Genomic DNA, 60948 nt, shown 5'->3' on the forward strand with positions numbered 1-60948 from the left:
GGCCAAATTCCTAGACCATTTGCAAGGTTCCTACAGGAAAATGGCATAGTTGCTCAGTACTCCACACCGGGGGAGCCTTAGCAGAATGGAGTGGCTGAAAGACGTAACCGTACCTTAATGGATATGGTAAGAAGCATGATGAGTTACTCCACATTACCGATTAATTTATGGATAGAGGCACTGAAAACCGCCATTCACATACTTAATCGAGTACCAAGTAAATCATTGCCTAAAACACCATATGAATTATGGACAGGAAGGGAACCCTCACTTAACCATTTGCGTGTGTGGGGCTGTCCAACTGAGGCAAAAGTGTTTAACCCAAACATAGGAAAGTTAGACCCTACGACAGTCAACTGTCATTTTATTGGCTATCCAGAAAGATCGAAAGGATATCGCTTCTATTGTCCTGACAGACATACGAAGATTGTAGAAACAAGACACGCTGTGTTCTTGGAGGACAACATGATCAGGGGGAGCATGGTAGCACGAGAAATCAGCCTACAGGAGAAGTGGGTACATGTACCCACTCCGATGGTTGAAGAACCATTCTTCACGCTACCTGCTACTGTTGCATCGACAGTGCAGGACACTGTAGTGCCAACACCTGTTGCAAGTTCTCCCGTGGCGACAATGAATGAACATGAGGAACCTGTCCTTGAGGAACCTATAGAACCAAATATTGCACATGAGGAAGAACAACAACATCCTAATGTTGAACAAGTGTCGGAGGCACCTAGAAGGTCTCAAAAAATAAGAAGATCAGCTATTACTGATGACTATGAAGTTTATGAAACAGAAGAATGCCAGATGGGGGATGATCCCACCTCATTTGAAGAAGCCATGAGAAACGACCACTCATCAAAGTGGTTTAAGGCCATGGAAGATGAATTAAAATCAATGAGTACCAATAAAGTTTGGGACTTAGAAAATATTCCTAAAGAAGCCAAAACAGTAGGCTGTAAATGGGTCTACAAAACGAAATATGACTCCCAAGGGAATATAGAAAGATTTAAAGCGCGACTTGTGGCGAAAGGCTTCACGCAAAGAGAAGGGATTGATTACAATGAGACATTTTCTCCAGTCTCATGTAAAGATTCTTTCATAATTATAATGGCACTTGTAGCCCACTATGATTTGGAGTTACATCAAATGGATGTAAAGACGGCTTTCCTAAACGGGGATTTGGAAGAAAATATTTATATGGCACAACCAAAAGGTTTTGTCGTAAAAGGAAAGAAAAATATGGGATGCCACCTGAAGAAATCAATCTACGGATTGAAACAAACTTCAAGACAGTGGTATTTGAAGTTTGATAGAACGATAAAAGGTTTTGGGTTTGAAGAAAATGTTGAGGACAATTGCGTTTATGCAAAGTTCAGGAATGGAAAGTGCATATTTCTAATTTTGTATGTGGATGATATCTTGCTTGCTAGTAGTGATATCAATCTACTAATAGAAACGAAGAAATTCTTGTTCTCAAACTTTGATATGAAAGATCTCGGTGAGGCCTCGTTCGTTTTGGAAAAAGAGATTCACCGAGACAGGAGAAAAGGGGTTCTAGGATTATCGCAAAAGGCATACATAGAAAAGGTCCTGAAGAAATTTAGTATGCATGCGTGCAGTCCTTCACCTGCTCCTATAGTCAAGGGCGATAGATTTGGGGAACATCAGTGTCCCAAGAACCAATATGAAATTGACCGAATGAAAGCGGTACCGTATGCTTCAGCTGTTGGAAGTTTACAATATGCTCAAGTGTGTACATGCCCTGACTTAGCTTTTGTTACCGGGTTACTTGGCAGATATCAAAAGAATCTAGGAATTGAACATTGGAAATTAGTGAAGAAAGTCCTGCGTTATTTGCAGGGTACGAAAGGCCTCATGCTTACGTATAGAAGATCTGATTCCCTGTAGATAGAGGGGTATTCAGATTCCGATTATGCGGGAGATGAAAGAAAATCCACGTCAGGATATGTATTTACTCTCGCAGGAGGGGCTATATCGTGGAAAAGCTCCAAACAAACCGTAACTACATCCTCGACAATGTATGCCGAGTTTGTAGCATGCTATGAGGCAACGGGGCAGGTGAATTGGCTGAAGAAATTCATACCCGGATTGAAAGTGATTTATGATATAAATGAACCACTGAGATTGTATTGTGATAATAATCCAGCGGTACAGTATGCTCACAACAATAGGTCAAGTGGTGCTGCCAAACACATTGACATAAAGTACTATGTTGTGAAAGATAAAGTTCGGGATCATATAATAAATCTTGAGCATATAAGTACAGAGAAAATGCTCGCGGATCCGCTCACAAAGGGCTTACCACCCAACGTGTTCAGAGAACACGTAGCCGGCATGGGTTTAAGGGAAAGCCTATGATTCCCGAACATACGAAGGGCCCAAAGAAAGTTTACATTTCAAAACGGAGAAGTGTATTGTAGCTGTTAGTCTAATGGCACTAATTGCTGTGACGATGGGACAGTTCTATGCACTAATCTGTGATGAAATAGGATGGAAGCAAGAAAAATATGAATTGAAAGTTTTGAGTATGAAATTAAAGAACGAAGAATAGATGAGAGATCAAGGGGGAGAATGTTAGGATTGATCTCCCACCAGTTAGGCCCAACGGCCTAACTGGGCCTTGTCCTCGTGCCCTGATCGGGGGCGCCCAACCCTACATGGTTGGTGGGCCCCCGTCGCACAGCGCTATAATGGAAAGGTGGGGGCCGGGGCTCACAGTACGAGGTTCACCGCGCCGCCAGTCACCCCACCGACATCCTATCCCTAGACCCGATCTTGAGAAGGGGCGCTGCCAGCGACGGGAAGCACCACCGACGCCGGCAACGCCACCGAGACGCACACGCCGCCGCCGAGGACGCCACAGCGCCGACTCCCTCTCCACCGAACGTCGCTGCCAGCGCGCAGATGGCGTCCATCAACGAAACCCCGGCCGGAGCTTCAACAACTACGGCATTCGATGGTTTGCAACCTATCACCCCTCTCTCTCTCTCTCTCTCTCTGTGAAACCCGAACACCTATTCTACTACCAAGACCTCCCGATCTGATGAATATACCTAAATCGAAACCTAACACCCCGTTCTTGTAATCTGGTAGCCCACCACTTAGCCGCCCTTGGGGCAAGTTTGAGTCAGGGTACTAATCCAATTTTGGATAGTATTCCGTTTTGTATTCGGTCGCTTGTAGCCAAAGATTTGGCATTGGTTTATGAGTAATGGAGATTATTTCCATGTCAAAAAATAATAATTTAGTGAAACATAAGTGGCAAGGTAGCAAAACATGTTGTTTTGTCACAAAGAAGAGACAGTTAGACACTTGTTCTCTGATTGCCGATTTGCTTGGGCAAATTGGTCAATAATTCAGGTGGCCTTAGGTCTAGCTAAACCTTGTAGCATGTCAAATATGTTTGGCAATTGGATTGAAGGGATTAGTAAAGATTTCCTTTAGTTCTACTAGGAGCCGGCGCCACCTGTTTTGGTCGAGTAGGAATGATGTAGTTTTTGAAAAGAAGATCCATCTCCTTTGCAGGTTATACCTTCTTGGTCCTCCACAAGCCGGATGCATAGGACCTGGTTGCGGTGGTTTCACAGTACTTGGCACAGATGGCCATGCTTATCTTCTACTAGGCACATAGGTGCCGTTCTAGTCTACGGATTGATAGCCACTGGAAGGTGTATGGGTTTGTCTTTTAATTGGCTGTATATGCTTTTTGACAGACAGCGGCTGGAAGAATTATTTTTAAGACTTTGTAGTTATCTGCTCAGGTTACCGTTCTGCTCAAGTTACCATAAACAAAGCCAGTAGTTATCTGGAGTCTCCTCCAATCACGGTGGCAGCTTGTCAGATAACACTAGATTGTTCCTGTTTTCATTTATTATCAAAGTTTAATCCTGTCGGCTCAAGATGTGAACTCTGTCTCAAAGATGACGTCAGAATCTCGGGAGCACAAACTGTTGCTTGTGAATCTTATCTATTCTTGGGAGTTGGTCTAGCCAATGCCGCCTAAAAACATGTTTTGATGTTTAGCTAGTAGGACATCATTTGATGATTTGATCCTTTGGACTAGCTAGGAGAAGAACGACGACGAAGAGAACGGGCTACGTTAATCCAAGGGTGTACTGATGTACAGTGGAGTAGTTGACACATGCATGCATCCTCCCTTATCCATGAGCCGAGGTATGCTGACGGTAACTTTGTTTGTACGCTAATAGCATCCCTGATCACTATTCTCTAGCTAGAAACAAACATTTCGTGATGCCTATACAAACATATGCACGCCTGCGGAGCCCTGCCACTGCCACTGCCACTGCCACTGTGCCAGACAAGGAACGCACCTGAATCCAGAATGAGAATGGATCGAGATGATGGGTGGAGACGCTTTCTGAAATGCACCAATTTGGTAGAATCTCCTATAAAGGCAAAACAGTTAAATCCATCAACTTACGCTCTAGTTTTACTTAGGTCCATCAACTCTGAAAGTGGGTTTTTGGGTGGGTTTTTGGATCCATAATCTTTGTTAGTGGCGCATTCCTAGCACATACCCCTCTGTTTCAATTTTTTAACCGACATGGTTGTCCATCGTGGCGTCCAGGTTGGATTTGGCGGGAGAGCGTCGGCCGCCCAGTCCATGCTGCTGGCCTCGGGGAGTCTCAGCTTCTTGAGCACCTCCTGCAGCTCGGCGGTGGAGATGAAGCCGTCGCCGTCGACATCGAAGACCTTGAACGCCTCCCGCATCTCCTGCTCGTCCTCCTCGCCACCATCTGCCCCAGCGGCGGCGGCGGCGGCCTGCTAGTCCGCGAGCGCGCCGAAGAAGGCGTCCCCGAGCTCGCGGTGGAGCTTGTCGAAGTCCTCGAAGCGGAGGCCCGCGGTGCCGTCGGGCACGTAGGCGCCGACGGTGGCGGCTAGGCCGGCGCGGTCGGCGTCCAGGCCCAGCGCGTCCAGCGCCTACGCCAGCTCGTCCACCGTGATCTCGCCGTCCCCATTGCAGTCGAACAGGTCGAACACGCGGCGGAGGCGCACCGCGTTCAGGCTCCCGTTGCGGAGCCGGAACGACGCCGACGGCATGAACCTCACCTGGTTTGACAAGCAGGCTGTCACCATGGCCTTCCTGGGCCGCCTCGGCGACCTCCAGCTGGCCGCCGTCACGCTCGGCTACAGCTTCGCCAACGTCACCGGCTTCGCCGACCTCAGTGGCCTCTGCGGCGCCATGGCGCCCATCTGCGGCCAGGCGCACGGCACCGGCAACGTCGCTCTACTGCGCGGGACACTGCTCAGGGCCACGCTCATGATCCTCGCCGCCTCCGTACCCATCGCGCTCCTCTGGACACGCATCGACGCCGTCCTGCTGCGGTTCGGCCAGCAGCCCGACATCGCGGACACGGCCAGGACCTACGTGCTCTGCCTCCTCCCGGAGCTCGCCATCACCTCCGTGCTCAACCCGCTCAAGGCCTACCTCAGCGCACAGGAGGTGACGCTGCCCACGCTGTTTGCCGCTGCGCTGGCGCTCCACATCCCGCTCACCGTGTCGTTCTCCGGCAGGATGGGCATCCGGGGCGTGGCCGCGGCCGTCTGGCTCAGCGACCTCGTCCTGGCGCTCATGCTCGCCGCCTACGTGCTCGCCCACGAGCTCCGCCGGCCAACCAAGCCGCCGCAGCAGCAGCAGACAGTGGCGGATTCAACGGTGGGGTGGGGGGGGGCGGGGTTACCAATATCGGAGTCCTGGAGCCCCCATGAATTTTTAGGCAAAGTTCTATCGTGTTGGTGGAGCTTAGACTTAAGATCGAGCAGCAGTCGGAGGTATGTTGCTGTCGCACTTTTGTTCAGCCCCTTAAAATTTTTCCTAGATCCGCCACTGGCAGTAGACGAAGCCAGCAACAGCGGGCGACTGGCTGCTGCTCCTCCATCTGGCGTCCCCTGCTGCCTCCCCTTGCTGGTCCCTGTCCCTGCTATAAACAGCCAGCGCCGTCCTCGCGCTCCTCCCGAAATAAAAGAAGCGATTTTGACACCACACAAATTAAAGGAGAGAAGAGGGTAGCCAGAGCGTGGCTCCGCTGAAGCACACCAGCAGGGGCGAGCGAGAGAATATGTACGCCGAGGTCGACCTCGAGCTTGAAGGATGGACACGAACCAGGGCGTGGTGGCGGTGGTGAAACCGGCGCTGGCGAAGGGGACGTCGTCGGCGTCGTTCTGGCTCCGCAACGGGAGCCTGAACATGGTGCGCCTCCGCCGCGTGTTCGACCTGTTCGACCGCAACGGGGATGGCGAGATCATGGTGGACGAGCTGGCGCAGGCGCTGGACTCGCTGGGCCTGGACGCCGACCGCGTCGGCCTGGCCACCACCGTCGGCGCCTACGTGCCCGACGGCGCCGCGGGCCTACGCTTCGAGGACTTCGACAAGCTCCACCGCACGCTCGGGGACGCCTTCTTCGGCGCGCTCGCGGACCAGCAGGACGCCACCGCCGCCGCCGGGGCGGACGACGGCAAGGGCGGCGAGGAGGACGAGCAGGAGATGCGGGAGGCGTTCAAGGTCTTCGACGTTGACGACAACGGCTTCATCTCCGCCGCCGAGCTACAGGAGGTGCTCAAGAAGCTGGGACTGCCCGAGGCCAGCAGCATGGACTGGGCGGCCGACGCTCTCCCGCCAAATCCAATCCGGACGCCACGATGGACAACCACATCAGTTAAAAAATTGAAATAAAAGGGTATGGGCTAGGAATATGCCACTAACAAAGATTATGGACCAAAAAACCTGCTTTCAGAGTTGATGGATCTAAGTGAAACTAGAGCGTAATTTGATGGACCACCCATGTATTTAACTCAAGGCAAAATATCTAGAAATTAAGACAGCGACAAGCACCTGAAGAAATTAAACGACTTTAAATCCTCACAATGGCAGTACACCGTCAGTTGAGGACACTCTTGAGGGCGAGGAACCTTTCGTTAACGTAGAATATCCCGTGCGCATAGAAGTTTCTTCGCCGCAGAAGTCATTTGGAGTTTGCTTGAGAATAAAGAGATCACGAGCAAGGTGTTTGATGATTACCAGAAGTCACACTCTTCCGGATTTGTTAGATCGAGCATTGATGCGGTTGGCGCGCGGACAATACGGTCACGTGCACGCACTTTCGCATACGCAGCCCAACAATGGCCATGTTCGCTTGACATTATCGGACAGAATCAGTCCTATTTTTCAGCTACGAGAAAAATATTTTTCCTCTTCTAACAAATTAGCCCTATAGCCACAGCAGCAATAAGTTGTGCCGAACATGACCCATGTCAGCGTGTGCAGCGTCCCAACCCGTCTGCTGCATGGTTGCATGTAGGAGTAGTATAGTGGGCCACGCAAGCAACGTACGGGTGTCGGAGCAAATCACGAAAACCTCTTGCTCTCGTCCTAGGACGACGGCGACGACGCGGGGGGCGTCGGACGTCCGCATGCGCTCCACTTGGATTGCATTGCATTGGATCTGCACATGCACTGCAGCGACCGGAGTTAACTGCGAGCCGGGACCGGGACCGGGACGCGCGCGACCCGCTCGTGCCTCTGGCCTCTGCCCTGCCCCTGCTACGCGCCAGGCAGACGTGGCCGGACGGACGGCGTTGTCGCCTCGGACACGCACCTGCTGCCACCTTGCAGCCCAACAACGGCCTGTGTACTACCCACTAGCCAGGCATCTAGATTCTAGGCGCAGCACAAGACGCGAGGTGAGTACGTGCAGTGCGGGTACATGCATGCTCCGAGCGTTTGAGACACGAGCCACCTACTCCTGTCGTCGCACGATCATTGGTCCTGTTCGTTTACGCCAAATTTGATTTATGCTGATGTTTATACTGAAATATTGTGAGAGAAATATTATTCTATGGCTGAAAAGTAGCTCAAGCTAACAGAGCCAATATTGTCGATTACTTATCGTCTATGAGTAGCTTTCGGTAAAATGTGATGGGCTGAATTTCTTGATCAGAACACTTAGGGCACTTAGGACACGTTCCGTTCCCAGATAACGACGTCCTGAAACCGTTCCTGACCGGAACACTTAGGGCTCGTTCGGTTCAACCGAATTCGGGCCAGGAATCATTCATGTTGACTGAAGTTTATTCAAATTACATAATGAATCCGGCCTGGATTATTTCTCGGCAGTCATTCCCCTTCAAACGAACACGGCCTTATATAATTTGTATAGGACGGCCATCCTCAGGAATCATCCCTGACAGGAATGACCTTAAACGATCGAGGCCTTAAGCATGTCGGAAGAAATAAAAACAACTCTTGTTCCTACTTCGTACCGTGTCCGGCCGGAATGGCAGACGAAAATTTTGTAACGGTAATGCGCACGACCACAAGCCACGGGCCACGGCCACGCGCGGCTGGGGTACGGCGGCGGAGGGCGGAATCGGAAGAGCGAAGGCTCGCACGAGCACACTCGTTGGTCGTCAGCGCGTCGCGAGACGGCACGGAAACAAACGGCTAGGCGAGGCCGCACGGTTGCGAGGATGCACGTGGCAGCATTTACTCGCGGTGCATGAGCTTGCTATGGGCCATGGGTAAAGTTGAAAACAGACCGGATAAATTTTGAGTCTATTTGGTTGGGGCTGAAACGATCGTATACTATTGCTGGCTGGTTTGGTGTGAGAGAAAAATACTTTTTTTTGCTATAAAGTTACGATCGTTTACGACTAAGCGAACAGGCTTATGAACGAAAACGGGACCAAAAATAGGACGGTGTAAAACAGGAGCGGGACCAAAAACGGTGGTGCGTTTGTTCGTCCGTATTTGCGGAATCCCGTTTTTGACCGGGATATCCCGTTTTGCATCCTGTTTTTCATCGATCCGTGATAGGCAGCCCAACACAGCCTAGAAGCCCAATGTTGCCCAAAATACGCAAACCCTATCCTATCGGCTATCGCTATCCAGCTCCAGCCAGCCGCACTCCGCGTCTCCGCCGCCCTCCCCCGTTCCACGCACCGCACCCGCAGAGCGCAGACTCGCGAGAGTCACGACTCGCCTCCCCTCGGCGTTGGCGCGGCGATGCCGCCGCTGCCTCCCCAGTCCGGCTATCACCACTTCCCCGTTCGCACTCCGCCGTGCCCTTTGACCCTCTGCTGTCTCTGACTCTCTGTCTTGCTGATGTGGTGGCTCCATGCTACCTGAAAAGCACCTGAGCCTGTCGAGCTACCTTCGTCTTCCAGAACCGCCGGTGCCACCTCCCTCTGTCAAAGGCAGCATGAGCAAATCTATTTCAGTTTCAGGTAAACCTCCTCTCGGACTCTAGGTTCTTGGATTTGTAGTCTTTACTCTAGGTTCTCGGTTGCAAACTTGAAGTAGAAATTAATACAAGTTGCATTTTAACTAATTGATAGGGTCCAAGAGGAAAGCAAGTGACGTTGCTAGTAAGGGGGCACTTGTGTCTGGGTCTTCATCTTCAGCAGCAAAGAGTACTCATGAAATTTCACTTAGTGGTAGTGGCACTGGCACTGATAGTGGCACTGGCACACCAGCAGAAACACGGGGACAACAACCAGGTATTGATGGTAGTGACGCGTAGAGACAGGGGCAAGGTGCTGAATGTGCCGTAGATATTGTTGTTGTTGTTGTTGTTGATGATGATGATGATGATGATAGAGTGGCAGATGAAGTTACTCCCGGTAAAGGGAAGAGGCAGAAAAAGTGCACATCAGAGGTGTGGAACTATTTTACCAAGAAAAAGGTGGTAGTCGAGGTGAATGGAAAGAAATATGAGCAGCTAATATGGGTTTTTTGCAACTTCCCAAATTGCAATATAAAGTATAGAGCTGAGTGTAGCAATGACACTACTGGATTCAGGAACCATCTAAAGTCATCACATAGCATTGTAAAGGGGCAGCTACAACTCAAGACGGAAAAGGATAATGGGAAAGATGTCACAACAATACAACCCTACAGGTATGATCAAGAGGCCAGTGTGAAAAAAAATATTTGGCAATAATCTTGCATGAGTATCCTTTCAATATTGTTGAGTATGACTTATTTTGTTGAATTTGTCAAGTCTTTGCGGCCTAGCTTTCCATTGAAGTCTAGAATCACTGCTAGAAAAGGAAATAATGGATATATATCTAGCTGAGAAGGAGAAGTTATATGCATATTTGAAAACAGTCACATGTCATTTTAGTACTACCATGGACATATGGACATCATGTCAAAACAAGTCTTATATGAGTGTCACCATACATTGGATAGATAATAATTGGCATATTCAGAAGAGAATAACAACTTTCTTTCAAGTAGAGGGATGACATATTGGTCATAAGTTGGCTGAGGTTTTTACTGAAGTCATGGTTAAGTGGTTTGTTGAGAAGAAATTATTTGCCTTGACTTTGGACAATGCATCAAATAACTTGGTAGTTGTTACTGATTTAATTGATAACCTTATAGAGAATGGTAATGCGTCTTTGGTTTGTGATGGCGCGTTTTTTCATGTTAGATGTGCATATCACATTCTCAACTTAGTTGCTAGGGATGGGCTAGCTGTTATTAACAAAGCTCTTGGGAAGATGAAATCATTAGCACTGACTGTAAATGGTTCTCCCTTGCAACGGGAGGAACTCATAAAATGTGCAAGAGAGTGTGGGTTGGATACTTCAAATAGCATTCAGCTTGATGTTACAACCAGGTGGAACTCAACATATTTGATGCTAAGGGATGTCTTGCATTACAAGCCTGCTTTCTTAAGGCTAAAGACAGCAAATCACAGTAAGTATAAGTAAATTTCTCCTACTGATGATAAATAGAAGATGGTTGTAACAGTTTCTCAGTGCTTAAAAAAGTTTTATGATCTTATTGTACTATTATCGGTACTTCATATCCAACTACAAATCTGTTCTATAAAGGTTTTTGTGAGATAAAAGAGCTGCTAGATAAATTGTCATATAGTCCAAATTTGATTATTAGAGAAATGGCCAAATCTATGAGTGAAAAATTTGAGAAATATTGGACTTCTTCCAATACTGCTCTTATTGTAGCATGCTTCCTTGATCCCAGATATAAGCACAAACTTGTAGAGTATTACATGAGAAAGTTCTATGGTGACTACTTTTAAATTTAACTTGATGAATTTATTAGTGTTCTCAAGGACTTATATAAGTCTTATGCTACCTCTACACCTGAATCGTCAAAGACAAAGGGTGTTGTGAGTGCAAATGAATTGGTCAGCCCAACAGATCATGAGAGTCAAGATGCTGAACTTGAGAGTTTCTTATATGATGATTATGGGCCTGATAAAAATGAAGTAAATGAATTAGACAAATACATGACAGAGCCATTGTTGAAGCAAAATCCATTTGATATTTTAGCTTACTGGAAGAACAATACAAATAAATATCTAATTTTTGCACAAATTGCTCGAGATATGATGGCAATACAAGTGTCAACAGTAGCTTCTGAGTCTGCATTTAGTGGGGCTGGGCGAGTTGTTGATCCCCATTGTAATCGTCTAGATCCTGAGATGGTACAAGCACTGATTTGCACCAAGGACTGAATACATGCAGCAAGCAAAGGCAATATTTTACTTAGTTCTTCAATCTAATTGTCACATATTATTTTTCAAGCTGATCATTCTGAAGTACAATATTGTGTGGTCTTTATTTTGATTTTTTAGATCCCAAATACATTCCTACAATTGTAGATGAACTGTCACATTCGGAGACGGTATCTGTTAGTACTAGTCCCCCACTACTGATGATGACGAGGTATTTAGCTTGGCTTCTGAAACAGTTCTGTAATAGCTAAAGACAATAACATAAACTTATATTTCCAATTAATCATGAATATATGTGCTGAAAATTGTAGGAAGAAGGGCAAAGTGCTCTAGATGCAATGAATGAAGATGGTGACCTATGAAAAACTGATGTGCCGTGGTGCTATGTGTGCGCTCTACTGTTGGTGAACCATTAAATAAACATGTTGTATGGGTGTTGGTGGACTACTGCAATTTCTGTTTGTTAACACATATGTATTGCTGTTTGCTTATTTGTGTTGAACACATGTTGTTTGTGACTTGTGACTTATGAGCACGTGATGTGTCATGTCTCTTGTCTCATGTGATGTATGGATAGTTCATATTTGTGTGATGTATAGATATTTGATATTGTACTAATATTTATGTGTGATTAGTGCATATTTGATATTTGATATTGCACTTTGGTCTCTGTATTTGAGCTATCATATGCGGCATACATGTTTCGGCTTAAGTTTCCGCTTATTGTTCGTTTTCGTCTATTTTCCGATCGTATTTATCTGTTTTTGTATTTCTGTTTATCCCGCTACCGTTTTCGTTCCTGTCTGTCCGGCTCCCGCTCCCGTTTTCATCTAAAAATATGAAAATAAAAACAGTAGAGCGATTTTCGGTCCGTTTTTAACTTTAGCCATTGGCCCCTCGGCCGGTCACGTACGCCATGCGGAAGCGCACGCCCATGGCAGTATGCCACCTTGCTTGCAATTGCAATCTGCCTGACGCCGGCCGAGAGCTCTGAATTCGAAATTCGAAAGGCCCAACCGTCCGATCCAGCAATCATGCCGTTCTGTTTCGTCGGGAAACGGCACGGCACGGCACGGAACGGGAAGAGAGAGAGCCCCCCCCCCCCCCGGCCTGCGCCGTCCGCTGTCTCAACTGCCGGGGCGGGCCCCCGCGTAACGACGCGTGGGGCTCGGGCGTTCCTCAGCCGTCGGATCCGGAACTCACCTCTGACCGGAGGGCGGAGGCGGCCACCTTCCCGTCGACCGTGGCTGGAAAGATAAAAATGAGGCCCGAGGCCACCAGCGCGGTGGCCTGTGCGTGCGTTTCCCGTGCGTGCGCCGTGTGCGAGAGGAAGGGAAGGGAAGGGACAAGGAAGGGTCTTTGCTTTGCCCAGAGTCCCGGATGGGGAAGTACATGAGGAAGCGCAGCGTGGGGAGGACGCCGGCCGTGGAGCTCGGCGTGAGGACGCGTGCCCGCTCCGCGGCCGTCGCGAATGCGGCTGCTGCTGGGGCCGCGGCGGAGGCACCGGCGCCGAAGAGGCCGAGGAAGCAGGCGACAGCGCGTGCGGAGGCCGAGGCCGAGGCGGCGGTCCGTGGGAACGGCGGCGGGGCATCGCCAGGGTGCTGCTACCTGCAGCTGCGGAGCAGGAGGCTGTTCATGTCCGCGGGGGACGTGCAGTGTCCGGTGCCGCCGTTGCCTGCGGTGGCGGTACAGCGGTCTGTACCTTCCGGGGAGCCGGTGGTGGAGGTCGCTGGGATGTGCTCCAGCACGGCGTCTTCGGTGGACGTCGTCCTGGCAATGGCGCCGGCTAGGGAGACGAGCGGTGGCGAAGCGGAGGAGGTGGGTGGGCTCGGGAGCCCTAGCTTAGCCATTTACAATTTACAATTCACACATGGCACCGCTGAATTATCCATTCTGATTGCGGTTTCTTGGTCTTACTGCAGGCACACGAGGACTGCAAGTGCGACGTCGAGAGCGTCGTCAGCGACTCGGCCGGGTGCGGCCGCGAGAGGTGAGCTGTGCTGCGCTCCTCCTGAATTCCCGGGAACTCAGCATCCTTGCCGCTTTTATTTTCACGATTATTATTTCCCCATGAATAATTCTCGTAATTCAGGAGGGAGACTACGCCGTCGAGCCGGCCATCGGTAGATCTCAGCGACGAGGAGTGGAGTCAGGCCACGGACGACGACCCAAAGCGCCACCTTGGTCGGACGGCTTTGGCCACCACCGCGACAACGACCGCGGTGGCTTGCAGAAGAGCAAGAATGCCACCGACAGGAGAGATCGAGGAGTTCTTCGGGGCCGCGGAGAAGGCGCAGGCCGAACGCTTCGCAGCCAAGTAAGTGGGATTAATTCACTGCACACCGTCGTCCGCCGCTGCCTCGTGCGCGCATTTCGTCCGGCGATGGCGGTCGTCGTCAAGACTCCCGAGTCCCAACTCCCAACACCAGGGCGCGTGCCGCCGTGGGCGCTAATTTCGGGCTCTCTTGTCCCACACAGGTACAACTTCGACGTCGAACGCGGGCTGCCGCTCGGCGCCGGCCGGTACGAATGGACCCCGGTGGCCAGCGGTTGACGACGACGTGCGAGCCCGCCGGAAAGCGTAAAGCTGGAGCTGGAAAGCGACGGTGGCGCAGGAAAACGAGGGCCTGGCGCGTGCAGTGGGACGAAAGAGACGCCGCTAGGTAGCCACAGAGAGAAAAGAGTACAGATGATACAACCAGAGCAGAGGCAGCGGGAGTGAGAGAGAGAGAGCAGTAAAAGCAACGAGCATTTTCACTCGGTACCTCGCAGTCTTTTGTTCCTTTCGTACCAACTTCTACCAGTTTTTTTCGACAAGCTACCAACTTCTAATAGTACCAGCATCTTCATTCTTCAGTTCGTGTTCCTGCACTATAGCCAGATCAGATCCGCCCATTAATTAGCCAGCGTGAGCAGCTGCTCGATCTGTCCAGTGTTCCATGGCGTTACCGCCCTGTGATCTGATCCATGGTGTGTGCCGTGGAGAGAAGGTCAGGGCTTGTGAGGGTCGGCCCGGCCTGCCGCGCGCCCACTGGTGGAAGCTGCCACCTCTTCGTCCGGTGGTCCCTGCGGCACCGCATGTGCGAGAGTTGGAGAAAAGGGATTAAATTAAGGTGGCAGTTTTGATTACTTACTATCGGTGTAGTTCACTACGGAAACAGTGATTTTGCCGAGTGTCCCAGGCACTCGGTGAAGCCCAAAATATATTTGACAAAGACTTTGCCGAATGTAACACTCGGCGACTAGCACTCGACGAATTTTTCACTGGCAAACAGATGTTTGCTGAGTGTCAAATATCGGGCACTCGGCAAAGGGTTTGTCAAGTGTCAAAAAAACACTCGGCGAAGTTAAACCCTCGGCGAAAAGGGGGTTAACGGCGTCCACGGTAACGAAGAGTTTGCCGAGTGTCAGACGGAAGACACTCGACAAACATCTTCAACTTTTCCAGGTGCCAAGCCTCCGACACTCGGCAAACATCTACGTATTTGCCGAGTGTTAAAGCCAATACACTCGGCAAGCATCTACTTATTTGCCGAGTGCTTTAACTTTAACACTTGACAAACATTGCACACTCGGCAAAAAATTGCCAGAAAAACAGAAACTGGCCTCTTTGCCGAGTGTTAAAGCCAAAACACTCGGTAAAGGACCTCTTTGCCGAGTGTTACACTCGGCAAACTGTCCAAACCCCCCATGTTTTTACTGTTTTGTTACGTATAAAGGACCCATCTCCAACAAAAATCACAGGCATGTATATTACATCACAGGCATATATTAAGCATCACAGGCACACAAATAAGTTCTAGTTTATTCGAGAAAGTAATCCACAAGTTCTAGTTTAAACAAATAATCCACAAGTCACTGAGGAGGAGGCCCTTGGAACCACTGCGACTGATCCGGGTCTTGTGGTTGAGTATTCAAAGCCGCCGATTGATTCTGCACATAGGAGAAGACATGTGTGAGACAATATTGATATCATTTGAGCTAACTAAGGAACTTGTCTAAGTTAAAGTATTCAATCTAATGTGTCAAGTGACTCATAGGAGTAGTTGTGTGTGGCTGACGTGAAGGAAATAGCATCGGTGGCGGTGGCAAAGATTGACCCATGCCCAAAGCAAAATTCTGCATGTATTGGAACATCTGGTCCATCCTCATCCAATTTTCTTCCTCCATCCTCTGCCGCTCGGCCTCTAACCTCTGCTGAACCATCTGCTCCACCCTTGCCTCCATCTCCTCCCGTTGCTTCTTTTCTGCTTCCACCTGGGCCTAAAATATTTTATCGCAATGTTACAATGCAAAGCTAAAGTACGTAAGAACCAACGAATGATGAATGGAAGATAAATAACCTGGAGTGGTCGGCCGTGGGCGTATCGCTGGGCTCGAGTCCGTGCTCCTTGCTCGGATCTGGGAGAGAGTGGGAGTAGAGGTCGTGTCGATTACGCTGTCGCCAATCCAATACCGACCATGCTTCTTGCCTTCTTCCACCCTCATCACGATTTCTCCGTCAATATCCTGGGAGCTCGGATCGAACTCTGGCCCGTGAACCTCCCTTGCCATCGTTGTATACTGGGTGACGCGGCTATGGATGCTTGGATGGTTGTACGCCTCAGGCAGGTCCTCCGGGTTGAAGTCGATGTCGGCCGTCGTCTTGCCCTTTTTGGACAGAACCCATGCCTTGAGCTAGGAGCAAGGCTGGCCATCATGTGATGACGACTACGGCAAAAATGCAAAATGATTAGAAATTATGCAAAATTGTGCGTTAGAATAAAGAAATGAAGTTGCATACCCATTTTTCCCTATATTCATCAAGGCTCAGGCTGCCTTGATGGTTTGATGCACCTGGCATCTGCAAACGCCGCTCCCGGCAAGCAAGGTGGTGCTCCAACCACCCGGGCTGCAACCACTCATCCACCATCATTTCCCAGCACCGGGTATGCGCTCGGCACCACCACGGAGGCACCTACATCATCAAGCATGTGACTTATGAAAAAAGAAATTAAGTGTAATTAATCTCAAATAAAGTAAGTATCAACGTTCTTTGCTTACACTCATGAATTGGTCCTTGGTCAGGTTCATTGTCCTTGCCTCCTCTTTTTTAACCTTCATGCTTCTGTATTGAGCGTAGAACTCAATGATGGCCTGGACACGCGCCTCATAGTGCATGTCCTTCACGAGCTTCTTGGCGGCTTGTTCAGAGATGGACTTCGCCTTGGCCTCGAATCCCTCCTGGCATCTGTAGAAGTCCTGCATATAGAGGTGATGTATAAAGTTACTATTTCAAGAATGTCCAGTGAAGGTGATGTATTGAGCAATGTAGTGCGAGGAATACTTACCCACAGCTCGCCCTTCACCCGCTCCGCTATGTTGGTGAATCTCCTACGATCACGATCAGGGACGTCGGGGGCGGCGACGTAGTGGTCCCACATGTAGGCCGGCTGCTACTGTCTGGCATACGCCACCAAGCTAGGGAAGTGTTCCCTGCACAAAAGGCCAAGGATGTCGTTGACCTTGCGGTTGTGATCACCCCCACTGAGCTTAATCCAACTCCTGCACAAGTGATTAATATAAATTATTAGTTTCTTTTGTAATTTTCAACATATCAAAATTATTGCGAATATTTAAAGTTACTTACCTGGTCCCTGTCGGTTTAATCAGCAGGCGTCTATGCTCAGGTATCGGACGCCTCGGGAGGGATGAGGGACCTCGCAACCAGATCTTGGACTGGGCATCCCCTACCTCCTCCCCCTCCTTCTCCTGCTCCTGCTCCTGCTCCTCCTCCTCACCAAAGGCGTGTGCGGAAGGTACCTCCTCCTCCTCAGACATTGTGGGTTAGGTTCATGCGACGGGGGCCTCGCCCTACCCTTCCCTCGACCCCTCTACCTCTGCCTCTGCTCCTGCTCCTCCTCCCCTTCACCCCTGCCTCGAGGCCTGCCTCGACACCTCCCTCGACCCCTCCCTAAAGCTGAAGCTAAACCTAACCCTGACCCAGAACCAGAACCAGAACCCCTCCCTACAGTGGCGATTCTCTCGCAAATCACTACGAGCTTCCTCATAGCGCCCACCATTGCTCAATTACCTACAAATAAAAAGAGTAAACCAATCAGCACAGATAAACAAAACATACTTAGAAAGATATGCAAAATTAACTTAACATACTTTAAAAATAACATGGTATGATAAATAATAAATAAATTAGTATGACTCATACATGTATTAGAAATAATCGTCATGATCGGGATTAGCTAGATCATAAGTCTCATCATCACTATCACGCGTGTCGATATAATCATGCCCGTGCTCCGAATGAAGAATGTCGTCATCACTGTCATTGCCTAATTGTAATCGCTGAAGTAGTTCTAAGTCCTTCACATTCTGAACCTCGTCTCCAGTGTCCTCGTCAGCAACCCCTTCATTGTCTACTTCCATTCCGATCGCTTCGGTTAAATCTATCACAAAACTCCCTTCAAGCCCATCTTCTTGGAAGAACTCTCCGTCATATGTGTTGGGGTCTATATTATAATCTTCATTGTTTGGTATAGGTAGTTTACCGTGTGGCGATACCTTGTACACAACATCCCAACCCTTAAGACGGCTGTCGGTTTGGCACGTGTATGACAAATAATAAACTTGTGTGGCCTGTTGAGCCACAATATAGACGTCGTCTCCTGGTAAGACGGATGATTGTCGAATTTCGACTAGCCCAAGATTAGGGGTGCGTCTCACAACATCTGGATCAAACCAATGACATTTGAATATGACTGGATTAAGAGGTTTGCAACCATGAAAAGTTAGTTCGTATATTTCTTCAATTATTCCATAGTACTCGACCCCATCAAAGCCTGGCGTAAAAACTCCGGTATTTGTGGTTCTTCGATTGGGCCGACTCTGCTTGTGCCTTGTTGTGTGAAAGCGATATCCATTGACGTCATAACCGGTAAACGACCTGACTTTATAGGCACAACCATCGGCAACCTGTCTCAACTCGACATTCATAGACGCTTCGGTTTGGCCTTGCAAGTTCAAGCAGGGTGGTGCATTTTATTATTTGCATGTACGAGCAACTTGTAATATCAAACTAAGTACGAGCTAAATTAGACTGTACCTTCTGCTTGAACCAAAAAAATGAAATCGGGCTTTCCATTTCCCGCACCCTCTTTGAGAAGGGTACCACTTTCGTGCGGGGTAGGTTTCCTTGATTTACGCCAGAATTGACGATGAAATTCCCTGTACCAACAATAAACATGGGAGCTGGACACAGAAAAGCGACTACTTGAGAACAAGTTTGTTGAGAACTTACAACATGTATGGCTCCACCTTGGATAGGTTGGTCAACACATACAACATGATAATGCGTCATTCTTCATGTTTCAAGGTCTTGTGGGTCGCACCACTTGGACTTCCGAGTTGCCCTCAAAAAATGCTAAGGCTCGATTCATCTTCATCGGCATTGTAACGAGATGGTGGATTATGCACACTAGGAAGGTTGTTGACATAGTATTTTGTTGTGAAGTTTGACACCTCCTCTAGAATATATGCCTCTACAATGGATGCTTCAATTTTGTATTTATTTTTACATTTAATTCGAAGAACCTTTTGACATCTCTCAATTGAATAGCACCAACGGCCCTGCATAGGCCCCCCATTCGTGCTTCATAAGGGAGGTGCAGAATCATATGCTGCATCAGATTAAAGAAGCCGGGTGGAAAGATCTTCTCCAACTTACAGAGCAACACAGACGCCATTCTTTCCATTTCTGCAACCACGGTATGAGATAACTCTTTGGCACAAAGCTGGCGGAAGAAATTGCTCAACTCCGCTAGCACCTGCCAGACATGCTCAGGGACATATCCTCGAACCATCACCAGAAGTAGGTGCTCAAGCCATATATGGTAATCATGACTCTTGAGCCCGTTGATTTGCATAGTAGCCAAGTTCACTCCCCTCTTCAGATTCGCTGCATACCCATCAGAGAATATTAACGTTTGAAACCATTGTAGTACCTCCCTCCTTTGGGCCCTCGTTAGAACGAAATCAGCCCTAGGCTTTCTCCACGACTTTCCAGCTCTTGGAGGCGCCATGTCTAGCTTTGGCCTGTTGCATAACCTCGCTTGATCCACTCTAGCCTTAACGTTATCCTTTATCTTGTCAGGAATGTCCATGATTGTACCAAAAATTGCCTCGGCGATATTCTTTTCAGTGTGCATTACATCAATATTATGTGGGAGAAGAAGGTTATCAAAATAGGGGAGGTTCCACAAGCACGACTTCTGAGTCCAGGCATGTTGCTCGCCATGTCCCACAAAACCACCTTCTTGATTATTGACCTCGAGAGCGTCTAACTGAGAACGAACTGCGGCTCCTGACATCATCTGCGGTGCGGGGTCTTCAACTATGACATCTTTCGTAAAGCTCTTGATGTCTCGTCTGAATGGATGGTCCGGAGGGAGGAATTGTTAATGTTTGTCGAATGAAGAATACTTGCCACCCTTCATCAACCAAATGAACTTCAAAGAAGCCTTGCACACTGGGCACGGGAACTTCCCATGAACACACCAGCCGCAGAAAATCCCATATGTCAGTAAGTCATGCAGGGAGTACTGGTACCAAACATGCATCTTGAAGTTTGTCTTTGTAGCTCGGTCGTATGTCCATACCCCTTCCTCCCAAGCATGGACCAAATCATCAATCAAAGGCTCCATGTATACACTCATATTATTTCCCAGGTGTTCTGGAATTATCAACGATAAAAAAATGTTCTATCGTTGAAAGAGGACGCTAGGGGGGAGATTGAGGGGGATAATGAACATGGGCCAACAGGTGTACGGGGCAGCCACCATTCCATATGGATTGAACCCATCTGTTGCCAGTACAACACGTACATTACGGGCCTCTAGAGCTTTCTCACGATAAATCGCATCAAACCTTGTCCAGGCTTCACCATCAGATGGGTGTACCAGCTTCTCAGGATTGTATCGACGTCCGTTTTTGTGCCATGTCATCTATTTCATGGATTCTTCAGTCATGTAAAGCCGTTGGATCCTCGATATGAAAGGAAGGTACCGTAGGATCTTCACGGGGATTGTGAGCTGCTTCTTTTGACCATCACCAGAGTCTACCTCCAGGAACCTAGACGACTCACACTTCACACAGTACTTTGCTTCCGCATACTCTTTCCTAAACAAGATGCATCCCTTTAGGCAAGCATGTATCTACTCGTATTGTATCTTAAGTGCACGAAAGAGTTTTTGTGCCTCATACATGCTCTTTGGCAAGATGTGACCCTCCAGGAGTAGGCTGCCAAAAACTGCCACGAAGGCGTCTCGACTCAAGGTAAACTGAGACTTCACGTCCATTAGGCGTGCAATGGCATCCAGTTGAGAAACCTTGGTATGCCCGTGAAGGGGTTGTTGTGCCACAGACAACATGTCGTAATACGCCTTTGCGGTAGCCTCTAGTCCTCCTCCCTACTTGCTTCATCGAAGTGTGCTTCATGGTAGTCATTTAACATGTCTCCCACCCCGGCATCATCATCATATTCCTCGATGCGTTGTCTCAAGAATTCGTCTCTCCCATGATCTGCTTCATCATGGTAGATACACCTGGTGTAGTCTGACGTAAATCCGTTCTTCACAAGATGTTTGCCCATGTCTAGCTTGGTTTGCCGATGCATGTTTCCACATTTGCTACACGGACACCAAGTCGATCTAGCTCCTTTGACAATTGCAAACGCCCATTCCAAGAAAGCATCCGTCTTGTCAATCCATTCATTAGTCAACGAATTCTGACTAGAGCGGCCCGTGTACATCCACTCACGGTCACCCATCCTCTAGCATATCAGCGAGTAATATATAAAATCACGTTGCATCTACACGTTCCTATAATGTCTATTAGGTAAAGATAGGTCCTAATCCCACCCGAGGATATGTAGTGAGTTTAGTTTCCATGCTCTACTCCGATCCGAGATAGAATTTTGGCAGCACCTCCCCGTTGTTCTCCAAATACACGTCCCGGAAGGGAGATTGTGTATTCGGAGAACAACAGAGAAGTGCTGTCGAAACTCTATCTCGGATCGGAGTAGACCATGGAAACTAAACCCGCTAAACATCCTCGGGGGCTGTCCAAAAAGCATGGACAATTCGAAACAGATACGGTTATAGATATGTAAAAATTTGCATATTTCCAACAGTATCTCTTTCGAACGGGAGACGCCTAACTAGGTTATGTGATATACGAACATCAAACGAAAAGAGAGGTGTATGATGCCTCACCTTGCTATCTGGCAAAGTGACGAGTCAAGGACGGTCCTTGTGAGTCTCTCCTACAAGAAAATGAACATAGTAGTGTCAAGTCGAAATTTTGACAGCACCTCCTCTGCACGGGGAGGTTTCCAAAACCTGCATCAAATATAACGGCACGATGGCCGACAACCACATCCACACCAACAGAACGGCACGATGGCCGACAACCACATATAGCTCATAAGAAAGCAAATAATTCATGATTTATCCTTTTCTAATTTCTAAAAAAAGTTATATCACCTCTATAGACATCCTACTACCTCTCAATCTTCTCTAAAAAAAAGTCCATTTCTATCACTTTCTAATTTCTTTTCTAATTTCCAATTCATCTTACCTTTTTATAATTTCTAATTTCTAATTGCTTTTCAAATTTCAAATTTCTATGTTATTTTCTAAATCATCTTTCTAATTTCTAATTTCGTTTCTAATTAACTAGAACAACAAAAATTTTAGAATTACCTAGGACAGCGCGGGCGTGGCGCACCGGGGGACGGTTGGGCCGCGGGCGTGGCGCGCCGGGGCCAGGAAGGCGCCGCCGGTGGGAGGGGGGCGCCGCTGGGTGGAGCCGCCGCGGGCGTGGCGCGCCGGGGCCGGGAGGGCGCCGCCAGGGGGCGGGGGCGGGCCACCAGGTGGAGCCGCTGCGGGCTGGGTCGTGCCGCCAGGGGATGGAGCGGGGGCGGGGACGCCGACAGGGGGGCGGGGACGTCGGCGGGACGGGGTCGGGTGGTCGCAGCGTGTGTCTGTGGTGTGTGTGCGTTGTGTGCGTGTGTGTGTGGCGTGCGGAGTCGCGCCGGGTTAACTGTTAGGGGCTATGCCGAGTGCCCGTGATCTGACTCTCGGCATACCCCCTTTTTTAATTTTTTTTTCAAAAGGTCTACTCGCTTGGCAGTGGGCCAACACCCAGACTTTGCCGAGTGTTTTGTAGAAGACACTCGGCAAAGAGCTACTTTACTGAGTGTTATATAGAAACACTCAGCAAATTACGCTAATATTTCATGTATACCTTTAATAGCCGGTTTTAGTAACTTTTTTCCTATATATTTTGAAAAAAACTTGTCAAATTCACTCAAAAATGCATATTTGTTTTTTCTACTAATATTATTTCATTATTTCAGGCAGTTATAGCTCAAAAATAATTTATATCAACTAAAATTCTATAATTGCAATTAATAAATAAAAAATATCAAACGGATCCGAAAAATTGTCAAAATTTGACATGAACCAATCTATGTTGTGTATTGCCTATACAAAAAATTTTGAACTCAAACCCCAATTCACATGTCACTTGGACTCTAAATCTTACCGGATCCTTCTGAGTTCTACGAATCTTCTCCGGAGATGCTTCCGTTTGTAAGCATCATACGTCACAAATTGTGCGAAACATTCTCAATTTTTTACCACAGCCTCCACATATGATATCATGACATTTTGACAAATCTCGTGATTTTCAGACTTCCTTTGGTTTTTGTAGAATTTAAAAATCATTCGGACACACGTTCGTGGTCGTGTTTCCTAAACAAAATGTTCGAATTTTTTTTTTCATTTCCTACATGAGACACCAATCCGGACTCAATGACATGAATATGATTTTTCCACTCATTTTATTCTATTATTTCAATCACTTGCAGTTTAAATTTCACTTAAATCAATAAATTACTCAAAATGAAATTAATTCACTAAATATAGCAAACAGACCAAGAAATAGACCAAATTTTAACATGCAGTACCAAATGTCGTACGTGGGGAGTAGAAAAATTGTGGAGGGCCGAGGAGGAAAAAATAGTTTTGGATTTGCCGAGTGTCTCCATAAACACTCGGCAAACCCATATACTTCGCCGAGTACCGGCAGAAAACACTCGGCAAACATGTACTTCGTCGAGTGCCTCTAACGGACACTCGGCGAAGTACTAACGGCTGGCACGCCGTCCGTTAGGATGGCGCACGCGCGGGTCATGTGTTGGTTATTGCCGAGTGTCCCATAGAGTCCGAGTGTTGACACTCGGCAAAAATTAAATATGCTGAGTGTCTGATGTTTGCCGAGTGTTGACACTCGGCAAATAGTAAATATGCCGAGTGTAATAGTATGCCGAGTGTCTCGGAGGAAACATTCGGCAAATCTGTCGTTTGCCGAGTGCCCGATATAATGTACTCGGCAAACATAGAGCACTCGGCATTTTCACTGTTTCCCAAAGTGGTTTCTGATCCAAAGAGCGTCCTCAGCGACGTGGAATATTTTTAACGAATTTACTAAATTTCATGTGCTTGAATTTTAGTTTTCTTTCGGGCGACGATTATTGCATATATACTATTACTAAAATTGCAGTTTTAGTTGGTTGTAATTTTTTTTCGAGAATAAAAACACGCTAGATAAACGCACAAACCTAGCAAAATCTGATATGTGTTGGCACAAAGGCAATTTTATAATTTACAATTATTTCTATAGTTAGATAAGGACAAAAATTAGATATGTTATGATACAAAGACAAATAACAAATCACAAAAGTGATAATTAACTTGTACTAATTAGTAGTACGAGAGTTCTGTCTGGAATTATCTTAAAATTCAGGCACTTGAAATATAGGAGAAGTATATTTTTAAATGATCGTTTATACCATCTAATACTTAGGGTTCATTTGGCACAGCTTCAGATAGGTTGGTCTCCTCACTATAATGTAGGAAGGAGGTATAGCTAGTAAAGACAAAATAATGGTTTTATTGGCTTCTATAGTTCATTTTGAAAAGAGAGATAAAAACGACTTTTTGGTACAGTGGATGCCGGAGCGGAAGCCGACCAGAGCTCTATCAAACAGACTAATAGAGCCTTAATACTACAGTGCTACTCAATAAAGAAAACAAAAGGAAAGTTGAATAATTGATAAAAGGTACCAAACAAAAAACACCATAAGCACGTGACTTTCAACTAATTTGAGATTAAAAATTATATGGCAAGAGATAAAATCAAAATATAGATTCATGACATCCTGGGACATGGGTTGCCAAAAAAGGCCACTACAACTGAAACTAAGGTTTCAATTAAAGCATATTAAAGATACACAGAGGTTTCACCTAGAGAAAAAAACTCTAGATCTAGATGAAATAACATCTACATCTAATATTAGAGAGCGAAAATTTAATTCTCGTGTCTTTTATTACTCTCTCCCCTGTCCATCGTCCATCATTCTCACTTTTCTCGCTTTCAGTTTGGAGTTGCACAACATTCGTTGACATCACGCCACCCATCTCTCTTGGCCTAAACCGCTTGAACCCGTTCGTGTCACATAGTGCGCATGCAGACATGTGTCTCGTCTTCCATCTTTTTTAAAATCAGAACAACTGCACACAACATCTAGCTATTTAAGTTTACTCAAGTTTTTCCTACGAAAGTAATCATTTATTGTAGTAGCATTCATTATAGGCCTTGGAATTTACTTGATTTAAGGCTGGGACACACCTAATTAAATTCAACTAAAATAGCTAGCTTATTATTAGTGTCACAAATAAAGAAAATAAATTACACACCTTGTTGCAACGCAGAAGCATATTTTGCTAGTACTCTATATAGAACTTTTTAATAATTAATAAGCCTATCACAACTGGACATAAATTATTGGGTATCTATATAGAAATTTTTATATTAGTTAATTTTTGAAATTAAACATAAACATCTTGATCCTTATGACCCCCCTAAGATTGTAGATCGTGTGGAGATTAAAAGGTGTTACGAGGATATGGTTTGGGATGATGTAGCGCACATGGGTCCGGCCCTCCGGGGATAAAAAGGTAGGGAGAAAATGGTGGAGATGCGCCTGTAAGGAGATTATAGAAGGAATGTTACTTCCATCGGGATCTGAATTTTTGCAGTACAGCTAACCCCGACGGCAACCCTTAAGGCGACAGGACGTTGAAGGTTCTGCTGCCTGCCTGCCCGGTGTAGCCTATTTTGTGCGGATGCAGGTGGCTTTTGTTTGGTGTCTCGCTTATCGCTTGATCTACTCCCCTTTGAATGTACACCATGTTCGCTTGATCATTTCTGTGGTTTATAAACCGGCTGATGTTGTTTTATTGTGAGAGAAAAACACTATATCATAGCTGATAAGCGTGGTTAATACGGTCAAGCGAACATGGTGGTAGTTCTAGCTACCTAGCTAGTCTACTGCACAACTGTATGTACATGATACGTGTTCCTTTGGCCTACTACCGTTTGTCTGCGTTGTGCATATGGAACCCGGTACATGTGGTCCATCAGATTGTAAAATGCTGCTGATGTGTGCGTGGTACTGCTAGGCTAGCTGCAGACAAGAAGCGACAGCGAGGGCAGTGAAAGTTGGTGTGTCTCGCCAAGTGAGACGATGGGTGGGAGTATAGAAAACTGCTGCGATGGCGTATTAGCGTGCGAGGGACGGGGAGCACATCATCTTATGGCTTGTTTATTTATAGTTATGTTAGGCCCAAACCGAGGTCTGTGGAATCAAGGTGTAGCAAGTTGCAAGCACATGGAGCACATGGGTAAAAACTTTAACACCCTGGCAACCTGGCAGGGGCGGCGTGGTAATTTTGCGAGAGGGAATTAACGTCTGCCGGGATCCGGAGACGCAGGGCAGGAGAGGATCCCGAGGACGGTGAACATTCCGCTGCAGTGCAGTGCAGGGTTGGTTTTCATCGCGCCCGAAAACGAGCGTGCGGTGGCGCTCGCTGACGCTGAATCCGTGGCACCTGCCGTGCCCGGTGACGAGCTAGCTATCCATGGCCATGTTTAGGGTGTGTTTGGTTTTCTGGATTAAATTTTAGTCTACGTCACATCGGACGTTCGGATGTTATTTATGAGAACTAAATATGAGTTAATTATAAAACTAATTACATAGATGGAGACTAATTTATGAGACGAATTTATTAAGGCTAATTAATCCACCATTAGCACATATTTACTGTAGCACAGCATTGTCAAATCATGGACTAATTAGCCACAATCTGTGCAATTAGTTATTTTTTCGTCTATATTTAATACTTCATGCATGTGTCTAAACATCCGATGGGACAGGGACTAAAATTTTCCTGTAGGAACCAAACACCCCCTTGGCCACCGAATCGGCGCCGCCGGATTTCCCGGCGCTACTGTAGCTGTAGTAGCCTTTTGTTTTTATTTGGTAATAATTGTCGAATCGTTGACTAATTAGACTCAAAACGTTCGTCTTCCAAAGTACAACTAAACTGTGCAATTAGTTTTTGATTTCGTCAACATTTAGTACTTTATGCATGTACCGCAAGTTTAATATGACGGAGAATCTTCTTTTTTATAGTGCCAAATTTAGGAATCGGGGGAACTAAACATGACCCATAATCCATTCCGTGCTCGGACCTGGCGTGGAAGGACGATTCTTGCTCGCTCCGCTTGTCCCCGTGCACGATCGAGCTCGAGCTCCTTCGTCCCGCGTTATCCGCCGCTCGCCGCGGCTGGTGGAGTACACTCCTCCTCCTCCCGTCAACAGATGCTGCACGATTCGTCATTCATCACATTACAGAAGCAATAACAATCAAGTAAACCACCCGGTTTAGAAAAGCCCTCGGAAGGTCAGGCCTCAGCTCGGCTGGCTTGTTGCGAACTTTTGGAGGAATTTGTTCCTCCTCACGTTGACACAGATCTGCTACACTATTCATCCGTCATTCGTGACATTAGTACCTACTCCCTCCGTCCCGTATTATCTGTCGTTCTAGCGACAATAGTATGTCCCGAATTAACTGTCGTCTAGGAGACTGTAGATGGGCCTCACACCTACGCCTAGCCTGCAACCTTCCTGTCACCCGGTCAGGCATCCCACCTCCCACTGTTTTCATCCACTCGTTCGTCCAGGAGCTCGTGTTGTTTATTGTTTTTCTGTTGAAACAGAGAGACAGAGAACAGAGGTCACTCAGCCTGTTCGCTTGTTGGTTTCAGCCAGCCCAAACCAGCTAGCCAATAGTGTTTCCCTCTCACAACAAATCAGCACCAGCCAGCCCAAACCAGCTCAGAAACCAACCAGCGAACACGCCGACTGTCATCTGTACTGTTTTTGTAGGTTTGCCTTGGTCTTCGCACATGGATCCCAGCGACAGATAATACGGGACGGAGGGGGTACCTGAAAAGAATGCAACTGTGGGGTGCGTGCCATGATAAATGATTCACATTTGACCAAGTTTTTAGTGAATAATATTCATAGTCATGTCTTTAAATTAATTTATTATGAAAATACATATCATAATTAATTTGATGGTGTTTATTTGGTATCATAAATATATATATTTTTTTATCTATAATTAGTTAAATTTAAGGTACTAAGACGTGTTAGAAACATAGACATCGTGTTGGAATTGCAAATTTTTTTTTTGGACGAAAGTAGTACGTTACAACCGCTCTTTGGACACGAAGTGCAGAAAGTACATGGTACAGAGGAATGCAGGTCGAAGCATGGGACGACAAACGGGATGGCGGGTTGATCTGGGCACCAGTTGGCTGTTGCCGGCACAGTTTTCTCGAACTGACCGCAGATGTCGTCCTTCAGGCCGGCCGCTGCGCACGAGCGAACGACCAGCGGCGGAGGGTGAATGCAAACTAAGGAGGGGCTAATTTCTTCAGCGATTACTGTAGCTAATAAAACTTCTCTGTATGGCCTGAAAACAGATAATAATATAAACATCCCAAGCAGAAGTTTCTACGATCCATCTTTTCTCCTTGGCGGCATGCACTGCTTCACATGCTCTTTTCTTCTTTTCCTGTTCCTGCAGTCTGTCATAGCTCCTGTCTTCATCAGAGGCGCACAGAAAGCCGTTCTAATCTGCAAGACTGCAACCGCAATTTTCCCATCAGGTTTGACAACCGGTTCGGCTCTGTGATGGCGAAGCAAATTACGGATTGGGGACCCAGCTCTACCACAAAACAGAGCCTGCCAATGACGAGCGTACGTACGCCTGTAGTGTAGCCTGAATTAATTTTCAAAATCTGAATCAGTTTACAGATACAAAAAATCGCTAAATTAAATAAACCGGGGAAAAAGCAGTAGCTGTCGGCTTGTATCCAGTTTTTCATACACGGAAAGGTACGTGAACATGTTTGCCTCACAGTTCAGAAAGCAATGTGGGGAGCAACGCGAAAACGAGTCAAGGAACGCGACAAATTGCAGAGGTAAGCCTTAGAGAGCGTGCCAAACTTCAGATGTGCTGCCAGACATTTCCTATGCCCATGTCGTTAATTCGCAAACCGACAGATGTGAAAAAGGATTCCAAGTTGGCGCGATCCTCCTCGAGCACCTGCTGATCGCTACTCGTTAGTAATGGTTCCAAGTGATTTTGGAGTAGAGGGCATGCCGATTCACACAAGTGTTCAGGCAGTCCGTTTCAAGTTGCTGTAAGCAATCTAGGACTTTGTAGCTTTGATGTAAGCAATCTAGGACTTACACGAACGGCTTGGGATGCAATCCTCGCCGGTTATCTTGAACCAAGAAACAACATTTGTAATTTTGCTTAAACTATTTTTAGTTCAGCCATTAATGATATTGTCGATTGTATGGGTCTCCAGAACCCTCACCGAGGTCATAAGCGGCTCTCCATGAGGAGCAGGCCAGGAGTGAATTCGATCCGAGGTACCTCACTCACTTGACGGACATGGCATCGTCAAGCTATACGTGGAAATCAACTCGATCTGCTGTAGTTAATTAAGAAACCAACTTGTAAACCGATTTAGGACTATAACCTTATCCCCTCGAACTATACAAGGAGAGATAGGGCGCCCCATGTTTAACATCGAGAGAAATACACAATAGAAAAAAGTTACAATCCTCACCTCGCAACTGACCCAAGCATACAACGTACAAGCAATAAAAACATTAACACACATTGTACATAGGGCACCCTTTGTCAGAACAAGTATAAACACATGTCTATGTGCTACCCCTTTGATTGACTGCTAGTTAGTGCGCCATGTAGGGGGCATCACACGCACATTCATGTGGATGGATCAGCTAGGTTTCTTTGACAACGATGACGTCGATGACTTTGCTCAAGCAACGTCTCTCGTGAACACGCGTCGTCCCTCGATGTTACGTGATGACACTCGACATCGCGTGATGTCTATCGTTGACCTGCAATGTGATTCGGTATCCCACGACAGCACACAAGCATAGTAGTTCGCAGTGGCATGTGACGACACTCATCGTCCCCGTGGCGTCTCTCACTAACCCGCTATGTGACTTGGCATCCTATCGCACTCTGCTACGGCACTCAACATCCTATGGTGTGCCTCACCATCCCAATGGCATCCCTTGTTCTCCATGGATGTGTGACTTGGCATCTCTTGCTATCCCATGATGGCACGTAATAGCTCGTTGGGGCCTGCTATGACTCGTTGCAACACTTGCTAGCCCACGCATGAGTCGTCATCCCTCATTCTCCCGTGGTGTGACTTGGTGTCCCCATGACTCCCCTCACTCTCCCGCAACGTTAACTCATCATCCTATGACATCCTTAATTGTCTCGTGGCAGCATGCTTGTAAGGATCAGATACCATATGCATGATTATATTTAGTTTTGTCGATTTAGATGACAACACAAGTCTAGAACTAATATTTGTGTTAAGATGTATTTAAAGGTTTTCTAAGATTCTATAGATATAAGAAATCAAAATGAAATACAAATTTTGAAGCAGGGATAAATAGAGGGTTGAGTTGGACTTGTCTTATGACTTGAAGTTGGTCAAATTAGAATGATACGTGGATCAAGTTGCAGAGATGACACCTAGAGTGGTGAAAGCTCAACCATATGAAAGAACTCAAGGGCTACTATCGAGTACGTGGGCTCTGGATACCTTCAGCGAGGTCATAAATGACTGTCAGGAGGGTGTAGAGCAGGTCGATTGCCCAAGAGCAAATCTGGCTCAGGTTACCTCATCGACTTAGCGGATAAGGCATAACCAAGATATATATACATTAAAAATGATTGAATATGTTGTAACAGACTATAACCAACTTGTAAACCAATCAAGATAAGACTACATCTTTATCCTTATTTCACAGGCCCGTTCGCTTCGCTGAAAAAACAAGCTGAAACACTGTTTCGGCTGATTTGTTGTGAGAGAAAAACACTGTTCCAGCTGAAAAAGACAAACTGAAAAGTACGGATTATAAGACAAGCGAACAGAGCCACCGTTTACAAGAAGAGCTACAGAGCCCATCCATAGCAATACGCCAATACCTATAATAGACAATAGCTGCAACCCTTTTACTCACGTTAACCCAAATATAAAACATCATGACACATCACACCTCTTATTTGAACTAGTATAAAAATATATGTCCCATTTACTGCTAAAACACCGATAGATAAACTATAAAACAACAGCAGCAGTATACTACGAGAGATACGGGAGAATTGACTTAATAAAGAATATTCATGCTCTATTGGCCATTGCTTTAATTATTAGTGCATACTAGGACACGTGACATTGCTTTGCTGTTACATTAAAGGATTAACGTGACTTCAGAAGCAAGCATGAATAAGTACCAAATGGCATTCGCATATGCGTGTGAAATTTTCTAAAACTCACGAAGAAATACCTGGAAACTTGAATTTGGTCTGAAAATCTGCACGTGGGGGGACCATTGCTTGAACAAAGCATCAGGTCAGCTGGGAGGACTGGGGCCAAATAGGACGTCCACATCAGTACTACGAAATCGACAGCTAATGTGGTGGTTCGAGCGAAGAAGGGGTGTTTGATCCCGACCATAAAATTTTAGTCCCCGATATTTAATACTAATTAGGAGTATTAAATTAAATATAGACTAATTATATAAATAAAGATTAATTCGTGAGATGAATTTATTAAATCTACTTAGTTTATGATTAGCGAATGTGATGTTACCCTAAACAGATGATAACTATAGATTAATTAGGCTTAATAAATTCATCTCGCAATTTAGTCATGAGTTATACAATTAGTTTTATAATTAGCTCATGTTTAATCCTTCTAATTAATATCAAACATTAATGTGACCTGAACTAAATTTTAGCACGCGCTAAAGAAAGAAAGAAAATAAAGGACGCATCGCATCGCAAAGGAGCAGCAGCATGTCAGAGACTAATCGCTTCTTGTTGGACGTGCGAGCTAGCTAGCTACTTGTCTACTACTCAGTAGCGAGTTACTTATCTGGGCACCGTGATGGCAAAATTTTTGGCAAAATGCTACCGTAGTATTTTCGTTGTTATTTGGTAAATAGTGTTCAATCATAGTCTAATTAGGCTTAAAAGATTCGTCTCATGGATTTCGTCTAAACTGTGTAATTAGTTTTATTTTTTATTTATATTTAATGCTTCATGCATACGTCCAAAGATTCGATGTGATGAAAAATCTTAAAAAATTTGACGTTTTGGAGGAGGCCCTTGGTCTCTTGTCCAGGTGAAATAACATATAATAAATGGGCACCAGAATTAAAGGTAATCCCCTGATTAGGGTGTGTGTGGCTACCTCCGTCCACCTCTGCGTGTGGAGAAGGGGCTGTCAAGACACAATTTAAAAGGTCCGAGAATGTCAAGTTTATTATTTTTTTAACACTGAGAAGAGGTGACATGGCTTGAGTACAAATCTATTCATAGTGTGTAGCAAATTCTTCCTCACTTCGCTGGTAGCTTTTGAGAGGACTTCGATTTCGTCGTAATTATCACGTACTAACTCTCTTGGAAACATTAGAATAAAATGGCAATCAAGTCATGCATAATACAAAGTTGCATTATTTCGAAGATAAGCTCGATCAACAACACATTTATGGGACAAATATTGCACCAAAACGACACAAGTTAGGGAACATCAATATCACGATGTGGTAATAAAATGCTTCTAGGTTGAACAAAAATATTTCTTTACGTAAACACGCGATGGTGGGTTAAGTACTACTACAAGGTTACTACTCGAAAAGGTGAAGTCAAGTTGTTGGGAATTTAACTTCATTACAAAAACGCAGCTCCAAACTTTGGAGTACAAAAACGCTTATGAAATAAATACAACTTTGTCTTATGTTGAAGACTTTAATGCTTATGTAATTTCTTACTCAACCCAAGTTAAACAATTCAAACGGGCTGAATCATATCTGCATCAGCACGACTGCACCACCGCTACTCATGTTTATCCAGCCCCGCAGGTTAGAGTTGACCACCGGAATTTCCCCTCACACGGGAAGCAAACTCCTATGCAAATCTCAGGAAAAAATGGGAGCGTTCGAAGAAATCTCGAAAAAGAAAATAAAAATGGGCAACGAACCAAACGCCGAAGCGACCCACCCCGTCCCCGTCTCCTCCACCCCACCCCTCACCTCCATCTCCACCAGAAACAAACAAGTGAAACACCGCAAACCCTTGCACCGATTCCCCTCTCCTCGGCCTCCTCGACGGAAGCAGCAGAGCAGGGGCGGCGGAGGCCATGTGGCCCGGCTGCGGCGGGCGGTTCTACTGGGCGCCGGAATCGGCGCCGCCGGCGGGGCAGGCGAGGGGCGTCGCGGTTCTGTTCGCGTGGGTGTGGAGCGACGAGGCGCAGCTGCGTCCGTTCGTCGAGCTGTACTCCTCGCTCGGGTGGCGCTGCCTCGTCTGCCACCCCGACCTCGTCGCGCTGTGAGTGCCGCCGCGCCGTTACTCGTTTGGACTTGACTTGGGGAGGCGCCCGATTGTAGCTCTACTATAGCTTCTATCCTGGCCTGCCCGTGCTGCTATAACTATGCCCAGGTTTAATTTCAGAGGTTGCTTCCTAGTATGTGGCTCCTGAGATCGTGACGCAGGAAGATTTAGGTTTGGCTACTTATGATATTTTGCGGCGACCAGATTGGTGGGGCATGGTACTTAGCTGAGCTGTGTTGAGTTTGGCAACTCCATTTAGATTCATCACTGGGTGTTAATACCCCTAGTCTTAGGGTTGGTGTATTTGTGCAATTTTTACTGTATACTTTGCATTGATGCCATTTTAGCGAGCTTTCTTGTTTGGCTATTAGGCATGGACGGCTTAGTTAAGTTACTGATTGCGGGATGGCAAAGATGTTTTGATCGTGGTAATTAGGAGTAAATTACTGCACTTCAAGGTTAGCATAATTTTCAAAGACTACTTTACAAAATAAAACTAATTGCATCCATAGAGAATGTCCTGTAACGTTATCATTCCTGTTGATCTTCTGCCATAAGTTCCTAGCATTGATCCAACATGTTCCTTATCCTTTTTTCACTTCTTTTGGTTTTATGTGTTGACACAGTAATCGAGGCTAAAACCATATATGCATGGGTTCAATATGTAGCTGGGTCTATCCAAACATTTTTTTGCTTGAATAATGTGCAGCTGGATGCTGGAAGCTTTATAATTATTTTTGTAGCCAATTTGAACACAGTAGAACAATTCTGATTGAATAACACTAGCGTGCTGATTGTCATCACAGGTGTTATCGACAACACTTAATTCACAGGTGGAGTGGGAAACTTTTTCCATGGACCTTTAGGCTTTAAGCAATAATACATTGAATAGGGCTTTTTTCATATTTGGCACTTGTTGAACCTTACTTCAAATATGATACAGGCGTGCTAAAGTGTAGTGTTTCAGTAGGGTTGCGTGCATGATTGGGCCCTTTTATAAATCTGATCATGGTACTGTACTAATTCCTATCTTCTTCCAGATATCTCTCTGAGAAAGCAACATCACTGGCTACTGGTGTTATTAGTGAGCTGGTCAAGGTAAGTATTTTTTCTCCCTTATTATTGTGCTTACAGATATCAAACAGTACATTAAGTGGACAGAAATTCTGTTAAAGGGTGGAGAAATAAAAATTGCATGCTTCTTGTTTTTTTAGCAAGTAAGAGTACTTTATTAGGTCTTTTTCCTGTATTCACACTATTGTGTAATGCACTAGGCATTGTCTCTTTTAACTCTTTGTTATCATTTGTACTCAACCTGTGGCTTACATGGAAAATTTATAGGTTATGAGATCCTTAGAATGCAAGCACATTATAATTTATATAATTATTTAATCTTATTACGTTACATTGCTTTTGTATTATCTTTTAATTCTGCCACCTCTGGCTCTATGTGACCTTACTACTGATTGAGAACTGAACTACTTGCATGTTTGTCTATGATACCTCTGAATTCTGATCTACTGGAGGACTGTTTAAGCTGTTGGGAAATAGGAATCCTGAATCTAGAAAATCATTGATCTGCTTACTTTTTTTGTACTATACATAATTCCCACCCAGGAATAACATGGAATGCTGGTTTCAGGAACTGAGAGTAAAACCTGTGCCAACTGTTCTTGCTTCCTTTTCTGGTGGCTCAAAGGGATGCATGTACAAGGTTATTCAGGTGCGTTATCACTAAATTTCTTTTATGATTTAATCTTAACTGCCATTTGTAAATAGAATCATCTGTCTTTTTTCTAATGAAAAAGAAATCACTTGTCCCAGTTGAAATGACTGAATTTCTTGGATTTTCCAGTTACTAGATGGAATATGTGAAGGAGATGCAACCATGGTATGTGATGCCTTTCTTATTCATTGATTTCAACATACATTTCTGTCAATGCAAGTAGGGAAGGACATTGGAACCTATGAAGAAATCTTAATTGAACTGTTTTGGGGACACGTTGAGACTTATAGCTAACAAAGTAACAGTGTATCAATGGTCATATGGATTAGGTACTGCTAAGCTATAGTTTCTTCCGGTTGTTTAGTGTGACGAACTATGCTTTGCTTTAGTATGTTGAATGTTTTCTTTGTCCTTCATCAGTGATAACCCTGTCCTTAAATGTTAACTTTGTACTTTCTGGGTTGTACCTTCAACTAGTATGTAGTTTTGTGTTCATGATTTGTATCAGCTGCAATGATGGATTTTGTGAAGTCCATCTTCATCATTATATTTGTCAGTCATCATCTTGAATTTATCTTGAGATAAAATATTTACTGTGTATGTTTGATTAGTTTGTTCAGCTAACATAGATCTGTTTATTATTAATATATGTGGTTCACCATTGGGTGGAGATTAGCTATTTGGGCCACTGCTCTTAATTTCTTGGCTAAGATGTTGAGTTTCTTGACATAAAAATTTTCAAGTGCAGAAGGACTATCGGTTAGTGAGAAACTGTATCTGCGGGCAAATTTATGACTCTAGCCCTGTAGATTTTGTCAGTGATGTGGGCACCCAGGCTTTTGGAAATTCATCTCAGTCAACTATATTACGTTCATGGATGGCAAAGGCTCTAGCTTCTGGCATGGATACTCTCTTCCCAAGCAGGATTGAAGCTCAGCGTGCAGAGTACTGGCACACACTATACTCAGCAGCAGTAAGTTCTGTTTTATCTGTGATATTTATCATATACCATCTTTGATACTTATGATATTTTTCATTTATTGTTCTTGCAGGGATTGGGTCCTGTTCTTATATTTTGCTCAGAAGATGATAATCTTGCTCCATGCCACATTATCTGTGGTTTTGCAAGGCGTTTGATTGAACTAGGCACGGAGGTTAAACTTATGAAATGGAGTGACTCCCAACATGTCGGTATGGTTCTTATCTTGTCTTCACTGCTATTGATAAATAACTCATTTGTAACTTGAATATGAATGAAACCAATGCAGCTTCTTTCCAAGACGTGGCATTAATCTCACGTATTGATTTATTGAATTCTCAGTACAATTGCACAACTATTCGAGACAAAAAACAAGTCCAATATGTACCACATCCATGAGCAATTAACACTTGAATGTAATGATTTATTCGTACTCCAATTTTTTATAAGGCTGACTTGAAACACATGTTCCGATACTTGGATTGGGGCTGTTGCCAATTCCTCTGTTGCCAATTTCTCAGGGACACAGAATATTTGGTATGGGAGTTTACTCATAAATGTTGAGGAAATGACAAGCGGAAGGAAATTTCCATGCCCGCCTTATAGCTTTAGGCATTAGGATGGTCACACTAGAATAGTACGAGACAACATTATAATACACACGGTCTAGCTGCTGCAGATATGTGGGTCAACTTGAAACCTCAAATTTTTCTTCTCTGCTGCCAGACATTATGTCACATTTTACAGATAATCAAATCACTTTTCTGATTACTTGCAGACCATTACAATTCACATGAAACTGAATACAGAACAGCTGTAGATGATATGTTGAAGAAGGCTCTTCTTACCTTCTGCCACCGAAGCCAACTATATGACTCAAATATGGCTGGTGACCAGGAGTACAAGATAGCGCACTCGGTGTGCAGTCTACACAATGCTGCAGCCAATTCAAATGAGAGCTTAAGAAGGGTAGCTAACAGTCCTAGTGATCACTTCTTCTTGCCAAGTTCGAAGGATCATGATGAATCTCGGGAACCTGGTTCTCTGATTGAGGATCAGAGGCGCAACATGTCCCATCCACCCTGCATGGAGCCTAAAGGAGTCCTTGGCCAAATCCTGTTTGATGTTTGTGTTCCGAAAAATGTTGAAGGATGGGACATCAAGCCGACAGTGTCCCCGAATGGATGGCCAACATTTGCTTCTGCCCGGCAACTTGGTCCATTCAATCCCATCAGGTACTTCCGACGTTCAAGACTATAGTTTTCTGCAGGAGTTGAGATTTTTGTATATATAATGGAGGCAAGGTATCTAATGGCAACTCTGAGCAAGATTTTACCTATGTAAGTTCCCTGTAATTGTTTCTGTTTTGCTTTTGCACCGCTTGGCGAGAGAATGTATATATGCTTTGTATCATATGAGTGTGTACTAGAAGGGGGATCGTGGACATAGTTTCTAGGTGGCGGTTGTAAGGTGCACGCTAACATTGAATAGCCAAGGGAATGCATTATTATGCTCCTGTAGTTACCGCTATATTTCATGTTTGTTAAATCTAATTATCAGAAAAACTTCTCTTCCTTTTTACTGATCATAATTACTGTTTGTATTTTTATGTTGATCTTTCTTTTTTTGCTTTGTGTCTTTTGTTTCTTTGAGTTTCGTTTTGTGTTTAGTGTTGTCACTGACTGTATTTCTGTTTCGCCTAATAGTTCTAACTTACTGAAACAAATACAAAGATGTCAAAGAAGACGACTATATATTTGTCTTTGCCTTTTTAACTGTACAAATCACGAGTGTTTGAATAGCTTGTGAAGCTCATTCGTATTCTCTTTTCCAGAATTATAGGATTTGCTGTTGGACTAAATGCTTACTCAATTGATATAGATGGGCCATTGATCACATTTCCTGCCTTCAACTCTGAACCCAAATTATTCTTAAGTAGATGCTATGGTTCTTGGTTTTTCTTTTCCTTCCAAAAAGAATAGCCGCAATGGAGTATTCCTTCACATTCACATTCACCGTGTTCCCATGGAATGAAATTTGAGGATTGAGGGAGCAGTTTTGCTGCATTGCTATGAAATAATGATAGAGCAAAATTTTAAGAATCCAAATTAGCATATGCAAGTGTCATGTTTAGGCCTAGTGGGGGAACCACAAGAAAAGTTATAGAAATGATTTGCAGTCACAGATCGCAGACACAGCAACCAATTTATCTCTGTAGTCTGCGATCTGTAACTCTGTAGTCCTAAGACCTCGCCTTTTTCCTCCATGTTTTTGATAAGACTGTTCTGTATTATTGATGTTATGAAGCCATAAGATGCATGATATCGAGAATCATACTACTTTAGAAAGTGAGAATTCTCCAGGAGCATTCATCCTGAACAGGCCCTGCGGGAACGGGCAAGCTGGATCTCAACTTTTAGACTTCGTGACTACGAGCTTCTTGTTGGATTTTCTTTCGAAGAAAAGCGAAAAAAAATAACTTTTTAAATTTCCTCCATGTTAAGATAGATCGAATACGAACCTGTTGTGTTCTGGCCAACGTTGGCAGCACATGGACATGATGCTCTTTCTGAACTCTCAGGCTTTTTGGCCCTGTCCGCTTATCTTGTAATCCGTCTTTTTTAGTTTTTTTTAGCTGGAACAGTATTTTTCTCTCACAACAAATTCCTTTCAGACGACGTTTCATTTTACTGCATGTGTTTAACGTTGTGTTGTGCCACTACCCAGCTAGAGAACCTGTTGACGAGCTCTACTACCCAGCTAGAGAACCTGTTGATGAGCTCTAAGAGAGAAGCATCTCACCACTTGCGGACCAGACTGCTCTGGTCCACTAGTGCCTGTGAAAGCCTACCAAAAGAATCTGATTCTCATTAATCAACGATTTTGCCGCGTCTTTGGAACAAAGAATCTTGGAGTTTCAAGGCTTTCGTATGATCAATCACGGAACTTTTCTTAAATAACTCAGCCTTTTGCCTCCAAGCATTGTAAAATTTTGTGCTACCAGTGAATATTTTGTAGAAGGACGTAAAGGAAAAACAGACAGACATCGACCGGAGAACAAAGTCTTGATCATGATCAGCATGCTTCATTGTTATATTGCTCAGGGGAATTCTGATTGCCAAACATGCATCGCGAAGATTGCACTATTGGAAGAAAAAAAAGATCTCAATCAGCTGACCCATCCGCGAGTGACCTACAACTTTTAAAATATATTATATCCAAAAGGATATATAAAATAATATCATCTTCTCATGATAAGTGTTAATATTTATGTATAACCCCTGTTCGCTTGAACTTATCAGCCATGATATAGTATTTTTTCTTACAATAAATCAGTTTATGTCGGCTTATCAGTCGCAGAAACCAGCAGCCAAATACCTACGCTATACAAGACTAAAAAAGTAAGTAACTTTGTTTTACTATTATGTTTATCCTGTCCGAATATGGCTGACGTGTGATTTCGCCCAACCACAAAATTGTGATTATAACTCGCCAAAAGATACTCCTGCTTTGCGAAGCTAGATATATGAACCAAACATCCTCAAAGCAGTGTACTTGCCACAATTTTTATCAAGTACTCTAGTGGATGTGGATTCTCGAAATTTGATCATTCGACCTCTTTGCTCCTTCCATTTCTAGTCTAGATTATATATATATATATATACTATGTACTAATATGTAATAATACCGCATATATCCTAATCCAAAGAATGCAGACTGCCTAATGCTGCTTTTAAGCTGCACCACCGATTATTCCCCTTTGAAAAGAAAAGCTCAGTGGCAACTGGCAATAACTTAGCAGCATCTAAAAGCAATCTAGCCACTACGCGTACATTATTTCCATTTCATCTAACGTAACAATCTAACCCTTTCTTTTTCTGAAAAAAAAAAAACAATCTACCCCATGTTCAACAGTACGGCCAGCCAAACTCTGATCTGCGCGTGCAAAACGTGCAGTAACCGAGTCGTAAAAACCTCAGCGCCGTGGCCCTCCTCTTGGACCGGTATATATAGGATGTGGACCTGTGTGCGTCGCTACTTGCAATTGCAACTCGATCAGCAGTAGACTCAGAGCTCACTCGCAAGCTAAGGAGCGGTCGCCGGCCGGGCATCGGCGTTGAGAGGATGGCGTTCATGCGGTACCGCGCGCTGCCGCAGGGGGAGCTGACGGTGGAGGAGTTCCGGGCGTGGCTGGCGCAGTTCGACGCGGACCGCGACGGGCGGATCAGCAGGGAGGAGCTGCAGCACGGGCTGCGGAGCCTCAACGTGTGGTTCGCGTGGTGGAAGGCGCGGGACGGCGTGCGCGCCGCCGACGCCAACCGCGACGGCGGCGTGCAGGGGGAGGACGAGGTGGCCCGGCTCTTCGCCTTCGCGCAGAGGCACCTCCACGTCAAGATCACCCAGCTCGGCTACTACTGATCTGATGAGTGATGACCCATCGGCCAATAAGCATCGTACCATCGATCGATGTGAGTCTCTGTATTTGTCAGGATGGATTGGACATGTGTGTTGTTATTTTTTTCCATCCTGATATGATGGATGTGTGTTGTTACTAAAACGTTGTACGGGTGCTTCATTTGCCTTTTTATTACATGTCTTGTGGTAACTTTGTGGATGGTTTGAAAAGAGTCTGCGTACTCGTATTTCCAGTCCAGCGCCAAGAACTTAATTTGTCGAGGAATGGTTTATGGTTAAGAAATGTATGTGCCATGCCATGGCCTTCGTGCAGTGTTCGTACGTTTCTCTTGAGAGTTCGAGCTATATATGAGGATTGATTTTCCTGTAAGAAGAATCAACGATTCAGCGTGATAGATCCGATAACAATACGCAGTGAATGTGGTGAAATATTAACACTAGCACCAGTGCAAGTTCAAAGAAAGATCAGATATTGCATAACCAATATACGCATGGTTTGTGTTGGCATAGATGCAATCAGTGGCAGCATGGAGAAAGGCACCGAGGGAGAGGGAACCAGACTAAGATAAAGAGAGAATTTTGTGTATGTGCCATCTAATGATAAAAAAATTGACGTTGAATCATTCGATGGCACACACAGAATTCTCTCTAAGATAAACATAAATATTCTAGTGTTTTTTTCAACTATGTGACTAGTAGTTTAATAAGGTAATAGAAAAAGAAGGGGCCACGGTCAGCTTGGGTCTCAAAGAAGCTTCACACCTGTGTACAGTCCATATCAGAGAGGTACGCCATGCATCCGTCCCGTCCCAAAATAATAAGCATGTTTGGATAAATAGTAATCAAATTTTATCAATTTTGATAAATAATTATTCAAATTATATATAACAACAAGACATAAAAGGTGCTTCAAAAGATTTATGTTCACCTAGTTGGTGTGGTTTCTTTAGCAAATGGTAACATGTTATAGTAAAAAAATATATTTTATATGACTTTTCTTGATCAAACTATGCTTATTATTTCGTGACAGAAGGAGTATAATATGTACCAACAATTTCACACTCAAGTTTGGGAGATTATTTCGGTCCTTCAGTTTTTAGTTAGCCATAGAATAAGAAAGTGAGGGAGATGGATGATTTGGGGTGGGAGGTGGCAGATGACGAAGGCATAGACGCTGTACTATGCTCAGTGTTGTTAAAGAGTGCCGGGAGATAGAGCAGGAGACAAGAGCTTGTGCGTTGCTCGTCGGGTGGTATCACAACCTAGAAAAAGTAGGGAGAGGGAGGCAACAAATGAACATGCATGCAAGCATGGTCACTTAAGCCTATGTAATGAGATACGGTGTCAAAATGCCCCAACAAAAACATATCTTCATTTAAACATTATTAGATATTTTAAGGGTTACAATATCGGGTTCCATAGTTGATGAATTATTTTGTCAACCCTTGATATAGTAGGTAGGGGTTATATAGACCTTTTCTAGTGTTTGCTGACTCACTGTCATGTCATCACCCATATCAGCGAAACCTTCTTCAAAACTATCTCAAGAAGTTATTTAAATGGTTTTTAGTAGTTTTTTTAGTAAAAATATCTAATTTTATAGGTCAGGTGAAGTAGAACAACCACAAATTAAGTAGACTTTTCTGAAAAATAAAAAAACCAGATTTTTCTGATTTTAAGTAGACTTTTCTGAAAAAGAAAAAAACCACAAATATCTGATTTTCTAGTGTTTGCTGATTTTATAGAAGGTCGGGATGAAGAAGGACCGGTTGATGGTGGACCGAACAAGAAACCTCCCAACCCATCTAACTGGGCCGTAACCCGCAAGGCCGCAACTCCCGCACCAGAGGGGCTGGGCTCAAGCTGAAGCGAACCGGCCCCGCGCCCGGCGCTTCTCGTCGACGCCGCCGACCAACAAGACGCCTCGAACGCCACGCCACCACCGAAGCGCCTCTCACCGCTGCAACCGCAATCCACGCGATGGCGCCGCCCGACTCCATCTCCACGCGCCCCTCCCTCCCCCTCGCCGCTGCGCCCATGTCCGACCCGGCCCCCTTCCCCTCCGCTGCGTCGCCGCCTCCAAACCCGCTCGCAGCCGCCGCCTTCTTCCTCCAGCACCATCTCTCCCGCTTGGCTTCCCACCTGAACGCCCCGCGCCCCGCCCTCGCCGCCGCGGCCGCGCGCACGCCAGGCCTCCAGGGCGCCTCCTTATCTCTCGCGCTCGCGCCCGATGAGGTCGCGCGCGCTCTCACCGGCACTCCCGTCTTCACTGTCTGCAATTCCAGCAACGAGTTCGTGCTCGTCTCCGACCCTGCCACCGGCCTCCGCTCCCTCGGCCTCCTCTGCTTCCGTTCGGAGGACGCCGACGCCCTCCTGTCGCATGTATTCCCTGTTCTCTAGCCACCTGTTTTCTTTGGGCTTTGGTTTTGGATTATTCACTGGTTGTTCGGGGGTTTGTGTGGTTTAGGTGAGGACGCGGCAACCGGTGTTAGGGAAGGGGGCAAAAGTGGTGTCTATTACACTTGATCAGGTTGGTTTCATTCTGTATGTCTTGTGGTTGATCATGTCAAGAATCGATGGGCCAATTTTTCATTGAATAGTGGGTTTTGTAAGGTTTTTTTGTGTTTTATTTGAAGTATGAAAGCCATTCCAGTAATTGGAGGCATCTTAACTTATTAGCAACGTGAGAGGTAAGACTTCTAACTTTGAGTAGTTCTATCTGGCTTATCGACGAGGAATTGTGGACGCTCTCCTGATTTAGGTAGCCAATTCTTTATTAGCTTATCTTGTTCATGCTTTTAAGGTGCGTTAAGCTTGGTTGACGCCACTGCAGCTTTGGTCATTCTAGTGCATGCATAGACATTATGTTTACCTTGAACCTGACTGATACTCTATTATATGTTTCATAATGCAAACATATACCTCATAACTTTGCTCTTTTATGCAGGTCTATATGCTGAAGGCTGAAGGTATCGCATTTCGGTTCTTACCCAACCCTCTTCAAATAAAGAATGCACTGGAGGTCTGCTCTTTAATAGATTTTTCACTCATTGCTCTATGATCTTATATATACCTGGACCTATTTATAATCTACTCCCTCCCCTCTCCCTACGATCTGAGTAGAATTTAGATCCATCAGGCAGATTGCAATTGCTCTTGAAAGTAGCAATACAATGATTGTTGTTTCAATTATTATTACTTTACTTTCTTGTTATTTTATTACAACTATAGGGATGGAATATGTATGCCCATTTCTCCATATCTTGTAATTAAATGCCGTAATATTTGACTTCCTTGGCTATCATTGGCCAACAGTGGTTGGACTGTGGCCAATCATGTAATTACTAGTGTACTAGCAATATTCCCATAGCACATGCAGAAACTCTACATAATCAGTATGACTTGGCAAAATGCATAACCATAGCTATTGGTTTAACATGTTTCAACATTTCAAAGAAAACATATGTTTGAAAAGATTTTGTTACTTTGAGCAATCCCAATAAATGGGTAAGAAGCCTGTACATTTGTGGCTTATTGTATGTCTTCAACATAATGCATGAATCCTAGACATATGGACATAGAACATGTGAAGTGTAAGTTTTTACCATAGTGCTAAGTGTCGAATCTTTCTGTTTTTTTTCCTGGATGGACTTGTTGACCTAATGACCTGCAATGATTCTCCATAGCACACATTTGTAAATCTAAGTTAAGTTTAGGTAACACATACTTTTGGCTTTAGAACAAGTTAAGTCTTGCACGCGTGTTTACGTGGATCATTACAGCCCCCTTGATTATTCTTCAAGTACGAAGAAAAAAAGGTACTTCATCCATGTGACATGTATTACCCTTTTTATTTTCCAGATGAAATCGGGCTTAACTGCTTTTGATGGTGTTCCTGTTTTTCAGGTAATATCCTACATATTGACCTATTCGATTTTAGTTTCTTGTGAGTCGTGTCAATTTGATGCCATGAGTAGCTCTTGTTATACATGCTAAACTCAGTCAAATACTCGCATGTATTAATTCACTAGGATGCCCACAAGGAAACCCTTCATTTGTACCACAAATTAAGTGTAACCTTGGGTAGCTACCTCCATACCTTTGTAACCGGAAACACATCCTAGCAATTAGTAAACATTTTCTTGATTAAGCAAATAACAGTAATTCCTCTCTTGGGAAAATTAAAGACCACTAGCAAATTGTTGATTGATGCCTTGGCTCTAATAATTGTTAGTGCATTTAGCTATTGCTAAATCTAATGGATATTGGTAGAGAAGAAAAGGTGTGAAAGAAATTGAAGCTGTTTAGTTGTTTCTATGATTTACTTGCCCATCCCTATTTATTGAGAAAATTAATTGTACGCCCATTCTGTTCTTAGTCAACTAGTCATGCTGTGCTGTCTCCAATCAAATTCCTTTCTTTTTTTCCTTTTCGAGTTTATTATATTTATTCTCATCTGGAGCTTTTATGCAAAGGGACAGCATAACCCTTTTTTCTTCATTAAGATAAATTGTATGTGGTTTCTGGCATGAAAGAGTGACCACACAGCAAAAAAACTACCTATAGAAAGTGAAAATGCATACAAAACACAATCAACCAAATGGCAATTGTTGCATTAGTGTAGATAAAATAACTGCCCGGATGTTTAAAGTTTCATACATTGTCGCTTCAGCTTCATCAGAATGGTGTCTATCTTTTTCCGGGAGATGCTCCACTCCACACTTTACTTTTGAGATTGTTGTGCAGTTCCTTTTAGTTTTATACTATTCTGATATTTGTGCCACTAGACTTCTGTTTTGGGGGTTCATGATCCTCACTAGTACTATGAACCATTAATTGCTGCAATGAAAATGTTCCAATTGCATGTGCAGTCAGATCTTCTGGTTGTGAAGAAGCAGAAGAAGCGCTACTGTCCAATATATTTTCAAAAGGTTCGCCAGGCTGCATTTTATATCATGTTGTGTTCCTTAGACCTTGATTAGGTTTTTAACACTTACCTCGTGGTTCAGGAAGACATAGAAAGAGAACTTACAAGGGCTTCCAAAGGTTCAAGAGGGTCAGCCTTGTCTAAGCAAATTATGGTATGTAGTTATGTTCAGTTATAGCTCGCGTAAATCTCTCATGACAGCTACTTTAACTCTTCTGTGTTTTTCTTCCAGGTTGGGAGTTTGGAGGATGTCCTGAAGAAAATGGAGGTACGATGGAGATAAAATGGCACAATGGATTGCCTGTACAGTTGTGCTAGTTCAGCAGTTCTTACCATTCTGCTATTTGATTCTGCAGATAAATGAGAGAAATTCTGTCTGGGATGATTTAATCTTTATACCCCCTGGGAAGAGCCTCAACCAACATATCAATGAGGTATCAGCGTGATTTTGTTCCACGGTGATAGCCCAGAGTTTGAACAGACCATTCACTTTAAATGCTATGATGGTCAGCCAAACAAAATATCAAATTACTGCCTGAGCTTTTTCTTTGGACAGCAATTTTCATGGTTAGCTTGGTGAGGGAAAATTAACTAAGTGATAGAATATGGCTGTGAAACAATTTTGTTGTTGCATCTATTCACAAAAACTAACACTGGTTACACAAGAAGATTTGATGAATAGTAAGATGCAACATTGGTAAATCACCTAGCAATATAGTTTCATGAAAAGTGGTATCTATCCTGTTAACCGGTGACTACAACATGCGGATTGCGGAGGCGCCTCGGCGGCCACGTGAAGGAGGAGCATTGGATGGAGGAGAGCTTCACAGTGAAGCATTTCATCGGGGACGCCGAGGACGAGGTCTTGATGCTCTCGTCAGTGGCGCACAATGCGTACTGCTTGCTTGATTGCTTCCACGACGTCGAGGAGATGAGCTCCCTGCGGCGAGCTCAACCCGTCCAACGTGCTCGTGAAGCTGCGGTACTCCGATGGGTACGTGCACGTCAAGGTCGCCGGGCTTGAGCGGCCGGGCATGCATCATCACAAACGGCGCAAAGGCATCTGCTAATGGCAATGCAGCCGGTGGCGACGACGGCAACTGCATCTGGTACGCGTGTTCTCAAGGAGAGCCGTGACACGCACATGGAGAAGGTGGACGTGTACAACTTCGTGATGATCTGCTTCGAGCTGCTGACGGGGGCAAGGTCCCATTCGAGGACAACCACTTGAAGGGAGACAAGAAAGACGAGCAAGAACGTCCACGCCGGCGAGTGGCCGCTTTGTTCCTGTTCTCGACGCCCAATTACCTGGTCGCCATGACGAAGCGGTGCTGGCACGCCGACCCAGCGCAACACCCGTCGTTCGCCACTTCGCCTCCATTTGCCGCGTCCTTCGGTACCTGAAGCAGTTCCTCGCCAGCAGCAGGGCCAGGCCGACGCACCGCTGGCCGCTGACTACCTCGACACATCAAGGTGCAGCTGCTGAGGGAGAAGACCGCCGCCGGCACGCATGCCAGTAAAGATAGGGCCACGGACTCCTGCAGCGAGGAGATCTTGCTATGTGCCAACGAGAACAGGGTCAGGGCAAGCACACCGGACAACGACGCGTCCACCATGTCGAGCGGCACCGTGAGGTTGCGCTCCGACAACACCGTGAGGATTTAAATATAAGGGGTTAAATGAAAAATACGTGCCACGCTAGGGATGCCATGTCAGCCAGAAATATTCACATGGCAAGCATGAACCTGCGGTACAACACCTAGCAAATTTACGGATCCAAAAATGCATTTTCAAAGTTCATGGACCTTTCAAAGTTCATGGACCTATGTGACACACGCTTATAAGTTTGAGGGCCGCTGGTGCATTTAACTCTTTTTTTAACACTAGGCGTGATATATTTGCATTCCCCAAAATCTGTATTTCACTGCTTCTGGCTGCCATTTGTTACGAGGAGTTGCACTTGGTACTTACACCTTTTGGATCTGGATCCAAAAGTGAACTCAAACCATTTGCTGGGCTGGTTCCTCGTTCTGCATTGAGTGTAATTTATGTTTGTGGCACGGAAGGATAGACGGGGATACGAACGGCACAGGTTTCATTACTTCTTGGCACTAGTACTCTACGTTGTTTTCACACGCTTTTAGATCTTAGAAGATTCAGGAGACAACTGGAAGTCAACATACAGAATTTCTTGGGCCTCTACTGGTTTGTAAAGTGTAGCACGTTCAAATTCGAGTAGTTTCCTTCATGGACTTCGTTTTAAGCTGAATACATTCCATGCTTCAATTCTAGAGTGAGCTGTGAGGCATTACCCGAGTGTCAGCTTTGGTAAATTTCTAAGAAACAATCTACTTATCCTGTTATCCAGCTCCTGGTTTATGGGTACCAAGCTTGGTCATTTTTTTCTACCACGAATTGGAGTTCCTTGCTGGACTTGTTAATTAGGAGCTTCATATTCTTACGGGGTAGTAATGGTTCAGGCCAGAGCAACTTCATCAAATGTCCTATCTCCTCTCCCTTATAATCAGGCCAGAGCAACTTAAGGAGATGGAGTGCAGGCTGATGGTTTCTCCTCTCCCTTATAATCAGTTGTAAAAGATCTCGTAAAAGCAATTTAAGGAGATGGAGTGCAGAGCTATAACCGATTTTACTCAAAAACCATCCCGGCCTTATATCCATCATGACATTGTGGTGACCCATAGGCAAATTACTTTTCTTCTCCCCTCCCTCACCTAGTTCATCTCACTCTTGCATGGCCACACGTAGGGGTAGAGCACGAAAGGCGCACCTCCATGGCCATGTGCAAGGGTCAGCAGGCGGCACGGACAAGCGGGGCGGGCTTGGCAAGCCGCATGCCTTGGTTGTGGGATGGCCAACGACCGACGGGCAGCAGCCATTGAAACATGAGGGGAAGGGTCGAAGAAGCCTCGAAGGCCGAAGGGTGAGGAAGAGGTGGGGCCATAGATAGGGCAGTCGCACCCATGATACCATTTCTATAATCTATATGCAAGGATCTCACAGCTAAGAAAGTAATTCCTTACCATGGTTGACCTCTCGATAACTGGCCGGTGTCCAAAACAAAAGAAACCTGCACTGGACTTCCGCGGGGGTAGCTAGCGTTGGCGTGCCATATGGATTCCGCCAAGGCGACCAAAGGAGAGCGAGATCTGCCGGAGACAGAGAAACGCCGGCCAACCGGTCTGGGCACTGTCACTGCCGTCTTCTTGCTCTCGTTGCCACTGCTGATCCTGTTCTTCCTCTTCGGAGACCGAGCTGTCGCCTCCATCGCCGGCGACTCCCTGGTTTGGCAGCGCACGGGGGTGCAGAGTACTTGCTCCTTTCGATCTCTTGCCTACACGCATCTGATGCATGGTAATGCCCCGGCTCTCACTCTTCCATTCGTTTGCATCGCAGGCTCCGGCAATGCGTCCTCGTCCCCAGTGAACGCTCACCACGACCTGCTCCTCGGCGGGCTTCTCTCGCCAGACTTCGACGCAGCGACGTGCCTCAGCCGGTTCGAGGCGTCCAAGCGATGGAAGACGCCGCCGCCGTTCCCGGTCTCCCCTTACCTCGTCCACAAGCTGAGGCAGTACGAGTCGAACCATCGGCGGTGCGGACCGGGCACCGCGAACTACCGCGAGGCCATGGCGCAGCTCACGTCCGGCCGCAACGGCGACCGCGCCGAATGCAGGTACGTGGTGTGGTTCCCCATCCAGGGCCTGGGCAACCGGATGCTCAGCGTCGTCTCGACCTTCCTCTACGCGCTGCTCACCGGCCGCGTCCTCCTCGTTCACGAACCCCCCGAGATGGAGGGGCTCTTCTGCGAGCCGTTCCCGGGGACCTCGTGGATCCTGCCGCCGGACTTCCCCTGCAAGGACGGCTTTTGGGTCGGCTCAAATGACAGCTACCTGCGCATGCTTGAGAACAACGTCGTCCGCTACGACGGCGGTGGCGGCGGCGACGCCAGCGCGCTGCCGCCCTACGTCTACTTCCACCTGGAGCAGACACAGCTCCGGCTCCAGAATCACACGTTCTGCGAGGAGGACCACCGCGTGCTCGACAGGTTCAACTGGATGGTGCTCCGGTCAGACAGCTACTTCGCCGTGGCGTTGTTCCTCATGCCCATGTACCGGGCCGAGCTGGACCTGATGTTCCCGGCGAAGGCGTCCGTGTTCCACCACCTCGGCAGGTATCTCCTCCACCCGGGTAACCGAGCGTGGGGGATTGTGGAGAGGTTCTACGACGGGTACCTCGCCGGCGCCGACGAGCGTCTCGGCATACAGGTCCGCCTCGCGCCGTTCCTTCCGCTCACGTTTGAGATCATGTACGAGCAGATCATCCGATGCACTCGGGAGCACGACCTCCTGCCACAAGTGACCGACACCAGCGAGCCGGGTGCCCGGCCGTCCAAAGGCACGGCGGCCAAGGTGAAGGCCGTGCTGGTGGTCTCCCTGAAGCCGGAGTACTACGACAAGCTGCACAGCGTGTACTACACCAACGCGACGGCGACCGGCGAGGTTGTCACGGTGTACCAGCCGAGCCACGACCAGGACCAGCACTCGGAGGCGCGGGCGCACAACGAGCGCGCCCTGGCCGAGATCTTCCTGCTCAGCTACTCCGACAGGTTGGTGACCACGGGGTTCTCGACGTTCGGCTACGTCGCGCACTCGCTGGCTGGGCAGCGACCTTGGCTGCTGATGCTGCCGGACCGGACTACGAAGAGGGCCGCCGTGGCTTGCGTGAGGCCATCGTCGGTGGAGCCATGCCTGCACTCGCCGCCGTCGCTCGTCTGCCGGGCGGCACAGGATCTTGACCCGGTGGCGCATCTGCCCTTCATGCGACACTGCGAAGATGTGGACGCCGGCGGCGGCCTCAAGCTGTTCGATTGATTTTGCTCCTGCATAGATGCTTGCTTCTGCGCAATGGTACATTAGTGGAAATGAACAAATCCGCATAAATAGCACACGAATTCGAGTCATAAAAAATATCCTTTTCATTATTGCTGTTTCACTCGGGGTGAACAAGTTTGAGCCCCCAGCTCATGTCTTCACAGTGCTGGACATGCGGCACCAGCTTTCCCGTATCAGCGCCGTGCTTCGCCCTGCAGTCGTAGAAGGGCGGCCCGTGCATGCACGGCTCCATCGACTTGGCCCGCCGGCACGGCGGGTAAGGCGTGGTGTGGTTCTCGGGCCTGAACATGATCCACGGCGTGAGCCCGCCGAGGCCATGGCCGACGTAGCCGAACGTCGACCAGCCGCTGGTGACGATCTTGTCGGTCATGCCTAGGAGGTACATCTCCGCCACCGCCTTCATGTCGTGCGTCGTGTAGCCGGAGAGCTGGTGCTCCTCGTGGCTCGGCTGGTACACGCTCACGACCTCGCCGGTGGCCGTCGCCGACTGCCAGTACTTCCACCGGATGTTCTCGTAGTACCACGAGCTCAGGCCGGTCATCAGGACAGCCTTCGACCGCGCACCGGCCGTCGACGGACGGGGCGGTTCCTGCGTCACCACGTCGGGGAGCAGGTGTTCTTGCGACGTGCAGGCGAGGATCTGATCCAAGATGTGCTGGAAAGGGGTGTCCCCGTCGAACACCCTGACCTGGATGCCCAGTCTTTCGTCTGAGTCCCTCAGGTACGAGCTGTGGAACCTCGTGATCAGTCCCCACACTTTGTTCGTCGGGTGGAACAGGTAGTGCGCCAGCAGGTAGAACACCGAGTCTTTCCGAGGGAACATCCTGTCGAGCTCGTCCTGGTGCACCGGGTTCAGGAACAGCGCCGGCACGAAGTAGCCGTCCGTCCTCATCACCAGCCACGGCGCGCGGCGGAGGAACTGCCGCTCGTCGTCGCAGAAGAAGAGCTTGTCGTGGTACGTGCAGGAATGGTCGAGGTCCACGAACACGTATGGGAGCCTGGACACCAGCGACGCCGCGCTATCGTTCTGCACCAGGTTCCTGTAGCTCTCCCGCACGTCGCCCGTCAGGTTCTGGAGGTTACTGATCGGGAAGTGCGACGGCAGCAGCCATGAGGTCCCCGGGAACGGCTCGCAGAAGATGTCGCCCAGCGACGTGTTCCCGTCGAGGAGCAGGACGCGGTCGGTGAGCACGGCGTAGAGGAACGCCGACGCCACGGCCAGGATCCTGTTCCCGAGGCCCCTGTACGGCACCAGCACGAGGTACCTGCAGATGCCGTCGTTGGTGACGTTGCGGCGCCAGGGCCTGAGCTGTGCGGCCGCGGCCCTGTACGCCTCGGTGCCCGGGCCGCACCGGCGCTGCAGCGCTTCGTGCTGGCGCAACCGCTTGATGAGGTGCGCGGACGGCGACCGCGTCAGGTTCTTGCGGTAGAACGCGGACTGGTACCGGCTGAGGCACGACCGCTCGTCGAACCCCGGCACGAGCAGGCCGCCGAGGAGCTTCTCTGCATCGAATTCCGCACGCGGGAAAGTAGATTAGATCTCCTTTCGATCGGAACCGTTCCAAAGCACGCGATTCAGAAGATCCAACACCACGTCACACGGCGGCAGAGGATCGAGATAGATCAAGAGTGCGTGGATTACTACGTTACCTTGCCGCGCGAATGTCGCCAACGGCCAAAAGGACGCGGGCGTCCACGGCGAGTCCCGCCGGCTAACCGTGGTCATCAGGACGGGCAACGCGACGAGGCAGATGGCGAGCGCTGTGACCTTCTTCCTCGCGATCCATGGCGTTGTATTCTGCTCCACCGTACCCTCTTCTGCCTCGGCACGTCGGGCCGCGTTCTCCACGGCGTCCAGGCATTGCAGCGACGGCTGCTTGGTTATGCCAATGCCGACCACGCCCTCCAGGGCCATTGTTATCGGGCCTGGCGGGCGATGCATTCTTCTCGGGGTCCCGAGATCCCATTCTAAAATAAGACTTCCAAGAGACTAGACATGGGCGCATGGGCAATGGCCTCATTTATTTGGAAGGAACTAATAAAAGGAAAATGAATAAACAAAACAAAGGAAATGTGCCGCGCACATAGACTGATGGATTGATAGCGACATCATGTTTGCTACCGGCGGTAGTACGAAGGTTTTGTTTACATTCAGCGACTACAAGTATCACGTCGAGGCGTTAGGAGAGTAATAACAAAATAAATTATAAAAGTTCTCGCTACTCAGCGAAATAAATTTATTAAGCCTAATTAATTCGTCATTAGTGTATGTTTACTGTATATTTACTATAGCACCACGTTGTCAAATCATGGCGTATTTAGGCTTAAAAAATTCATCTCGTAAATTAGTCGCTGTTGACTGTTATTAGTGTCAATTATAAACCATTAATATACTCTACATATACACTTAATTCCATCACCAAACATAGGTATAGGGTTTTAATAAACTAACGAATTCCATAAGTTTTGGTGAATATTTGGATGCAGAAAGATTTATCCAGAAAACAGCTCCCGGGACCACTATCATACACTCCAAATAGACAAACCGACATCAACAAGTGATTCCACTCACAAAACCTACAAAAGTCGACTCAAGACGGAGCCCAGGACACACCACCCGAAGGGGAGGCCCATCTGCCACAGTAGCAAGCCGGGTGGCCCAGTGGTGAGGCCGGCCGGCCCATTACAGAGCCCCTCACCCTCCGCCGTCTCGTACGTCTTTCTAAGATCTGGACCCTTGATTTTAAGGCAGATATATGTCGGTTTATCCAACGGTGATCGAGGGAGTTGACGCGGATCGATGACGTGATGATTCCTTGCCCCCTACTCCACCTCGATTCCTTGTCCCCTACTCCACCTCGGCCTATATAAGGACGCCCAGACCCCCTCCAGGAGACACACATCTACACACCCTATGCTCCAGAGCTTCATTATTTTACACCCTAATTGTAGTAGTGTCCCTCTAGATGATTCTCAACTAGTTGAATTATAGAAAATAGGGAGAGAGGAGAGGAGAGAGATCTAAGGAGAAGCCGGATCTGTCTGATTCTTCTCGACTTTGTACCTCTACAGATCTGATTCATCTTTGAGTTACATCCAGGTTCTTCCATTGGTACTTCTTAGTTCTCTATTTAATTAAATTCATTTCTTACTATATTTTATTTACAGGAACGCTTACATTGAGTGCTCTAGTCTTAAGATCTAGATTAGAGTAGTAACCATTAGCGTAAACGTGGTGTCTAGGCTAGTGTTTACCTGAGTTTGCGCCCAATCTCACGATTAGTTGTGGTAGCCCCAGAGATGACAGCTCTGTTAGGCCGTTGCAATCCACCACGTTCGGATTGGTGTTTCGTAGAGCTTAGGCAGCCTTCCCTCGACTACCTTTTTCTCACCTCCTCCGAGAGTCGAAAAGGTACTATTGCTCGAAAGTAAGTAAAGTATTGTAAGCTTGATCATTAGTTATCTAGTTTAAGCCTAGAAAATCCCTCTCTACCCACAAAAATAGTTTTTTATCTTTATCTTTAGACGACCTTGATTCTTACTAGAGCACTTCGCGTTCCTTGTGAAAATCGATACTCTGGAATACTCCCGGGTGAAAGCTACATCGAAATCTGTGCGCTTGTGGATTTTTTTGTGTGCGTTAACAAAACCAACAAGCTTTCTGGCGTCGCTGCCGGGAACTATAGCAGTGTAGTTTTGAACCAAGTTCGTCCGTATATCCCTTTACCTCTTTCAACCACCCCAACCACATGGATTCCACACCTATCATTCAACTTTCGGTTCCAAAGGGCGAATTATTGGAGCCTCCACCATCGTCGCACCCCATTCTTACTGATGGCTCTGAGCTTCGTCCTACTTTCATAGCCATGGTTTGGGAGCAATCCTTCTCTGGCATAGAAAACAAAAATTCTTACACCCACCTTCGTGAATTTGAGCAATTGTGTTCTTGCCTAACTATTGCTGGCATGACACAAGAGACCATTAAATGGAAATTGTTTTTGTTCTCTCTTTTGGGTAGAGCGAAACAATGGTATGCTCATACCGTAAGAGGAGTGAATGGAAGTTGGGATGAACTTCGGGACAAATTTTGTCTTGCTTTCTTCCCCCTTTCTCGAATTGCCGCTCTACGAATACAAGTTCTTACCTTTCAACAGAAGGAGAAGAAGACATTAGGAGCAGCTTAGGCTAGGTTCATGAGTTTTATTAACTCTGGTCCAAACCACTTTTTGCCTAATCATGTCCTTTTACATCACTTCCATCTTGGTCTTAGCAAGAAAGCTGCTCTCCACCTCGACATGTCTTCAGGAGGTTCGTTCTCGCACAAAACCATTAGTGAAGGGAAAGCCATTCTAGAGAAAATCCTTGAAAACACCCCCTACACTGGCATTTTTGACGAGTTTCTCGAAGAAGAAGAAGTCAAGCCAAGCCCCGACCAACAAGAGGAGGCACATGTAACCGAATCGAAAATTCCTTTAAATCCTATTCATGATTTGGTTGCCGAAGAACCTCCCACTATGGGAACACACCACACTTTAGAGGATGATGAACCCCATCCTTCCATGTTCCCCTTTGAAATCAAGGAAGATCTCTTTGAAGATTTTGGTAATGCCTCGAATTTACCAGTTCAAGTGAAGCCTCTGGTGCACTCTGCACCATTTGAGGATAATGATGGTCCACACAATGATTCCTTTTTAATGGAGCACATCAAAGGAATCTTAGCCATCATGAACCTTGAGTGGTTGGTAGAAACAAAGTTATCCACTGAGGTAGCCTGAATCATTGCCCCCTCAGATGTTCTAACTTACATCCTAAAAAACAACCATAGAGGCTCACTATAGTCCTACCGTTGGGATGAATATTATTTCAAAGGCTTTGGCTGAAAAACATTGCCCCAAGGAGTCCTTGATCCCATCTCATAGGCTTTTGAGAATTCCTTCAGGAGTTACTCTTGAAAGTTATGGGGTCATGAGATATATTCCCTTGCGCATAAGAGGATCTGAGTACCGTCTAGATTTTCATATCTATGACATATCAGACATGTCCCTCTTGATTGGTGTACCTTTAGGGACACTCTTTCAAGAGAGACCAAAATAAGGTCTCTTGAATTTTAAGTTGGGAAAGTCTCCTATCGTTATCTCGCTTGCATGCTCGAATAATGTGATAGTAGAACCCAAGCCCAAACAAGACCCTATTGAGAATGTCTTAATGGCATCTTTAGAAGACATGGGCCAACCAGCTCTCGATGATGAACATTTCATTCAACAAGGGGAAGAGCTGGCCGAACCTATTAAGCTAGACCCAATGGAGGTGCCATCACAACCTACAATTGAGCTAAAGCCCCTTCCTTCTGGCTTGAAATATGTTTTTCTCAACAACAATTGAGAAACTCCTGTCATCATAAGCGACAAGCTTTCTCAAGAAGAAACCTGTAAACTTGTCATTGTCCTAGAAAGACATAAATTAGCCATAAGCTACTCACTCCAAGTCCTCAAGGGGATTAGTCCCACTCTTTACACTCATCGTATCCCTATCGATCCTGATTCTTCACCATCGAGGGAACCACAAAGGAGGCTTAACAACACTATACGAGAAGTTGTTAAAAAGGAGGTCCTTAAGCTTTTGCATGTCGGGATTATCTATCCTGTACCTCATAGTGAGTGGGTTAGCCCTGTCCAAGTTGTGCCAAAAAAAGGAGGGATGACAGTCGTAAGGAATGAAAAGAATGAGTTCATTCCTCAACAAACTGTCACCGGGTGGCATATGTGCATTGAGTACCGGAAACTTAATAAGGCCATTAAGAAGGATCACTTCCCATTGCCATTCATTGATGAAATGTTAAAATGCCTCGCGAACTATTCCTTCTTTTGTTTCCTTAACGGGTATTCTGGATATCACCAAATCCCGATCCACCTTGATGACCAAAGTAAGACCACTTTTACATGCTCGTATGGAACTTATTCATACCAACGAATGCCATTCAGATTATGTAATGCTCCAGCTTCTTTCCAATGGTGCATGATGTCTATTTTCTCCGATATGATTGAGAAAATCATGGAGGTATTCATGGATGACTTTACCGCCTATGGCAAAACCTTCAATGATTGTCTGGAGAATTTAGACAAAGTCTTACAACGGCATGAAGAAAAACACTTAGTCCTGAGCTATGAGAAATGCCATTTTATGGTTTGGGAAGGATTAGTGCTAGGATGCAAGGTGTTCGAACATGGGATAGAGGTGGATAGAGCAAAAATTAAAGTCATTGAACAACTTCCACCTCCCACGAATGTGAAAGGCATTCGTAGCTTTCTTGGCCATGCAGGGTTCTATAGGCGTTTCATCAAAAACTTTTCTCAAATTGCTAGACCCCTGACTAGCCTCCTAGCTAAAGATGCACCTTTTATTTTCAACAATGAGTGCCATGAAGCCTTTCAAATCCTCAAGAAGGCACTCATTTTAGCTCCAATCATCCAACCACCTAATTGAAAGCTATCCTTTGAGATCATGTGTGATGCTAGCGACTTTGCTGTAGGAGCCATTCTTGGCCAAACCAAGAATAAAAAGCACTATGCTATATCCTATGCTAGCAACACCTTGTCCGGGCTACAACTCAATTATGCTACCAATGAAAAAGAGTTGTTGGATGTTGTCTTTGCAATAGACAAGTTTAGATCTTACTTAGTGGGGGAAAAGATAATTATTTATACAGACCATGCTGCTCTTAAATACCTCATCATTAAGAAAGATGCTAAGCCTCAATTGATCCAATGGATTCTTCTGCTCCAAGAATTTGACATAGAAATAAGAGATAAGAAAGGAGTAGAGAACTCGGTCGCCGATCACTTGTCCCGACTTCAATATAAGGAAACACATGAGTCACATATTAATGACTATCTGAGGGATGACACACTCCTCAAGGTAACAAACTCTGACCCATGGTATGCAAATATTATGAACTATATGGTTGCAGGTTATGTTCCACCAGGGGAAGACAAGAGGAAATTTAAACATGAAAGTCGTTTCTACTTGTGGGATGATCCATATCTTTTTTGGGTCTATCAAGATGGATTACTACAGAGATGTGTCCCCATGTTTGAAGCCAAGAAAATCACAGAGAGATGTTATACATCACCCTATTGAGGACATTATGGAGCATTCCATACAAATGCTAAGATTTGGCAAAGTGGATTCTTCTGGCCAACGATGTATCAAGATATAAAGGAGTTTGTCAGAAGATGTGCCAGATGCTAGAAATATAAAAACATCAATGCTCGGGATGCAATGCCACTCATGAACAACCTTCAAGTGGAGTTGTTTGATGCCTGGGGGATTGACTACATGGGATCATTCCCAAAGTCTAGAGACGCCAAATACATCTTGGTGGCGGTAGACTATGTGTCGAAATGGGTAGAAGCATTACCATGTCGAGCCGCTGACTCCAAGCATGCCAAGAAGATGTTCCATGAAGTGATATTCCCATGATTTGGAACACCTCTTAGTGATGGAGGGCCACATTTTATCGACAAGACCTTCCATCAATTCATAGTAGAATATGGAGTCAAGCACAATATTGCAACTCCATACCATCCCTAAACAAGCGGTCAAGCAGAAACATCAAATAAGCAAATCAAGAACATTCTACAAAAGACCGTGGATGAGATGGCGAAGAAATGGATGTACAAGTTTCATGATGCACTTTGGGCGTATCGAACAACATATAAGACACCCATAGGTATGTCACCTTATCAGCTTGTATATGGAAAAACATGCCATTTGTCTGTTGAATTGGAATTCAAGGCCCATTGGGCAATCAAAAGATGGGACATGGATCTTCACCTAGCTGACAAGAATCGTTAGATGCAAATATCTAAGCTAGAAGAATAGAGAGAGAAGGCTTATCATAGCTCCAAGATTTATAAAGAGAGAACCAAAGATGGCATGACAAGAGAATCAAGCACAAGGAGTTCAAGCCTAGAAATAAGGTTCTACTATTCAACTCAAGAGTAAAGCTTTTTGGTTATGGTAAACTTCGAAGCAAATGGAAAAGGCCATTTAAGGTGATACATGGTGATGTCACGCTCCAAGATGATACAGGTAACACCTTCAAGGTAAATGGTCAATGTTTGAAGTTTTTTCTTGAACCTGAAAAATTAGAAGAAATTGACTTGATTGAATTTTTGCAATTTAATGATCCAATTTAGAAAGTTTAATTTTATTCTTATTTCCTTCTAGATCTTAGGCTCATTCAGTAGTTCAATAAAATTTTGACTCTCTAGTGTCTCTCACCAGAAGAGTCCCTTGTGTTTTCACCATTTTCTGTCTATGAATAAAAGCCAGGTATAGTCTCGAAGAAGTGTGGGGGTGTGCAACACTCCTACTGTGAACAAAAGCATTGAAGCACATCATGAACTAGTGAAGGAGCCTACACACAACTGTTGGAATTTAGTTTGATCCTCTCTCTCACTCGTTCATATGCTTCTTGTTTAGCATTTGTTTAAACATGCAAATTAAAAAGAACCTAGTTTCACACTTAAAGTTAAAATTTTGGAAGTGAATATGAATATAGCTCTTTAAGATTGGCTTGCATTATGTTCATTTCTCACATATACTTGGTGCTTGTGGGAAAAAATATCATATAGGAAAATCATATTGACTAAGTTGTTGTGGAGTGTGATATAGTTCTGGCTTAGAAATCCTATCGGTTTGAATCAAAGTACTTGGAGAATTGGTTTTTGATAAAATATTATAAAACCATAGTGTCACATACTCAATGGTGATAAATTCCTACCAGACCTATATACATACTTGTAGGATACAAACCTTCCACATAAGCTACTTGCTTTGTATTGAGTTTTGTCAAGTCTTGTTGACCCTTGTTGAGAGATTTATCATGCTCCCAAGATCAAGATCACGTACACACCACATATATGTGTTGCTTCTATACTGGGAGTACACAAAAACATGCTTTTCATCCTCCTCAAAATGTTTTACTCCTACATTGAGGGTGAACGCAAAAATATGTTTGTTAGGATTCCACCAAATAAATGCTCCAAGTTCTTGTGAATATCTCTCTTGAAAAGTTTTGTTGAAGAAAGAGACATGGGCTATGCAAAAGAAGAAAAAAAGAGAGAAAGAAAAAGTGGACACAAAAGTGTCCGAGATATTAAAAACAATGGGTACTTAGATGCCCGCCTGAAAAAAAGAGAGAGAAAAGAAGAAAACAAAAATAGCCCCTGATCTCTTGCAAAAATATTTCCAAGTTTCAAGAGAGAGATATGTTTCCAAGAAGCATAGTAGAATTAGGTTAGCCACCAAATATTCCACATGCATGCACATCTTGATCTAAGAGTATGACATTTCCCTTCTTGGATCCCGGATTTGACTTTACAATATATTCATGGTAAGTATGCTACATATTTTATCCCTACCTAAAACTCCACACAAGCTTTTTAGAAGTAGGATGACACAAAAGAAGGCAACACAGTGTTATGCCTTGGTAAGGAATCATACACCATTAAGCGATTTGAGAGTACCATTTGAGGAGTATAAAGTGAACTATGTCTTTATTGTGAAAATTTTAAAAACTCCAAGTTACTGAGATGAGAATTTGGGAAGATGACTTCGCTTCGAGAGCTGTTCCACTTTTCAACTGCTCAAGGAGATATGTTAGCCACTCCACATATCTCGCAGGTACAAGGAATATTTTGGAATAATCCATATGCTAGTCCTATATCTTGAAAAGCCATGTTTATGTTTATTCTAACCTTTACTCGAGGACGAGCAAAGAACAAGTGTGGGGGAACTTGTTGACGATTGTTAATGTCAATTATAAACCATTAATATACTCTACATATACACTTAATTCCATCACCATACATAGGTATAGGGTTTTAAACTAATGAATTCCACAAGTTTTGGTGAATATTTCTTAGCTTACTGCAGGTATGATAGTCACAGATCAAGAGATAGAAGTAGTAGGAACACCACACACAAGTAGATCAACTAGAAACCCTAGAAATCACCTCAACAACAATATAACATGCAAGTAATGTAAATCAAGAACAAGAGACACAATGATTTATCCCATAGTTTAGCTCGCCACCAAGGCTTGTATATGTCCATGTTGTTGAGGTTAGCCACTAAGGCTTAGGGTTTTCTAACCCTTCCTCATTCTCAAGTCAAGAGACTTAACTCTTGAGATGAGGGGTGAGTTTACTATCTTCAAGAGATAGTTACAAACTCTTGGGGCTGCCACACAAGTTGGCAAGCTCCACGGGCGACGCTCTAGCCGGCTAGGAGCCAAGCTCCAAAAGTAACAAACACAACCACCGACTAAAATGTGAACCAAGTGCTCTTTTGAGTTGATGAATCAATGGAGCTGCTCTCTAATCGAGTTTTGGACCCTTTTCTCTCAAGGATTGATGGGGAAATCAATGGATTTGCTTGAGGGCTCAAGGTCACTAATGGAGAGAGAGAGCTCCTATCTATTTTTGGACGAGTTGGAATGAGCAAAAGGAAGAAGATATCCATTGGGGA

The 60948-nt window shown here is 45.6% G+C and overlaps 8 protein-coding genes across 8 annotated transcripts; 7 read left to right on the forward strand and 1 right to left on the reverse strand.

Moving 5' to 3' along the window:
• The first annotated feature begins 5086 nt into the window (after positions 1–5086).
• On the forward strand, positions 5087–5885 carry LOC136525795 (protein DETOXIFICATION 56-like). The gene is made up of 2 exons (XM_066518661.1): positions 5087–5704; positions 5868–5885. Exons 1-2 carry the CDS (start codon positions 5087–5089, stop codon positions 5883–5885), a joined length of 636 nt encoding a protein of 211 aa, XP_066374758.1.
• A 168-nt stretch (positions 5886–6053) lies between these two features.
• LOC136529237 (probable calcium-binding protein CML32) lies at positions 6054–6826 on the forward strand. Its single transcript, XM_066522326.1, has one exon. The coding sequence runs from the start codon at positions 6140–6142 to the stop codon at positions 6719–6721; it is 582 nt and encodes a 193-aa protein (XP_066378423.1). The 5' UTR covers positions 6054–6139; the 3' UTR covers positions 6722–6826.
• A 5984-nt stretch (positions 6827–12810) lies between these two features.
• On the forward strand, positions 12811–14421 carry LOC136529764 (cyclin-dependent kinase inhibitor 1-like). Its single transcript, XM_066522836.1, has 4 exons — positions 12811–13352; positions 13457–13524; positions 13627–13851; positions 14013–14421. The coding sequence occupies exons 1-4, from the start codon at positions 12915–12917 to the stop codon at positions 14086–14088; spliced, it is 807 nt and encodes a 268-aa protein (XP_066378933.1). The 5' UTR covers positions 12811–12914; the 3' UTR covers positions 14089–14421.
• Positions 14422–33113: 18692 nt separating this feature from the next.
• On the forward strand, positions 33114–37692 carry LOC136527336 (uncharacterized). The gene is made up of 7 exons (XM_066520029.1): positions 33114–33454; positions 34498–34555; positions 35100–35180; positions 35313–35348; positions 35932–36156; positions 36236–36374; positions 36941–37692. The coding sequence occupies exons 1-7, from the start codon at positions 33267–33269 to the stop codon at positions 37420–37422; spliced, it is 1209 nt and encodes a 402-aa protein (XP_066376126.1). The 5' UTR covers positions 33114–33266; the 3' UTR covers positions 37423–37692.
• Positions 37693–40211: 2519 nt separating this feature from the next.
• On the forward strand, positions 40212–40848 carry LOC136529742 (uncharacterized). Its single transcript, XM_066522809.1, has one exon. It carries the CDS (start codon positions 40288–40290, stop codon positions 40579–40581), a length of 294 nt encoding a protein of 97 aa, XP_066378906.1. The 5' UTR covers positions 40212–40287; the 3' UTR covers positions 40582–40848.
• Positions 40849–42446: 1598 nt separating this feature from the next.
• Positions 42447–46140, forward strand: LOC136528270 (protein TIC 22, chloroplastic-like). Its single transcript, XM_066521199.1, has 8 exons — positions 42447–42960; positions 43046–43108; positions 43526–43600; positions 44440–44484; positions 45450–45509; positions 45588–45659; positions 45738–45773; positions 45862–46140. The coding sequence occupies exons 1-8, from the start codon at positions 42559–42561 to the stop codon at positions 45949–45951; spliced, it is 843 nt and encodes a 280-aa protein (XP_066377296.1). The 5' UTR covers positions 42447–42558; the 3' UTR covers positions 45952–46140.
• Positions 46141–48627: 2487 nt separating this feature from the next.
• LOC136528973 (putative fucosyltransferase 10) lies at positions 48628–50471 on the forward strand. Its single transcript, XM_066521986.1, has 2 exons — positions 48628–48832; positions 48920–50471. Exons 1-2 carry the CDS (start codon positions 48637–48639, stop codon positions 50392–50394), a joined length of 1671 nt encoding a protein of 556 aa, XP_066378083.1. The 5' UTR covers positions 48628–48636; the 3' UTR covers positions 50395–50471.
• Positions 50472–50480: 9 nt separating this feature from the next.
• Positions 50481–52378, reverse strand: LOC136528972 (galactoside 2-alpha-L-fucosyltransferase-like). The gene is made up of 2 exons (XM_066521985.1): positions 52066–52378; positions 50481–51918 (listed from the first exon to the last, which is right to left on the reverse strand). Exons 1-2 carry the CDS (start codon positions 52355–52357, stop codon positions 50513–50515), a joined length of 1698 nt encoding a protein of 565 aa, XP_066378082.1. The 5' UTR covers positions 52358–52378; the 3' UTR covers positions 50481–50512.
• Between the last annotated feature and the right edge of the window lie 8570 nt (positions 52379–60948).

The sequence above is a fragment of the Miscanthus floridulus genome, chromosome 19 (assembly GCF_019320115.1).
Source record: "Miscanthus floridulus cultivar M001 chromosome 19, ASM1932011v1, whole genome shotgun sequence".
Lineage (NCBI taxonomy): Eukaryota > Viridiplantae > Streptophyta > Magnoliopsida > Poales > Poaceae > Miscanthus > Miscanthus floridulus.

Excerpts from the sequence above, each read along its gene's own strand:
- LOC136528972 (XM_066521985.1), bottom strand. The coding sequence starts at position 52,357 with ATGCATCGCCCGCCAGGCCCGATAACAATGGCCCTGGAGGGCGTGGTC. Across the intron at positions 51,919-52,065 it reads GGCGACATTCGCGCGGCAAG|AGAAGCTCCTCGGCGGCCTG; the intron begins GTAACGTAGTAA and ends AATTCGATGCAG.
- LOC136529742 (XM_066522809.1), top strand. The coding sequence starts at position 40,288 with ATGGCGTTCATGCGGTACCGCGCGCTGCCGCAGGGGGAGCTGACGGTG.
- LOC136529237 (XM_066522326.1), top strand. The coding sequence starts at position 6,140 with ATGGACACGAACCAGGGCGTGGTGGCGGTGGTGAAACCGGCGCTGGCG.
- LOC136529764 (XM_066522836.1), top strand. The coding sequence starts at position 12,915 with ATGGGGAAGTACATGAGGAAGCGCAGCGTGGGGAGGACGCCGGCCGTG. Across the intron at positions 13,353-13,456 it reads GCGGTGGCGAAGCGGAGGAG|GCACACGAGGACTGCAAGTG; the intron begins GTGGGTGGGCTC and ends GTCTTACTGCAG. Across the intron at positions 13,852-14,012 it reads GCCGAACGCTTCGCAGCCAA|GTACAACTTCGACGTCGAAC; the intron begins GTAAGTGGGATT and ends TGTCCCACACAG.
- LOC136527336 (XM_066520029.1), top strand. The coding sequence starts at position 33,267 with ATGTGGCCCGGCTGCGGCGGGCGGTTCTACTGGGCGCCGGAATCGGCG. Across the intron at positions 34,556-35,099 it reads TTATTAGTGAGCTGGTCAAG|GAACTGAGAGTAAAACCTGT; the intron begins GTAAGTATTTTT and ends TGCTGGTTTCAG. Across the intron at positions 36,157-36,235 it reads ACACACTATACTCAGCAGCA|GGATTGGGTCCTGTTCTTAT; the intron begins GTAAGTTCTGTT and ends TTGTTCTTGCAG.
- LOC136525795 (XM_066518661.1), top strand. The coding sequence starts at position 5,087 with ATGAACCTCACCTGGTTTGACAAGCAGGCTGTCACCATGGCCTTCCTG.
- LOC136528973 (XM_066521986.1), top strand. The coding sequence starts at position 48,637 with ATGGATTCCGCCAAGGCGACCAAAGGAGAGCGAGATCTGCCGGAGACA. Across the intron at positions 48,833-48,919 it reads GCAGCGCACGGGGGTGCAGA|GCTCCGGCAATGCGTCCTCG; the intron begins GTACTTGCTCCT and ends TTTGCATCGCAG.
- LOC136528270 (XM_066521199.1), top strand. The coding sequence starts at position 42,559 with ATGGCGCCGCCCGACTCCATCTCCACGCGCCCCTCCCTCCCCCTCGCC. Across the intron at positions 42,961-43,045 it reads CCGACGCCCTCCTGTCGCAT|GTGAGGACGCGGCAACCGGT; the intron begins GTATTCCCTGTT and ends TGTGTGGTTTAG. Across the intron at positions 45,510-45,587 it reads GTCCAATATATTTTCAAAAG|GAAGACATAGAAAGAGAACT; the intron begins GTTCGCCAGGCT and ends CTCGTGGTTCAG.